The 66819-nt window shown below is 32.4% G+C and overlaps 3 protein-coding genes across 3 annotated transcripts in view; 1 reads left to right on the forward strand and 2 right to left on the reverse strand.

Annotated features, from left to right (window-relative positions):
• Positions 1-9994, reverse strand: part of LOC148609473 (uncharacterized) — an 11924-nt gene extending 1930 nt beyond the window's left edge. Inside the window, exons 1-7 of the mRNA XM_088542131.1 lie at positions 9823-9994; positions 6327-6523; positions 4703-4860; positions 4320-4471; positions 3346-3392; positions 2168-2356; positions 324-447 (exon numbers count right to left, since the gene is read on the reverse strand). Of these exons, the coding sequence (XP_088398257.1) occupies positions 324-447; positions 2168-2356; positions 3346-3392; positions 4320-4471; positions 4703-4860; positions 6327-6523; positions 9823-9883 (928 nt within the window). The 5' untranslated portion in view covers positions 9884-9994. The remainder of the gene's footprint in view (positions 1-323; positions 448-2167; positions 2357-3345; positions 3393-4319; positions 4472-4702; positions 4861-6326; positions 6524-9822) is intronic.
• A 27514-nt stretch (positions 9995-37508) lies between these two features.
• Positions 37509-49172, reverse strand: LOC148609474 (uncharacterized; the record flags this gene model as incomplete). The annotated part of the gene is made up of 7 exons (XM_088541338.1): positions 37509-38086; positions 38411-38461; positions 38903-39026; positions 46694-46749; positions 47608-47759; positions 48459-48616; positions 48984-49172. Coding segments are annotated over 7 exons (1308 nt in total), but the record flags the coding sequence as incomplete, so codon positions are not given.
• A 17502-nt stretch (positions 49173-66674) lies between these two features.
• The window catches only part of LOC148609475 (uncharacterized), a 4910-nt gene continuing 4765 nt past the window's right edge, over positions 66675-66819 (forward strand). The window contains exon 1 of the mRNA XM_088541903.1: positions 66675-66787. Coding sequence (XP_088398029.1) covers positions 66703-66787 — 85 coding nt within the window. The 5' untranslated portion in view covers positions 66675-66702. The remainder of the gene's footprint in view (positions 66788-66819) is intronic.

Raw genomic sequence — 66819 nt, forward strand, 5'->3', positions numbered from 1 at the left:
AAATGGGTGTTTTCTAATATTGTAAAATGATTTTTAATATTACTAACTATTTCTTGATATTACAAATGTAGTTTATATATCACAAAACCTTTTTTAAATATTACAAAATGAATTTCTAATAATAAAATATATGTTCTTATATTAAAAGAATGATTTTGTTATATTAAAAACGTATTTTCTAATATTACAATATATTGATTTTTGTCCACTTTTGGCTTGCCATATAAATCTTTTTATTCAGACAAACTACTTTTGTTAAAGTGAAACATTAGGTCTTAAAATGAAATACGTATTTGCAATGATATGTTTGTTATATGAGTTACCGTTGTCTAGAGTTGGTTGGTACAAAGTCACTTTTTTCGGGTATAATATATTGCGCGAGAAGTGTATCCACAAACATCGAATTAGTAGGTGATCTATTCTATTGACAATATTCGTTTCGAAAACCTACAATACAAATATTAAACAATTTGGACGAAGTAATAACGGTATTTATCAACATATTGTCAATTAAGTAAATGTACCTGTTACTTTCAATGAAGAAAGGTTTAATGACGTGTGCAAAAGACTAGATAAAATAGTGCGTTTTCGCCGTTGTGTCTTTTTTTTTTTTTTTTTTTTTTTGCATTGCAATATATCGTTACAAAAGGACACACACATGCCATAGTTGACGACCAAAGAGTTATGCAAGTACAAAATCCAATGATAGAGGACAAAGTCCTTATACAAATTATCATTAGAAATTTATTCTTTGATTTTATTTCAGTCTGACCGCAAATTAAAATTAGCATTAACCTGTAACCTGGTAACCTAAATGGATTATTAAATACCAGCAATACAGAGTAAGGATCTTATCTTTAACAAAAACGAGATTTTTATAACTGACACATTAAAGTTTTATTAAGTTATGAAAAAAAAATGAAAAAAAAATTATAATAATACTAGTATGTGAAATTGATTTATTATTTTATTATTATTATTTTTAAAACCTCCAATATATTCATCTTCGAGCTCATCCAGGTTACACAGTGCTTAGCATTTTATTGCAAATAACCAAATCGGACTCCACTTAAAACTGGGAGCATGTGAAAAGAAAGGTATATTAAGTAAAGTTTCATAGTCAGTTTATATCTATGTTACTTAAGTGGGCATTATGTTAGTAACTGGAACATGGATAGTAACCTAATTACGGATCTCATATTAATATACATCATAACTGAAGGTCCTTAGAAAATATATGAATTTGAAAATGAAAAAAAAAGATTTTTACATGTGTTATTGTCAATCAATATCTTCAATTGAAAACCAGTTAAGTTAATTTTCAACAAAATAGCACAACGAACTGAGACCAGAAAATAGAATCAGGGAAAGCAAGAGATGCATCTTTACTATTTTTCAGGGCATCTGAATGTTTAGCAGCATCAGTAGGAACACAACGGTAAGACTATGAAACTGTTGGGTTTTAGCAGTTCTGGTATGACGCCAATTATCAGGGGGTACCGAGAGAGAATTCAGCAAATTGTCAAGATTTAATGATGGATGCTTAAGAATGATCTGCTTACACAAATCCATGCGAGAAAAAATATACATATAAAGAGAGAGAGAGAGTTTGTTTGTTTGCTTGTTTGTTTGTTTGTTGGGGTTTAATGTCCGAGCAGCAATATTTCAGCTATATTCAGACAATGAACATGAAATGGATGATAAAATGAACATGAAATGAAAAAAAGGATGGGTCACAAGGATAATAGGGTCGACAAATTTTGATTGCCACTGGAAAAAGGGGGATGGGCAAGGTCGGGCAATTTAGCCTCCTGTGGCGGAGCGCAAAGGTTCCTACTCCTATCGAATACCACAGCAGGGTTCTTTAACGTGCGAGGAACGTGGCATCTTTCCCAACACGATGCAACATGGTTTGCGGTCAGGTTTTCCGTATTATAGCCTGATAACCCCAGCATGTAACACGCAAGGGGTACCCCAATCCACCACCTGGGGCACACATCCCAGTTGCTCTGTGGTCAGAGCGCCTAGCCCCCGGCTAGGTTTCTGCGCACTATTAAGTCGCCTTTTACGACACGCTTAGCGCTGCTGCAGGCCTATTCTTTTAACACCCGGACCTGCACGGGGTTAGAGAGAGAGAGAGAGGGAAAACAGAATGTTAATCACATACCTTTGCAAAATTAGACAGGGGATCTGTATATACAGTTTTATTCTGGATTGAACAAGACTCTGTACTGTATTCCAATGTCATGTTTGGAATCGGATAATGCGTTCCTAATATGACAACATCAGAAAACTGTCCCACCATTATATGATCGATAAGTGTAGGTTGTGGTCCATACAAATCTTCTAAATCAATCTAAAAAAGAAAATAGTAAAACAAAACAGAAAAATTATACTATAATTTTTTATGTTTTATTTCGCTATATTTAAACGTATTAATTTCCTAAGTCGGTAATTTTCGTGGGTACTATTTTTCGAGTTTTATTGTCCATCGCAAAATAGCGAAACTTAGTACAATGCGAAATATAATACTCTTACAGTATATCTTAATCATATTCATCATAACAACAAACCAACAGCGATTGGGCCCTCCATTATAAACTCAGAATATAAAATTATCGATAACTCAAGTTCATCCCCGCACCGGTCATGTATTGTTTGTTATGTTATCCATATTGTTCAACTGAATTTTTGATATGGGTCGAGAAACGGGACCCGGACGAAAATGGCATGTTAACAATTTTTCAAGCATTTTTTTTTTTACTTTTGATTTTAAACATAATACTCAACAATTAAAAAAAAAAAAAACATAAAATGTAAATACGGAACAAACAATAAAAAAAATACGTTTTGAATGATAAAAAATGATTTTGTTTATTTTATTACGAAAAAATTATTACTGGTGGTTACTTATTATAATTAAAATACAATCTTGTAAATCACTGAATGTTATATTTTTCGGTCTATGAAAAAAAATAATAACCCCAAACACGTGGCGCACACTTAAAACACATGCGTATTATTCAATAACTAGATGAAAAGTAGTATCTATCTCTGATTGAGCATGACATTGCCCCGGACCGAAAATGTCTTTTTACATATTAAGGTATTATCAGTTATGCATAAATATACACGTTTCAAGATAAAATGTGCAATAATATGGTATTAAAGTATGGCCTGTTCCATATTGACCCTGTAACATGTCCGAGGTATTAATAATGGCCAAGGATGACTGTTGCTTCGGTCCATTACAGCCATCCGAGGCCATTATTAATACCAAGGGAACATAAGATCACAAAAAAGTTTTTATTTCACTACATGATGAATAAAATTTATGAAGCTTACCTCAAAATCTTTACGAATCGTCCATTTCAGGATAATATCCAGTGAATCTAATAGAAGGAAACGACAGTGATGTAAGATAAGATTAAATTTTTGTGATGTTAAAAATTATAGCAATTTGACTGAAAATTTATTATATAGATAGCAGTGATTTACCGAATGAATCTTGTGTAAAGGGGTAATCAAGGGAACCAAAATTCTAGTGGAAATATTAAAAAAATGTAATCAATAACTAAGACCAGAAATGGGAATCAGACCAACACAACAAAGATCATAAAATTACAAAAAAATAAAAATAACAAAAAAAAAAACATAAATTTAAACATAACAATTTTCAATGCACGTGTCAGAAATTAAAGGAAATAAAAAAAATCTGAAACGACTACAATAGAATCAAGGAAAGTTTCTAGCGGAAATAAAAAGAATGTAGTCCAGGGACAAAGACCAGACAGGAAAAAACGAATTTCTTAACGCAATCATTTGGTCATACAATCCTACATCTATACATGTTTAATCAGTTTAAACTTGAATGTTGAAGTAAAATCGAAAAATGTGTATTGAGAAAAAGAAATATGACCAAAATGAACATAATCTTATTATAATATATTCCAAAATCTTGACTGACAATAAAGTATTTATAATAACTTTATTGAAGCAGTTTCTAAAGTGTTGTCGCTTTTAAATTTACACGTATGATAAAATATAAAAGAAATGATATATTTTAATATTAGCTGCAACTTCAGTATTAAAATATCTGTGGTATATTAGGTCTTGAAGTAAACCTTATTGCGTAACGTAAATACATTCTAAGCCAATCTTCATCAACCAACATGATACCCAAAAAACAAAAAGAATATGACCAGTTATCATTTAGATGCAAGGCGTCAAATGTTAGAAAACTGTCTGCCTTATATAATATTTTTGCCTAACCCGCGTTAACTAAAGCCGAAATAATACGAAATTAAATATATAATTACCGGGTAAATAAGGAAATGGAGCAGAAGTATTACTAGGTATCAAGAAATAGGGTCTCTGTGTATTTCCATTGTTGAAGTTCCTGTCTGATACAGCAAGCCATGAAAGTTTAGGCTCGGACTGGGTAGTTACTGAAAGCTGATACCCCAACTGCCTGTAATAATAGGATGATACTACTAAGACTACTTGCCTTGCTGTATCACTGTCATTTTTGTATCTCTTAAATATTTCAAGGAATCATGAATCCGTATCTTAAACAAACAAAAATTAACAAATAAACCGACAAGAATTTCAATTTCACACGTTAACAATCTAGATCCTACATTTAGTTAAATCTCGGTTAACGGATCAAAATATTTGCTTACCAAACATATAGTTTACTTACATCCATGTAATCTTTACTTCTGATGTAATGTTGAAGGAGTTGTCTACTAGTCTCTCAGCAGTCAGCCATGCTGGTAAAGAGTGATTCGTTACATCTGAAGTGTTGAAAACCAGCCATGAATGCAGATCTCCGGTCATATTGAGGACAAGTATTGCCACCTAACAATGCATCAAACAATATAAAAAAATCTAGAATACAAGGGGTCATTTTTGAATTAAATTTCGGCAATTTATAGTTTGAATCGTTTAACTTGTCAATAATATAGCGAGAATAGGTATGGTGAATATTAACAAGAGAAAACACATCCGACGGGAGATGCAAACTGCTGTCAAAGACCACCAATTGGACTTCAATGAACGACAAGGAAACCATCACACCACAGGGCAGGCTGCAGCTGCCCCAAAAACATCATAAAAGACAGGTACAGCGAAAAAACTTACTCCTATATACTCAAGTAATATAAACATAAACTGAAGGTTAAAGCGAAACAAGAAAAAGCAAGGCCAGAAATTCCTGACTTGGAACAGGCGGAAAAATGCCGCAGGTTTAAAATAATGTTGCGTGATCACAATCCTCTCCCTTTTCAAAAATCGGGCTACTGTGAAAAAATATTACGCAATTAAACACACCTAAAATAAGTTAATTAATTTACTAAATCCAAATATGATACAGTCAAACCTCGGTAGCTCGAACTCCAAGGGACCATTGAAATGTGTTCGAGTTATCTGGAGTTCGAGAAATTGAAGTTCGTATATTTCCGGATTTCTTTCGTTGCCGGTCGGAGTTCGACTTTATCGTTAGTAATTGCTTACTTCCTCCGAAGTTGTGTTAGTTCGTGGATCTTTTTCATTCGCTTTCGGAAGATTATGTTGATTTGTGGACATTAAAATGCTGTGCTTTTTTTTTAAAACGTCCCAGAGTGCGGGTTCATTGGTCAATAATTTGTTTTCATCCGATTTTCTTTCATGGTTTCATCATACCGACTGCGGTACATTCTCGAACTTCAATCAGTTTTATGTTCAGATCAAAACTACCTAATTAGTGATGACTTAAATATTACCTGTAATTAACTAAAATGACACTGATTAATGATAGGGTGTCAGTTTTTCACACCTTTCATTACCCAAACTGACAAAATGGCTGACGATTTCGAGTTAGTGAGGGTTATCCTCTAAGATTTATTACCGAACGGACCGACTAGTCAGTTCGAGTTTTCGAGAAATCGAAGTTCGAAAAATCCAAGGTTATTTATATTGATTGTATAGGAGAAAATTTTGGTACTTTGAATTATGTTCGAGAAATACCGGGTGTTCGAGCCATCCGAGTTCGAGCGAAGTTCTAGAAAAAAGTTTTTTCTTGCTTTATTTCACGTCAGTTTTGATTTGTGCTTCAAGGATGTTTATATATGTGCAACAATTAATTATAACTTACGAATCATTTATATCAGTTGTGTTTTTAATTGGTGTTTTTGTGTGCCGGTTTTGACTTGGGTTTTATGCAACTTTGTGATTGTCCAAGTTACATTAAATAATTTTGAAAAAAAAAAAAAACAAAAAAAAAAAAAATACGAATAGTACAATGTTACTTTTGTTCTTTTTTAATCAAATATAAATCAAACACTAACCTCATCGGGAGGCTCAAGTTCCGGAATCCAGTCGTCAATTAATGCACTTCTAAAGTTGCCATCTTGTATGCTACTTGATAGTGGAAGTAAAGACTTGTTCCCATAATAATCGTTGTAAACGCCATCCTCCCAAAAATGTTCAATATTAACGTCGGTGGCCTCTTTTACCAACATCAAGTTATATATCTTTTTTATACCTGCAGAGACGAATTTCTCAGCTTTAATTTTGATAATTTTATACTGGATACCAATGTTATAGGATGTAAAACATGGCTATTATAGCGCTGCATTTAGGCTTAACTACTGTGAATACTTACGAATTTAATCTAATGATCAGACTTTCAGCCATTCGAAAACAATTGTTGAAGGAAACATATATCATTCTTTTTGTTTGTTTATTTGTTTGTTTTTGTTTTTGGTTTTTATTTAAGGGGGGGTTACGATAAAAAAAAATAGTCAAACCGACTTTCCGAAATAATATGGGAATACTATTGTTAGGTTAATCTTTATTAAATGAGAATATTAAGGAATCACATACTGAATGATTAAACATACATACCTAGATGAATATTTCCGAAGCATATTATTTTAAAAAATCAGTCTGAATTGTGCCATCATAAAAAAAAATCTACTTCCACAAAAGTTGCAAGAACTTTGAAAATTTAGATAGCTGGTTTGTTAATCAAAAATTTGATAGACAATTACATATGCATTTAAATGGTATAGTTAGTATAAATAAATCAAAATTACCCTAACGTATGCATTTACCTGTGCTTCCGATTACACTAAATGACATCTACATGTATGGAATATAATACACAATATGACGCATGTAAGATAAAAAGCCAATTCAGGTAATGAAATGAATATATAAAGTATAAATGAAGAACAAGAACAAACAAAACTCAAAATATTTAAAAAGAAAATACAATTTCATTATCATAGAACCATTTTTTAAATAAACTTCAATATTTTTTTTCTCTTAACGGCTTGTGGAGAAAGTAACTATTATACGAAAAGAATCTATTTTGTTATATATTCAAAAGAAAATTCTTGAAATGGTACTGTAGGATGTTCCCCATGAACATTTAAAATCCCAGCTGAAAGTATTAAACAAGTTGTAATTCTAAAAAGATGGCATACCTTTATAAGATAAAAATACGCAGTACTTCGTAGATTCTGCATAAATTGTAAAAAAAAAGATTAAATCGTCTTCTTAATAAACAAAAGATAATGTTGTCAAAATCTTTAAGCGACAACATATTTGGCCTGTGTGGTAGACTTGTTTTTCAATAGGCAGTCAACATTCCAATGGGAACAAATTTAGTCCCTTTATTCGCTGAACTACTCCTTCATTCTTTCAGACTGACCTCATAGCTGATCTTTTTCAAAAAGAGAAACATTATTTAACCACATCCTTAGATCCCAGTTTGCGCTATATAGATGCTGTTTTTTTCTCTTTATTTTATATTATTTTATCTATCCATAAAAACTTCAGATGAAGGTCAATACAGACACAATGAAGTCAGCCTCAGATCTTGACCTTCTCTTAGAGATTAATAGAAAAAGAAAAACTAATGACCAGAATATACAATAATGGAGATGACTTCACATTCCTTTCATCTATAACATCCTTTCAGCAACTGCGTATAGAGTTTTCACATCACAACTCAAACATTATACTAGAACTTTTCGTTACAACTCGGACTTTAAATATGGTGCTAGATCCTTTATAGTTTGAATTTAGCTACAGGGAGATGTTTCTACAAAGTAAGATTCATTACTAAAATATTTTATTGTCGTCATCATGACCTTGTAGATCGTTATGGTGTTTCTCTTTGCAACATTAGAACCGATTTTGTTCACTGCGTAGTAGGTTTTCCTTCCTCTTCCTGTTACACTAGATGTGACATTACGAGAAACCAGTTCATGATTTGATGATTTCATGTCTAGCCATTACCCGTGGATATTATTGTTTAGATACATATCTCATCATATACATATGATTATATTCTTTTTGAAGAGTTGTCCTATTCTGAGGAGTTAAGATGATATCTATCTGATGTTACATGTCTCGTTAATTCTATCCTCAATCCTATATTCATGTGATAACACTAGTGTGAGCCACTCTGTACTACCGGGCAACAAATACTAAGTTACACTGCAGAATAAAACCTTCGAAGAGGAAGAAGTTATAATAGATAGTCTAACTGGCCGAGTGGTCAAGAACGCTGCACTTAATGCAGACAATGTTTCCATAGATGTCAAAGCGGTACGAATTCGTGTCCCGCGGGAGGAACAACCAAAGTCTGCTTCGCGAATTTGACAGTTCTTACTTGGTTTGTTTCGTTTACATAACAGTTTTGTACATACTTACATATTCTTCCATGAAACATGATCTGATGGTAGCGTACAGATTCAAAATGTATATAGATATAAGAGTAAACATATTTTGTTTTGTTTTTTTTTTTTTTTTTGGGGGGGGGGGATAACTACCATTTGATATGATATCTTTAGGTAGATTGCTTATTGTATTCAGAAGATGTGAAACTAACTTCCATGAAATCACGAACATATAGAAATATTTGCATTTTCATACATGAAGGAAATGTCATTTGTATTATTAAAAGTGATTTAACATGATAGGTATTCAGTTGAAAAAAAAATCTACAGTCAATGAAGCTAAAGTCATGCCATTTACATGTATATTGTTTCGAAAAGCAAAACTCGTCTTTTCACGTAACTTGGTTTAGAACTACTCAAACTTGCTAATGAAGTAATGAATTGTCATCCATGAAAAATTTAACTCTACTCCTGAAATTTCAATTGTAATTTACATACCAAATTCAAAACATAAACAAAAAGCAGAGCAAAACAATAATAAAATAGATATTGATAATAGATACAACCAATAGTAAACACGTTATTTTTTTTTATGTTAAAATGAAATTTACGTAGTCGGTAGTGGAATAGATCTGCATGAATTTACATAGGAAATTCAGTGCTTTTGGTTTAACTGGTGAATCTAACACTTTTCAAGGGTGACAGTGTTTTCTAATATATTCATTCTGATCATTACAGCATATTACTTATAAAACATTTAAGATATGTCATATTTTATGATAAGAAATTCTTTTTTTTTCCATTGTTGTTTTTCCGCATTTTATCACAAAATAAAGAACATACAATTTCTTAAAATTTGAAGATATATTACGTATCTTAAACTCTGTCATCATAACAAATAAGGGTCACTGGGCAACGAAAATATAATACATTACTACGTACAGTACATATAGCTTTTTTCCACAGCTTACCTTAAAACATGCTTTTCAACGTTATACTGTATGCCAATTCCTTATTCAGAATTATAGAAAGTTTCATGTATCTCAATACTTTATTCGATATGACGATAAACAAGAAAAGATGCTCCGTTTAATTGGTATGATGCATCTTAACTCTGAAACCATAATTAAATTAAGTGTACAATATCACTGACCTGGTACTGCTTCTGATCCTTGTATGATGGCAATTATGAAATACAGTTTCAGGAAAGACATCGCCTGATATAAGGTGTTTTTGAATCACGCAATAAAATCCTGCCATAAATTAGAACATTTTACGAGGGATTAAAATAGCAAAAACACAAATAAAGGAGAAAAAACTTTCTCTGTCGATGTTATACAACGCAAACAGCATGAAACAATAATTGTCAGCAACATTCCAGTAACTTTCAAAAGAATTCAAACCATTTTATGTTTCACTACAGCTAACGATTTCAACATGATGATGATTGATACATAATTAACACCGTAATAGATGATTGATAAAACTGATCGTACTTTTGTCGCATGGTAATCAAGCAATAATTACATCCTGACTGATATTAATGCATACTACAGATAATAAGGCTGAATTTGAAAGATTCAAATATTTTTCTACGTTAACTCGAAATTGGTCGTTTTGTTTATATCTTATATATATATGTTGAAAATATATAATATGAAAGTATTACGGGGCGTCGAATGGGACTCTTGTGGTTTTGTACTCAAAATTCAATTTTGTACAGATAAAAGTGAATTTTGTTTAACAAAAATGAACTCAGATTAACAAAATTTATAACATACTACAAATTTTCAATTTTGTGTCACAAAAGTCAATTCCGTGGCATAAAATTCAATTTTGTTAGACAAAATTCAATTTTGTCTCACAAAAATCAATTTTGTGTCAAAAAAATCAATTTTGTGTCACAAAGACCAGTTTTGTGTCACAAAAGTCAATTTTGTCAGACAAAAATCAATTTTGTGTCACAAAAATCAATTTTGTCAGACAAAAGTCTATTTTGTGTCTCAAAAGTCAATTTTATGTCACAAAAGTCAATTTTATTTCACAAAAGTCAATTCTGTTTCACACAAGTCAATTTTGTGTCATAATAGTAAATTTGTTGAGACAAAATTCAATTTTGTTTCACGAAAGTAAATTTTGTGAGATAAAATTTGATTTTGTCACAAAAGTCAATTATGTATACAAATTAGTTTACAGAATCCTTTGAATATGCAAATAATTCTCTCATCACGATTTTGTAAGGTTTCTCATTGGATATAGTAACCGCAGGACGGTTAAGGCCATTTTAAAAGAAATTAAAGTTGCATCCTACAGTAAAACTGTTTTGAAATGACTAAAATTGCTATTATACGTTTTCTATATTATTTTTTTTAATAAAACAGGATTTTTAATACACGATTTTTCTACTTTCGATTTATTGTGATTTTTTTCCTGGTGAATCACGTGATAATTTCAATTCAACTCTAAAATGCTTTTTCCCGACCTGTTAGACCTGAAATGTCAGATTAGCCAAGAAAATCATAGTAGAAATTTGTTGTGTGGTGAAATTTGTTAATCTGTCAAAGTCGGCAAAAGATTATTTTATTCCACTATCTCTCACGATTCTGTGACAGATACAGATAAATTCCTCATTTCATTCCGACTCTGTTAATGTATGACACCAGAAATTCGGTTGAGTGGAACAGGTCGGGCGAGATGAAACTGGACATAGTACGTGTCTTTTTTGTTTACAAACGCTCAAATAATCTATATTTAGATTCAGGCTTAAGTGACACAGTGGGTTATACGATTATGATATGCGACATTTCTTTCACTTAATGTGCTTTATTATAACCGTGCACATTCGTACCTTATCCACTGCATTGCAGTGAGTGCTTTAAGTTTGTAATACACGTGTACATGATGTTGCACATTTTGAATTCACTTGCATATCCAAAGGATTCTGTAAACTAGTTTGCATACAAACTTGAATTTTGTGACACAGAATTGACTTTTATGACACAGAATTAAAATGTGTGACATAGAATTGAATTTTGTCTCACCAAATTGAATGATGTCTCACAAAATTGAAGTATGTCTCAACAAATGAATTTTGTCATTACAAATTTGAAATTATCATAAAACAAGTCTGTGTAACATAGTTTTGTACGACAAAATGATTTTGTTGTGTCGGAATTCAATTTTGTGTACACAAAATTAATTTTAATTACAAAAAGATCAAGTCCCTTTCGGCGCCCGGTAGGTATGAAGTTACACAGTTAGTCAGTATTGTTCTCAAAACTAGAAATTATCTTTTGATAATGTATGTAATATCTGTGGATTACATAAATCATATACACTACTAGATTAAATTTAAACAGGTTAAAAGAAAGAGAAAATATGTTCTTTTTTAATATATATCAAATGTTTTATCAAATTTACATACAAGCCTCAAATCGTAAAATTACGGGTAGAAATTTTCCTCTACAATAACTTTGTTATTGTTAAGAACAATAACACAGAATTAATGCATTCCGTGACACTTCTTTTTAACAGACGATGTTGATAATATATGCATCTGTATTAATATATCAAAAGTTCAAATCTTTTTTAAATTGCTTATTGACTAAATTAGAATACATAGTAAGGACTTAAGCTCTTTAACTTAGTGCATGAAATTTTACCAAGGGTTTTTGATGTTACAACCACTATTGATCTTTCACAAAACAATGTTTATATTGATTTATTTGAACAAACAGTGGATATCAATTTAGTTTGACGTGAGAAAACCATTAGAGAGTTTTTATTTTCTATAAACAATGAACCAAAGAGTGAGACACTATTATTGGTCAGATAGTAATGTTGCATATCTTCCTGAAAGTGTTAGACCATAAACAAAATATTATACATATTTATATACCACAGTTAACCTATTCAGTGTGTCTAAAGTAAGACAAAATGACATATGCTATATCTATCGATCGCATATATCGTGTATATTCCACTAGCTACTTCCTTTTTCGTTACTTCTAATAGTCAACGTTCGAACTTATTGTTCTTTTTACCAAAATGGTAGATCAATCCCATCAACAAATACGTACTGACTTGATTTTGTGCTGTTTTATATGTGAGTAAACAGAAAACGTTGCCACTTGTTTTTGTATTTATTTATTAATGCGATGTAATTTTTGTTTTTTTTGCACCTGGTCCATAATCCCAGTTTTTGATGGAGTACGAGTTGTGTGTTATTCAGATGAGTTTGTGTTGTGCATTGAGTGTATCTGTTTGCCCTGTCTAGACTTTTATTTTGTTCTTTTGATTTCAGCTAAAATTTTGGTTTCCTTGATTTCTCATTAAGTGAAAAATGTTTTATATTCGACCTCTCATATGGCAAAATATCTAACAAAAGAAAAATCATTGTTAGATTACAGAATGAATACCAAATTATGATTATAACGAAGGGGATTGAAAACGTACATCAATTAAAGACTAGTATTTAAGCACAGGTCAATGCAAGCAATGAAGAATGATAAGAACATGACAACATGTTCATATATGCTGTTATACACGGTTCTAAAATGCTTCTACATGTAAATATAAAACTTATTGTCCTCTTATATGTTACATATGCATGTAATCAAGAAATAACCTGTACATATAAATCCTTTATCATCTGCATTTAAAGCATAATATGAAAACAGATGGCCGCTCAACTCCATCCAAACGGGTATATATGTTATGTTATAAGGGTAGATATATGGACATATGCATCTTTTTTTGTGTAAAGGTATTTAACCATTAACTTAGCCAGAATATATATATATATATATATATATATATATATATCTATATATATATATAGAAAGGTCTGAAAAATTCCCAACGATGTTATAACTGTCAAATTTGCTATGCAAATATTTGGTCGTTCCCTCCGCGGGACTCGAACTCGTACCGCTGTGACATCTATGGCAACACCGCCAGCACCAAGTCCAGCGCCTTAGACCAATCAGCCAGCTAGGCTATATAAAAATAGAGCTTTTGCTGGCCGGGTCATTCCTCCTCGTGGGATTAATGTAGGGCTGTAACTTTGTACACGATGTATAGCAGTACGGAACTGTTCATTTAGATTTTATTATGTAGGATCGAGGATCAAATTAATGATGCATGTCACAACAAATCAATATTAAACAAACGTCTCAGAATGTGACAACTCTATTCGCTATACTGCTCCATCGGATCAAATTGATACAGGGAAGCTAAGTAAATGTATAGAAAGGTCTGAAAAATTCCCACGATGTTAGAACTGTCAAATTTGCAATGCAAATTTTTGTCCTCGAATATATGTATACACATGATGATGTTCAAGGTGTGCAACTTCCATGTACCAAACAGTTGTGTGTATTTAATAATGGTAAGGCATTAGTGACCAATGATGACAAATTCGTATTTTGGCTGTACATTTGTCGTTGCAATTTTCAAATCAACCAACATTCAATCAAGATTTAACGAACAACCAACATTTAATCAACATTCAGCCAACAGGTCAATCATAACAATGATGACGCTTTTAATGTATAATTGGGGGTTATCCAACAGTAAAGTAGAGTTAATCAAGCTGCTGGGCGATCCATAGAAGTAAAATGGTAAATTGAGCCATGAATTTAATCTTCACTGGAATTGCTGTCCATCAACGGCCTTTAGAAGCTGTCTTTATTTAATTTCGCATGACATCTTGTGATCCGTGAATGCCATGACGATTGTTTCATGTGCTGCTACTGTTGATCTAAGCTGAAAGACAAAGCTAAATACAAAGCAGTAAATACGTTCAAAAAAGAGGAAAGTCTGGTTAAGAATAAATGACAATCTGAACACCATGTGTATGGAAGCAATTTCGAGCACATCTAACGCACATGAATTAGGTATGTATGATTTGAAATCTTTAAGGCTATGTAATAAGTACTTTTAGAATTGACGAAAAACTATGAAAGTACACACATGGCTTGAAGTTTTTTTTACATAATATTTAATGATCTGCTGTGTCAAATGCTTTTTGTAGGTCGAGCCATGCCAGTATAGAGCCCTCGTGCAGTCTGCGTCTGTATTATCATTTTCGCAGAAATTTGCAAGCTGCGTAGAACAAAAAGAGGATAGTTCTATATGTGGGAAATACATATTTGAAGATAAAGCGCATTAACTTGCACACTTGAGTAGGTACCAATTAATTGATACAAATGTACTATTATAGATAAATATTTTCTGTTTCCAATCTCACAATTCTTTATTGATATCGACTTCTCAAGGTACAAAAGTGCTCGAACTCGGAAATTTAAACAAATTTAGAAGCTTTATCGTTGTAGCGGTTCATTTGGTTCATTTGCTAATTGATTTATTTCCGTGTCCCTAAATAATTTTGGCGTCTGTGGCACTAAGGAAACTTTCATTTCTGTTCTTTGATGTTTTTATACGCCAATCTTTTTTTTTTCACAGGACGAATTAAAATATACTCCTATCCGTCCGTCCTCAACACTTCGTACAATAACTAGAAAAAGCTTTGTTAAGGTATTAAAAAAACCTTCTTAAATCCATTGTTTATATTAACAGAAAAGAGTTCCCTTTAGTTATTCGTTATTTTTAACGTTTATATATTAAGATATAGGACTTTAAGCATTTAAAAAGGGGATTTCAGTTTTCGCACCCTATTTCAAAAATGGTATACAAGCGAATACAACGAAAATTGAGACACTTTTTGTATTCATAATCATAGTGTAACGGAAGAGCATGATTTGATTCACAAAATTATACTCTGACAGCAAGGATCGAACCCATTTCCGGCACTTTTCATTAAAAAATGCGGCACTTTTTCCATATTCGCGCTTCAAATGGTATGAAATTTTGAGATATTCTTTGTTTTCATGGTCGTAGGCTCCATTACATTTTCTATTACAATTTGATTTCACGTTCTTGCTTGGCACTTTGCCATAAAAGACTGAGTGTTTTGATACATATATGACATACAATAATTAATTTTAAAAATGGTATTATCATTTAAAAAACTTATTCCTATGTTGCTGTACAAAAGCTGTACATTCTGTTGTATGTTGTACGTTGTACTTTTACATTTTGAATCAGTCAAATTATGATTTATGTTAAATTTTGCTAAAACAAACCATACGGTCACTACCCACTTAAATAAACCAAATCAAACTAATTAACAAACAATAACTATTAAAAAGGCCATTTTTCGATATTTTGTTTCAATCCCTTTGATCTTGATATACGCTAATTTTCAATCTCACGGCAGTCGAGTGAGAATAAAAATGATCGTAAAGCTGCATAATATACATGACGTCACGTAGCACTCCGCCTGAAAAATAGTCCCGCCCGAAAGGAATCTTTGCAGTGCTTATAAAATTTACATGTTTAGGTTAGGAAAACTGAAAATAAAGTAAAATGATACCTTACACTTCAGCAAAACATGCTCATCTCGTCTTGTTGAAAAAAGAAACTAAATAATCTAATAATATCATACACATTCTTTATCAATTGTACCTCAAAAAGGGAATAACCAAATGACATACTAAGACTGATTATGTGATCTGTAACTGTATATATAAAAATGAATTTGGTGGGTTTTTGACACACACAACTCGTGTCTGATTTTTGTATAGACTTTGTTTTCGTGTCACTTTAATTACGTGATTCGTTGAATATCTTCTTGAAGACAAATCACACTATTGCTTATGCGCATTGTATGGCCCAAACTATTAAATCGTCGTCAATTTGTGACGTACACTCCTTGAGACGTTTAGGTTTCTCGCACGCACGATACCCAAACGCACGATAAAGGAAAGTTTCTGTTGTGTGTTTAAAAGAACGCTCCATTCGTACGTTTAAACGCATGATAAACGGACGCTCCTAGCGTGCGTTTAAACGCACGACAGACGAACGACGAAAAATAATAACATATGACATATAATGAAGACAGAAAAAAATAGAAAATACAATGAATGAAATAATATAAATTAATAATAGCAAAACATATAAAATTTACTGTTAATCAAGGAAGTAATCAAAGTACACAAATAAAAGAACACTTCTATCGTGTGTTTGTCTTGCGTTTAAACGAAAGCAAAACGATGTGTAAATGCACAATAAACGATGCACAAACGCTACAATGGCAAACGTGAACGTCTCAAGCAGTGTACATTTGTAAATTCCAGGCGTTGGTCCGTGTGTCCGTCTGTCCTACATATACTCACGACTACAGTTTCTCGACAGATTTCGAGGAAATGTTACTAATACTTAGTTCTTAGGGAGTTATGCAAATTTGATTGTCAAACATATTTAGCGAGCAGCACGCTCCTCCCCTGAAATTTGAGGATATATTTTTCTGCATGAAATTGTGATTGTTTACACATTCCTTCTAACTAGGAGGTATGTTTACCGACAATAATGGCCTGCCAATTCATTTCCTTGATCAGGCTTTTTCGGAAAATCAAAACGGATGATATATACTCTTTATTACAAGATAAGGGGTCATGTTTCTTATAATTTCAAAAGGTGGGTCATGAATTACCCTTTCCTTTGTAATGGAGTCCCTTTAGTTCAGTAGATATGATACTAAAGACTGTTGAAACGATCCACACACATTTGTAAATGTTGACCTTTAGTTCCCGATAAGTCATTCGCTGTTAAGTAAAATAAGTAAGCATTGCGTAAACAAATTATTGATACAAATTATAACATGTTCACGCGTAGAGACAAGTTCATGCAACCATAATAGTTGTATGTATATGTTTTATCGCCTTTTCCCAATCATTTGTTCTCTTCAGTCGTAATTCTTTTGTCTTTTGTTTATTTCTTTTCAATCCAGGTTTTTTATTGCCATTTTGATTTTGTATTTCTTCTTTCTGTTTCGAAGCTTGGACGTCCCGTCGCTGACTATGATGTAATGTCATCAACCATAAAATTTGGAGTAGGGAATGTCCAATAACCAAACCTATGCAAAAATAATGCACAAAAGTGATTAACTTTCTTATTTGATTGGTGACCCCACTTTTTAAAGAGTAATCAAGGAAACCACGGTTATAGCGGAAATCAAAGAATATTATCCAGGGACAACGACCAGACATGGAAAACAGACATACAAAACATAGAACATAAAGTAACTAAAATAACACATACAAAGTAACAAAAGTAAATGAGCAACTCGGACTACACTAAAAACTGGGAGCATAGACCAGGTGCACCGGTAGAGTAAGCGTCATCTGCGTTTCTTGAAACAACCGCCGAGTTGTTCATAAAATGTCAAGTCCTGGGTAGACGAATGAGGAAAGGAAAACTATGACACGTTAAACATTAGTTTTCATGGTTCAAATGGATACACCGTAACGATTAACGAGTTCATGATGACGAACATAAAACTTCTGTAGTGATGAATTCAACCCTTGTAGCAACATAATCCTATTCCAAAAGCCTACTTGTAGGAAGTCTAGCGTGATACAAAAAGTCTGCGTAGTTACGGCAAGCTCTGGCGTAATGTTTGAATTGTGATATGATCACTTCATACGCAGGTGCTGATGAAAGTTGACAAAAGTCATCACATTTGTCGTATAGTTTGGTAAAAGGTTTCTTTTACCATCGCTCTCTACATGTAGGACAAGACATTAGTGTCTGTAGTATTGTTTCTTAGTCTCTTAGGGTAGATGCGATGTTTCACATCCCTGAAACTAGAATAGTTTAAGGATAATACGTTATCTGTATATCGGAAAATGATGTAAATGATCTGGTTAAACGACGATGTTCTTTCTGTCGAATCAGACTATTTTTGTCGACCGCAAATGTAACAGTTTTTGGTTTTTTTTTTCATTTCTAATACTTCTCCAGATTTTATCATATGTAATTGGACCAAATTCAATTTAATTATGGAAGAATGTAAGTATTTGTCTTAAAGAGACTCTCGTCTCGGTATGAAATATAATAACCACGCATTCTTTTTCCAATTCATTTCAAAATTCAACTAATAGATCAGCTTTTTGAATAAAATACATGAAACCTTTTTCAACATTCATCTTTTTTCCTACTTTAAATCAATTCGATGAGATCAAACAGAAAATTAAATCACACAATTAAACCATTCCTCTGTTAATAAAATGATTCAAAGCTCAACCTGTCAAGATAATTCAATGTTATGTTATAAAAATTCCCTGGTACATACGGATGTACATGACTTATAAACCACACAATCTTAAGTACCAGTCCATATAAAATTCAGCCATTGACTATGGTAGACGTGATGCACTGTGTAGGAGAACCCACCGAGAAAACGATGTTTTTTTCTCTATATATGCTAAAATATTACGTTACGATAATCCGTTCGGTAAGTAGATCTGTATTTAAAGATAAAGAACCATTCATCGTAACCATTCATCGTAAAGTTAATCAAATAAATCAAACCAATCTAAAACGATAACACTGGCAAAGTGCCTATTTCATACACGACTTGCCTAAGCGATAACACTGGCAGAGTGCCTGTTTTATACACGACTTGCCTAAACGATGACACTGGCAAAGTGCCTATTTCATACACGACTTGCCTAAACGATAACACTGGCAGAGTGCCTGTTTTATACACGACTTGCCTAAACGATGACACTGGCAAAGTGCCTATTTCATACACGACTTGCCTAAGCGATAACACTGGCAGAGTGCCTGTTTTATACACGACTTGCCTAAACGATGACACTGGCAAAGTGCCTATTTCATACCCGACTTGCCTAAGCGATAACACTGAAAAAGTGCCTATTCCGTACACAACTTGCCTAATCGATAACACTGGCAAAGTGCCTATTTCATACACCACCTACCTAATTAAAAAAAAAAGACAAACAACCGAAAAAAAAACTAACACTGATTATGTGATTTATAAGGAAAAAAGACAAAAGGATGGGTTCTTGATATGCATGAATCGCCTCCTGTCTAATCGGGATTCTCTTTAAAATGTTTTAAAACATTATATCGTTCATACGAAACAGATACGCCTCGGTGGTTTGAAAACATCTTGTTCTGTTTACAAATGTTGATGCCTATTTTGTTTAATGCAAAAATACAATTTATTTCTCTAACTTGGCCTGTCGTCTGTATCATAAAACTGATGATAGCATTCTGCATTTCGGTATATTTATAGAGGACAATTGCATTACAATATTGCTCAATGTACCACGGCATATCAATACAGTTTTATATTGATGCCAATCGCACCCGTGCACACATTGGGACTTTTTATGTTGACGACTGTAAAGAAAAGAACTTGATGTTTAATTTACCAATCATTTAGTGTTTGTCAAAAGCTTACGCTTTTGCGAAATTACAAGAATTTAATGAAATTATTAGAAATGTCAAAATGTGTGAGTGTTTGTTATGTGCAATTAACTAACATAGCTTGATTTTAAAGACTGTTTTGCCTTTCTAATGCAGACGTTTAAGCAGTGGAATAAACGGATTAATCTATTGTGACATGAAAAATCCATTAGTTTGCTTTGTGCATGCAAACGGTGAAACATAATATGGTAGAAATTACTGTTAATTTCGTCTTACACTGCAGGAATAAGTTCTTAAAACGATCGATTATTAAAATAACATCACATTATATACCATAAAAAAAAACATTATTTCATCATGTATGAAGTGACTTAATAATTGGTACATGTTACTTATATCACGAAAAGTGCATATTTATAACTACAATTGCAATTTCAAAAGTGTTAAGAAAACATAGATGTATATATTTATTTCTTGCAAGGTCATCTTCAACATAACAGAACAGGTCAAACGAGAAATAAAGATATATTTGCGTCTTTGTTGTTTTTTGTTTGTTTTTTTTGCCATTGTTTTTTTTTTTTTTTTTTTTGTTTTTTTTTTGTTTTGTTTTTTTTTTTTTTTTTGTTTGTTTTTTTGTTGTTTTTTTTTGCTCTCCGAAGCATGGACTTTAAGAAAAAATGCTTTTGGCGCCTTTAAACATCAGTGAGTTCTTATACACGCCATTTTTTACAATTTATAGGTAATGTAGATTTTGTCAGATCCTTAATAAAACCTCGTCGACACACCATCAAACAAGCCCGTAATTACATCTTAATTGAGTATTAAGCAAATGGATCTTTGCAATTCAGTAAGCAACCAAACATGAACTTTATCTAATAAGGAGGACATAATTCATCATTTCGTATCAGTTTTAACAACAATTAGTAATACTTAAAGAATTGACAATCTGACATCTATTTGTTGAGTACCAAAACTTTACAAGTAGTAATGACTGCACAGATGAGGTTTGATTATTTACTTTCAGCTAATTTTAACACTAAAATTGGTTTGTAAAAAAACCCCAAAAAAACTGATTTTAAATTAAAGTAATATATCGTGAGATGATTAAACAGGAACGGAATGTGTTCATGTATAAAAAAGACGGACAGTCCGTCTCCAAAATAGTTAATGCAATACGGTAGAACATTTTGATCCAGTAAGAAATTGGTCCTTGGCTAATTCTCAAAATCTAACCCAATTTCTGGAAAAGAAAGTCAGGAATAGATAGCGCCAAGATGCATTATCTAAATTACACAATATACTAATATATTAAAACTCTTTCAAAAAATTAAGCTCTCAACAAACATTCCAGAAAATGTTGTAAACAACATACTGATTAAGGGCCAACAATAAAAACCACAAGTCCTGAAATTTTGTGACCATATTTGAAAGTAAAACATGTGATACGGGATAAATACTTACCAACTGGCGTGGTACGTAGTCATTTCTTTGAGTTGTTCAGGATACTTATCAAATTCAGTATTTCTCTTCTTGCTTATGAACAAAATCCGCCTTAAATATGAGCAGGACTATTGAGCACACTTATTCTGTCGATTTTATTTATTTAAATATTGTAAATTGTTATCGGACGATACACTGTCATTAAATGAAATTAAACGTGTGGGTTTCTGACCTTACGTTAAAAGCATTTAGATGCCTACAATAGATTTTCAACGACAAACCTAAAAATAAAAACCAAAGAGCGCCGAATTTAAAACATTATTCCGATAGAAATTTCTTATTTATTTCTTTTTTTTTTTTTTTTTTTTGGTTTTTCTTTTATATAATTCTCATATTTATATTTCATAAACTAAAATAAGGAAAATACGAGTTGTTTTTTTTAATAAGATTCGGCAACTATTTAATTCGTAAATTTTGAACAGACTATTTTGTAGTTAAAAACATAAATTATATATACATTATCTATTATTTGGATACGACCATTTATTTTGTTAGTGCATGCGTTCAGAAAGATATACATTTTATATATCGAACAACTTTTCCCCAAGTGTCAACCGAGGAAATCAGAAAAAAAATGGAAAAATCTTCCGTGAAATCTTGCGAGCTGGACCCTATTTTCACTCATGTACTAAAACCTTGCATTGACACATTGATTCCAATTATCAAATAATTGGAATCAATGTGTCAATGCAAGGTTTTAGTACACGGACTCGAATGTGCCAAAGGCTTTCAAAACATCCATTGTAAGACCGTTATTAAATAAACAGAACTTAGAAAAAGGGGAGTTTTTAAAACTATCACCCGGTGTTGAATCTGCCTTTCATTTCGAATGTACTAAGAAAAACAGTGTCAAATCGTATCGACAGAGTAATCATGGGAACCAAGGTTATAGAGGTAGTCAAAAGTAAGTAATCCAGGGTCAACGATCAGACATGGAAAACATATATACACAACAAAGAATATAAAGTAGCTAAAATCATACATACAAAGCAAATGGGCAACTCGAACTCCACTAGCGATCCTCGAGTTCGTGATGACGACCATATAACTTCTGTAGTGATGACTTCAATCTTGTATCGACATAATCGTGTTCCTGAAGCCTATTTGTCTGAAGTCTAGTTCGATACAAAAAGTCTACGTAGTTTCTTGAAAACTATTCTTGCAACAGAGTACATAGAAAAACACATGGAGTTATGTTTAACCAGTAGATATTTAAAAAAGAAAGAACACTACTTAAGACATATTTTTGTTTATTTCGGAATTGCTTTTGTTGAATATATTTCATTTTATAGCGGTTAATTTTGTAGTTGTTAGTTTGTATATTTATGACATTTTATATCTGATTCTGTAATTGTATTATTTGTTTTCTTATTGGTAGCGAAAGGTAAATTTTTTATTGCTAAGATTTTTCATAGAAAATTGTTTTATCACACTAAGTCACTACTTTTGTTTTATCTTTTACTTCTCATTCATATAGCTTATTAAGGAAAGTTAACAGCACGTTGTGATAATTCGCCATTTTAAGTAAAATATGTAGTCTTCTAATGACTTTTTACATTATATGTAATATGTTTTTTTATATGTTTGTAATGTATATATTTTATATTTATTTGCTTGTGAAGCACTGAGGGTAATGTTAAATTATATATAGCACTGTATAAATAATGTATATTATATGTTGATTCTTCGTTACCTTAATTTATTTGTCTACTATTTCAAAGTTATCTACTACGTTTACATTATGAAAGTACCTGATAATTAGTTAAACATGAATAATTTCGCCACAATTCCAATAGTGTTTGGCACGTGTCGCATAACTGGATTATTATTACTAAATTATTACCGTACTATACTCACTTGCAATATGGCGGGTGCCGCTGACTTAGCAGAATATGCTTTTCATTCCGGACCGGACTTTTTGTATCGCGCTATGTCTTACAAGTAGGCTTCTGAAACAGGCTTTGGTTGCTACTTGTTGGCGGTTTTCACTACATAAGTTTTATGGTTGTCATGGACTCGTGGATCGTTATGGTGTATCTATCTTCACCATGAAAACTAATTTGTTCAACGTGTCATAGTTTTACTTTCCTCTTTCGTCTACCCTGTAATACACTCCTTATGAGCAACTCGTCTAGGATGTCTAGAAAAGCAGATGACGCATTTTCTGCCGGTCACCTGGTATGCTCCGAGTTTTCAGTCCGAGTATACTTTTCTTACTTTGCATGTATTATATATTGGTTATTTTATTATCTTTGCTTTGTATGTCTTTTTTTCCATTTCTGGTCTTTGTCCTCATATTACATTATTTCGATTTTCGGTAGAATCTAGGAACCTTTGATCACTCTTTCACGTTTTGGTTATGATTTTTTTTGTGGGGGGATTTGACGTATTTTAATTATCCGATTGTTGACGCTGCGATATAATCTGCCGATATTAAAGTATTGTATATTTGATCATTGTAATCGTTTTCTTGTCAATGGCAATCCTGATTCCATTTCCCTGTTTCTATTTTATTTTGAGCATATCAGATAAGCTTACATCAAGGTCTTGTTAACATCCAACACATTGCATCAAAATTTGTATTTATTTCAATTCATTATTCTTCCTCTCGCAACATCTAAGTTGTTTTATAGTCTTTTCAAATTAACAAAAGGAAAAACAAATGAAATCAACAAAGCGGAACAAAAAAAGACAGAATTCACACCTATACACGTATGTCCGATGAACAAATTGCATCAATATTTAATTACCAACTTTTAACTAAGACACTGTTTCATATCTGCTTTAAAAGTAAACATGGATTTAAAAGAAGAATAAAAGCAAATTCCACTAGTCATTTGTATGCTGTTTGAATTAATGAACGAGTTAATGCATGAAGTTTTTACATATTGAATGGTAATGAACAATTTTATTTTGAACTAGCATGTTCCTGCAAGGATAGTCTTTGAAATTAGAGTTGTTAAAGTATCAATAACTCATACAATCTGACATTTATAGCTTCTTAGCAGACTTTACAGAAGATATATTATCAATATGTTCACCATCACGCAAAGTAAAATAATCGTCTTTACTTAATTTTCTGCCCGAAATTAGGCCGTGCAAAAAATAAAACAACGTCGTTAAAAAAAGCATACGCTCATTATTGTTGTCCACGAAGTAAGTACAGAGAAGTGCTCACATTATTAAATGTAAGAAGTGAGTGATACAAAATAAAAATTTAAACGAAAAGTGTTGTGCTACAAATTATTAGCGCTGACACCTAAAATGATTCGTTGCTTTTAACCAGTACGATAAGAAAGTTATGATTTTGTTAGATTATCCATCCAGGAAAACACTGACGTTAAAAATACACATTCTAAAATATTAAGAAAGTTTTATCATTTTATCATTTGCGTTATATTATGGCATTTCAAAATATTAGTATATACGATTTCCACAATATTTGATGTAATTGTTTAGCCTTCAGTGACTTATTGACTTATCAATATGTAAATACATGTTTATGTTGACAAAAAAATGAATTTAACAATTTAATGTATTCACTTGACGTTAATGAACAAAATGTGGTGTGTTATAGATCTTTGATAATTTATAAATTATTTTCGGAATGAAGAATTTATTCCTCTTTTTTTCGATCTCGAGTAGTCATCATTGATACATTTGTATAGGTTGCATCATAACTACAAATAATTATAACTTAATTTTGGCAGATGACATGCAACAATAAAAAAGAAAGTTATAATTTTATTATTCATTAGCGCAATGAAAAATGATGCTCAACAACATCTTCCATAAGGCAATCAATCACATAAAATGTATTATAAGTAATGTGAAACCAAATATTCAACTGTTCTATAAGGAACGGTTTATGTTACCTGTTTGGCCTGTTATTTAATACAACAATGACAAAGGAGACTTTGATTTTAAAATAACAAATTTCCTAATCATGCATAGCACATGTAAGACCACCTTCCCCTAGAAAATGATATCTATATGTGTCAAGGTATTACTCTCGCGGCATACCGGGACCATCATTTCCTGAGAGCTTTTGAACAAAGATTATGAAAAATACACTCGCAAGTTGCCTTAAAAGGAGTGTCAATGTTTAAATCAAAATGTTATAGAGAATTTTTCTGTTCCTGACCAAAAAAGGATGTACATTAATATATAATGATTATAATATTTTGGTTCTGATTAACAAATGGAACCCAGAAGCAATTTCTTTGACGTATTTTTGTATTGCAACACATCTTTATAGAAGCTGATGTATTATGACTCTTTATGCAAAGTACAATGCGATTGTTTCCAACTTGAGTTCTGGTTTGAAATTGCTATTTATTCTATGGACTCTGCGTCGTTCAATTTGATCTTTTGACTTTTGTCTACATCTTTATCCACAGTTAATTTTTAATTGTGTTTTAACGATTTAATTCCATCTGTTTATCAAATATTAAGAAAGGCGGCAAAACTGTGAGAACATAGAACATTTTGTTAGGGTTTTGATTTGGATTTAATGTCATTTTTCTAAAAAAAAAAAAAAAAAAAGCAATCGTTTTGTGTGTATTTAGTTATGCATTTTGCATTCAAGTACTCTCCACAGGAAAACCAATTAAGTACAACGATTAATATGATTCAACTTCCGATGGTCTATTATCAGCAGCACTGTGATGTAATCTATTTTACGAGAACAGCGAATGTTTCATAACGGCTAAAGCATCGTGTAATTCTTGTATTGTTTTCTCAAGACCAATTTAACTATTATTGAAATATAAACATGGACACGTACATGTACAATGCTGAAATGAAGGTGTATTGGTATGTGTGATAGACGCATTACATGCTTGTGACGACATTATTTTTCCGTGTAAAATAAATTGAGTCATCTAATGGGTTAAACGAATGTGATGTCAATGCGGCATCGCAGGTGCATCTTCTTCTGACAATGTTTGTTGCTTTCCTGTTACGATTGTGGTAAAAGGTACTGTAAAGAAGTTTGTTGATACAGGGCTATCTGTAAGAAAGGCTTCGGGATATGGTTCCTCCCTGTTTTCATTAGATACTTTTTAGATAAAGATTCACTATGTTTTAATAGCACTGAAAGCCAACAATTAGTTCAGTATATAAAATATTTTGTAAGATTTATCCGAGTATTTCTGAATGTCGATTTTTATTTGACATTTTCGTCTCTCCTACAGTCTCCAGTAAATTGTTCCTAATTAGTTAATGAAGTATGTATTACTGTTATCTTGGACGGACAGAAAGTAAAACCAGTCATTTTGAAGATTTTTTTCTGATAGATTAAAAAGAGGCATTGTCTATACAGTATATATTCCTTCTGCTTTAAACTCAGAAACACTTTTGTTTAAAGAATAGGAACAAAAATTAACAAACAAATATTAAAAACACTATCCTTCATACAAAAAGACTCTAAAAGCAATCAATGGTAGACAAGCAAAATTTTCTGAAGAAATGAAACATAATATAAAAGAAGAATTATACTGTGCAATGATTAATATGAGTGTATATGAATATCAACATATCCACTTGATTTCAAAAGTCAAGGCCATTAAAAGTCCTTGATATACCCATAACATTGTGTTATGGTCATCCTTACATTTAAAATGGAAAGCCTACATCAAGACACAAATCCCTTTTATAATCCGTTTAAGTTTCATAAACGTCGAAAAACAATTCTTATAAATTTATTTTTCGACATAATTCATTTTTTCAACACCATTTGGTTTTCTATAGTGCATTCGATCTCTGTAATTTATTTCCAAAACCTTATTTTAACAGACCTAAGAACTTGTTTTTAAATATTGAAGTAAAATTTAGTTAGTTTCAATGTTTGAATGGCTATTTAAATAATTGTTGTTGATAAAAAACGAAAACGAAAACAAAACGTAACATAACAAAAACAAAACACTAAAAAATCTAAAAACAAAACAAAAACAAAACAAAACAAACAAAACAAACAAAAACAAACAAACCAAGGCCATGTGTTCTGGATACATAAAAATCAAGGTAACTTGAAATAATTTTATCATCTTTAGCTGCCAAGACAGGTTTAGAAAATATATTTTGTAATATTCATTTGACACCTACATGAGTTTTTGTCACATGACTCGGTCACCTGAATATTAAAATTGATTTTACAATACTAAGGCGTACAGAATTTAATCAAGAAAATCAAGATTTTAGGCGTAATCCAAAACAATAATAAAGGGACAAAAACTATACATGGAAACAGACTCACACAATAAAAAACATAAAATCACCAAAATAATACGGGCAGAGCAACAAAAGTAAATGAGCAACCCGTACTCCACTAAAAAACTGGGAGCATTGACCAAGTGCTCCGGTAGCGTAAGCGTCCTCTGCTTTCTTGAAACACCCGCTGAGTTGCCCATAAAAGTCAAGACCGGGATAGACAAGTGAGGAAAGGAAAACTATAAAACGTTGAATAAGTCTGTTCTCATGGTGTAGATGGCTACATTGTAAACGATCCAGGAGTTCATGATAACGTTCATAACACTTCTGTAGTTATGACCTAGGTGTTCCATCCTTTTTGGAGTAACAATAGATGTTAAAGTACAAATACATATGAAATGGAAATTACATTATGCTTTTTCAGCATCTGTTTTGTTAATTGTGTACTCAAATTCTAAAAAGATTTCCCAGAGTTAGTATGTACAAAACGAAAGGATTTGCGGTAGAAAAGTAAAAGGCATTTTGAAAAAAAAAAGATATTTTTAAGAATATTTGTCTGCTTGACATTCATGATCCATTCTGTATTTGACAAATGCCGATTGTTTATCATTATTTGAGATTCGTCTTAATAAAATTATTAATACCTATAAGTTAGTATTTGCCCTCTAACCCTCTACTATTATTCCTTTCAATCTATTTTTTTTACTTTACTTCAAGATGCAAAAATTATTATAGAATACAACACAGTTTTCCAGAGTTTATCGATGTGTAATTTCGGACTATTCACTCACTAAACCAAATATTCGTGAGCGAATTAATCACCTGTAAAACATATTAACATTATGAATATACCAGTCCATATATTTATCATGACATTATTTTTTTAATTTGCTTATTTGTAAAGCATAGAAAGTGCAAACACATATTTACTTAAATTCATATTGCATATTACGCTCTATAAAGAAAGAAAATAGCAACTATGTTTTCTTGCATAAAATTAAAGTTGTTGTTTTAATTGACACGACATCAAGAGCAGTTGGAAAGCGCAACCATCTCTTATAATTATAATTTTCTTGCGCAGGGGTGCCATGGATTTGACTAATAACTTCTATATCTTAATAATAAAATAATTCAAATATTCCAAACACATTTCAAACAATGCATATTACCAGCAAATCTACATTTGTATAAACAATATCGTATCAAAAGTAAAGTTTGTTTATAGAAAGTATACGTTTACGATTCTTAAATCCACCACTTATACAACAATGAATTTGTCTCTAAAATTGTGTGCACGACTTTGTACTGACAGTTTTGAAGCTTAGAGTGTTTTGTTGTGATGGAGAAACTCAAAGAAAATATGGTTTTAATGTACTTTCTCCTATCCAAATAACATATCCCATGTTTTGAAGTTTGATAGGATTTTCTGATTTCTGATTATTTGTAATTGATAAATCATGAAAATAATTACTAAGTTTCCTGTCATTATTCTACCTTTCTACAATATTACCTTTTTCAAACGTTTTTTGCCTTTGTTTGGACTGATTTTTATTCCAATTTTCTGAAATTGCAGAGACCATACCATAATATCTATTTAACAAAATTTTGTACTTTACATGGGTATTGTTCTGAAAACACTTCATAGTAGAGTGGTCAAATATCAAATTGCTAACAAAAAATTCACTTTCGTGACAACACTGTTGTCTAAAACAAAAAGTGTCATTCACCTTAATGTTTGAATGAAACGATCAACGATAAATGTTGACTTTATATTTTTTCACCTTCATCAGGTTTCGAGAATTGCTGTTAAAAATATAGTACCTCGTTGAAATTCTATGAAAAAAAACATCCCCAAAAACGGTTTAATCTCCCGAAAAGGCGGTCTGTACCTTCGACATTACACGTCACAATTTTGTCACCCCAGACTTTTCGATATCGTTTAATGATATGTTTTTCCTAGGGGAATGTTTTAGTGGGAAAAGATGTTTTTGTAGACAGGACATCTTAAAGCACTCAAGAAAGCAGTTAACTTCTGGGAATTTTAATCCGCCATTTTTGTTTTCATTGATGATAATAGTATGTATCCTTTGTTTTTTTGTCTGGTTTGCCCTCCCAAGGAATTGAAAAAAAAGCCTCTTGAATTGTTTTCGGTATTTCCAATGGTTGATTTGGTCGTGCAGAAAATTTGACTAATATTGGTAAGGATCAAAAACTAGACGACCAATAATCTCCAACATATGTAAGGCCTCTTTGTGTCCCTTATACATTCACCTCTATAAAAAAGGTTAGCATCATAGATACATATACCATTCTATCCAGCCATTGTAGTTTTAAAGTTGTTAAATAGACAGTTACACTTGTATAAAATGTGTTTTCTTCTAATCATAAGTCAATGCCCAAAAGAAAAGCAGAGGACGCTTACCCTACCGGTGCACCTGGTCCATGCTCCCAGTTTTTAGTGGAGTCCGAGTTGCTCATTTACTTTTGTTACTTTGTATGTATGATTTTATTTACTTTATGTTCTTTGTTGTGTATGTCTGTTTCCCATGTCTGGTCTTTGTCCCTGGATTATATTCGTTTGATTACCGCTATAACCTTAGTTCCCTTGATTACTCTTTTATACAATTTAGGTCAAATGAACTCGTTTACCTAAAAGGGAAAAGCCGAAAAAACACTTTCTATATGTTGTTTTTTATCATAAGGATAATGCATAAATTGTACAAATGTATACAACACTTATACTTCGTTGTGAAAAATATTCTTTTTGCTAGTTAATCGTCCATTGCAGCATGTATAAAATTCTAAAGTCAAAACTGTCAAACTGATATTTTTATAGTTAAAAAACCTAAATGATAATTTTATACATAATGCAAATCAACATACAATGCAGTGTTTTTTTTTTTTTGGTCTGGAATGAAAAATCGGTTTGTCATCATCTTTCAAAGGTGGACAGATTAAACATTCATCAGCCCGCTACAACGAGCTTATTTATTTTTTGTAAACATTTTAGAGGATTTGAACGGAATAGCTAAAAGGTAAGCAATATTAATTAATTTTCTGTTTATTTTTGGATATCAAGTACATGAAGTAAATCTACTTTGTAGTACAGCATGATCACCTTGTTTTAGTTCGCCAGTACTTTAGAATTTTTCATCTATTTCTTCAGAAAAAATCTCACTCCAAGACTGAAATATAAGGGTGGATAGATTAATTAAATCAACGCCTGGAATGCCGTCATATTTATTTCTGATCATTCTTATTCATAATTTCATTTTCTATGAAAAACATAATTAATTAATTCAATGTGGATACTGAAAAATTAAAAAAAAATCTTCGAGAGACCCTCAATTCAAGATTATTATCAGAATATAATAGCTTTAAAACCTATGATTTTTCAATACTGTACACTTCTATTCCCAATACTCAATTAATATCCCGATTTAAAAACATTTTTTTTCTCCAAACGATGATACACCTAGACACTAATATGTAGTACTTGGTAGATATTCCTTATACTCTGTAAAAAATAATTCCAAATCGCCTTTCAAATATACAGAAGATGTTTTCAAAATGCTGGAATTTTTTATCGACAAATATTTGTCTAGTGTGGTGGACGCTTTTTTCAACTAACGACCGGCATTCCAATGGGAACAAATTGTGCTCCTCTATTTGCTGACCCATTCCGTCACTCGCTCCTATGAGGCTAACTTTATAGCTGACCTGTTCCAAAAGAAAGAATATCGTTTATCGTTTATTCGTAAATTGTTCAGGTGTATTCATCTGCACCATGAAAATTGATTTGTTAAACGTGCCCTAGTTTCCTTTCCTCTTTCGTCTACCCCGACTTTGAATTTTTATAAGCAGCTCTGTGGTTTTTTTTTTAAATAAACAGAGGACTTTACACTACCGGTGCATCTGGTCTATACTCCAAGTCTTTAGTTGAGTCCGAGTTTCTCATTTGCTTTTGTAATTTTGTATGTATTTTTTATTGTTTGTTTGTTGGGGTTTAACGTCCGAGCAGCAATATTTCAGCTATATTCAGACAATGAACATGAAATTGATGACAAAATGAACATGAAATGATGATGAAATGAAAAAGGGATGGGACACAAGGACAATGGGGTCGACAAATTTTGATTGCCACTGGAAATAGGGAGAGGTGGGTAGGGTCGGGCAATTTAGCCTCCTGGATGACATGTTTTTGATTTCCGCAAGAAAATTGGTTCATTTGATTTCTCTTTCACGTCTGCCAGAGGTGATTATAGTCGATTGTTGTTTGCACAATTTCTTAAGCTTGTTCCTGAAAGATGAAACCAATGCAAGTAAATTTTCAACGTAATCTACAACATCAAATCAGTTAAAAAAATAAGGAATCTGGTCAGAAGGTGCTATTACAGGGAAACGTTCCCGTGATCTAAGAAATTCCTCTTGCTCTTCCTTTTCTAAGGCCTCCGATTATCTATATTGAAATTATGTTGTCTTTTCATCTAAATGGCATACTATCGAGTGATCAATTTCTTGCTTGAAAGAATCATTTCAGATGTTGTTTGCACATCTAAACAAACTATTGTGATTGATTTTTATCGCTTCGTCATCAGTGCTGTATATTTGTTTAAGAGGCATATGAGGTTTCCCAGAACCCGAATCACTAAGACATGTTACTTTCTCTGAATGGTTTACGAATAGGTTACCCTTGTCATCGAGACCTTGACTACTTCTTCAATGAAACCACTGACTACGTCCAAATCAAAATTATTGTAAACCCAAAGTTTTAAAATAAGTTTTGAAGGTGTTAGAAAATCGTTCTTAAACACTAAAATAGGGAGTATCCAAATCAAAATCAAAATTAATAGATGAAGTTAATTTTTATTTAAATTTATAACAATGGAAATGTTCATCATATAATAATTATTTTAAAATTGTTTACAATCAATATCATTATTGATAATTGATAAGCCAAGAACATTAAAACGCATCTCTATTTTAGACTTGAGCAATACTTTTATTTATTTTGTTCAAAGTAGATATCTGATAACCTTGATTGACTGCTTGGTTTGTAAGTTTTTTAACTGCAATTACCTTTGACAGCTACTTAATGTATGCCATTAAGTAGCTGTCAAATATATAGGTATAAGAGGTAAATATATCATACATTTTTGAAAAGTTTTATTATAATACGCATTTGTGATTAGATATTGTACTTATGCTAAAAATTATATCCTCTCAATTCGTGTAACATGTAGCCATGTTGTCTACAGCAACACTTTCTGCCACGGGAAACGTTAAAATATTTTCCCAGGAGCTTCATATTACATGTGTGCCTCTTCACCAATAAAGTAATCATGTGAACTTATCCCCTCAAATACCTGCTATGTAACTTTTTTGCGATCTTAAGTGATTCTTCGGGAACTATTTATTAATCTAAATCTAAATATCAACTGAAGTAATTCTCAATGATTTCAATTTCTGTGGTTTATTGGGATCGATGGGACAACGCAAAGTTGCCTGCCTTTTCGAATCTGATTTTTTACAATACCCCTCAGACAAAAGTAAAACCTTTTATCAAACTATACTTTATTTGCCAAAGTGATTGATGTTTTTGGTAAACATTACAAGGATGTATTGAGTTGTTACGATCCTCTTCAGTTATCACTATAAAATATCTTATCCCAATTGTTGCACTGATTTAATTTTTTGTTGGCTACATTGAGCTCTGCATTTTTGACAAGGTCAATTTATTTGTTACGAAGTTTGGACCTCAGGTCGGGATTAATCTAGAGTCTCAAATTCAGAGGATATTTCAATTTCCTTCTGAGATATCGTTGAATTTTTCAATATCATTGTTAGCATTCGGTTTTTTGTCAGCATTACCCTATGGAAACATGTAAAATCTCATACGAATAACTCAAATCAAACTTGTGATTTTTGTATGAGTTTCCTGTGAAAAAATGCATGCAAATGAGATAATAACTGCAATTGAAATAAATCCTATAAAATTACAAAAAACGTGGAATTCCTTCAAAACTCATACAATTAACACAACAGAAATAAATCTATGCTTTAAGTTCCAAGCTAAAATTAAGTAAATCATTCAATTAAATTCATTTTATATAACCATCCAGTTCAGGAAATTGGAAAAGTATATATAAGTTTATTTTCTTATTTGATATCGTAATTGATCAATCTTTGATCTGAAAAATAGAATAAGAAGCTAATCTAGGCAGTTGAAGGCGCATCATACAGATATGTACATACAATTCTCAATCTTACTCTCCTGGAGACATTTAGATTTCCCGCACGCACGTTACCCAAACGCACGCTAAACGCTCACCAAACGCACGATAAACGAACTGGACAAATACGTTGTGGATTAAAAAATCTAACATTTTCCTCCGTATATTTGAAAGAAGATTTTGAATATTTGAATTGTTTCTTACAAAGTATGATCAATCTCTACCAAGAATTATATAAAATGAGAAAAAAAACTTCAATCTGACAATGCAACTCGTTGGAACTCTTATATAATTATGACAAGGTCTATTCTAGCAGTACCCGAGGAAAAACTAGCAAAAACTTGGGCATCAGTTCAGGTGTTTCCTTATGAGAGAAAACTTTTGAAGGAACTTTGTTCTATTCTGAAACCATTTGAAGACGCCACAATTATAGTTCAGAAAGACAAGTTAGGGTCTGCCAGCTTAGTTGTTCCTATATATATGGGTTTAACTCATCAGATAAATTAATTATATGTTACATACAATAACAAAGTGGTCCAAATTTTGAAATTGTCGTTAGAGAAACGTCTTGGTGGTTCTATGTCAGATGACAATTTGTAATAGGCAGCAATGTTGGACCCGACCATAAAACTAAGATGGTGAACAGTTCAGATTCAATTGAGATGGAGAACAAATTGCTTTTAAATGTAAAAAAAAAATACATTTCATCTATACATGTAGATTCAGAATCATGTGACACTGATGATTCCCCGTCACAAAAGAAGTCAAGAACTGACTCACCAGCATCTTGAATTATAATTTTCATGACACCAAAAAGAAAATGAATTCGTCTTTTGTCTGGTGATCCTGCAAAACTTGAAGTCAATCAATACTTGATGGAGTCATGAATTGAAAATAATCCATTAGGGTTTTGGGAATCAAATGAAAATAATTATGCAATACTAGCAGCAATGACAAAGAGTTTCCTTACAATACCGGCCTCTTCTGCACCTGTTGAAAGACTATTTAGTATTGATGGCAACATCTGTCGTCCTGACAGATGTCGCTTGAGTGATAATACTCTCCACAAACAGATAATGATTAAATGCAATTCTGACTTCTGACTTTAAAGCTTTAAATGATGCTAATGTAAATGTGGTTATTTTCCACTATAAATATGTTGAACAGCAATATTGTTGTTTAAACTTAAGCAATAAACTTTTTCATAGTTATTTCTTTTTTTTTGTAGAATGTAATTGCCTGTTATCGAAAAGTAATATTGATAAAATATTATTATTATTATTAAATTATTATTTATCGATTACACCAAAATTCTTCATGTAATCGATTATTAATCGATTACATTTGACAGTAATTGTGCCCTTCCCTGGTATACCTTAACCTTATTTTGTTGTGATACAAAATGCAAACAATGATAGTTTGAATGGAAACCGTTTTTTAAAATCTTAATCTTAATCTAGACTTGATCATGTGTAAGGCTAACAAAATCTACATGTATCCAGCTAAAATTTGATCTCATAAAAAAAAAGTAAATAACCAACCTTTTGACCTTATTTTTTTCTTTATTCTTACACGTTTTGTGTACATTCATTTTCTTTAATTGACTCTGTTTCAATTGCTGGCTTGGTTGTTTTTCGAGGCATTAAATGAATTCATTTGACGTTTTATATCTAATCGTGATACGAAAATAAAAATCCATGGTGATAAAGAATCTTTAACTGTTTTGACATTTCAATATTGTGGAAAAATAACAAAAATAAAACAATATTTATCAAAACAAGTTTGTCGCGTTTACACATTCTATTGCTAACTATTGTTCGTTGAAATTATTCAAGTGAATGTTTCATATTCCCTTGAAAGTGGAGGAAACGTTTACAGGAAATTAGAATTGCCAATTTTAAATGATATCTGAATGCACTTATTTATGGTGAGTAGTCATATAAGCTTACTGTTATACTATGCATGTAATCGATGTATTTTCATCTTAATCACTATTTTATATGAGTACTTCAGGACATGGTATTAAAATTTATCGTATGCTTCAATCTACCAAATATTGCATTTTTCTCATATTAGTTTCATTATCAGTATAGTGTATACGAAAAATTGGTTACACGGAATCATTGCTTTGCAACTAAGAATCTGAATGTTTGTTCCTCTGGCAGAAAATTTCTTACAAGTGACATCAGGATGAGAATGTAAATTTTGTGAAAATAGTTTGTATATTTGTAGGGATTTTTTAAAATTTTTTGTTGTGTCTGTTTTTAAAATCTTGATCATTTATCTAACATTATAACAACATTGACATGATCTACCAAGATTTGTACGTAAGGAAATTTTATTGAGTGTTTTGAGAAGTGGACTTGTTAAATATTTGCATGCATGTCTGCTAATCAACCGACCTTCTTGTTTTGTATTGTTATCGCTTGTCCCAGTATGCAATGGCAAGCATTATCGATTTGTGAACATCGACATAAATTGCCGCAGATTAACGAAAAATAGTTTTTGGCAAACAAATCTTCAGGTTGGTAGAAATTAGACTATTTTTTCATTTCACATGTTGACCTTTGGAACAACATATATAATGACTGCTGATAACTTTATTATTAGAAAAGACGTACACGTATAACAAATCAGTATTTCAGTATTTTGTTTCATTCTTTATAAAATTAGTTACGGTTAATTTTCCTTTGACATATTACAATACCTTTCGATGATAAAATATTTTTATATAAGTTAATAATTAGCAGATGACATGAAACAAAAAGGAAAACCAATACTCTTCATTATTAAAATAATAACTCGAGTCTATTTACAAGCGAAATGTATGCAGTCACATATACTGTTATATAACTCATGTTACACAAAACTGATTTGAATAAAGGAGTGTTAAAAGAATATGCCTGCAGCAGCGCTAAGCTTGTCGTAAAAGGCGACTAAATAGTGCTCAGAAACCTAGCCGAGGGCTAGACGCTCAGCCCACAGAGCAACTGGGATGTGTGCTCCAGGTGGTGTAATGGGGTACCCCTGGCATGTTACATGCTTGGGTTGTCAGGCTATAATACGGAAAACCTGACCGCAAACCATAGTGGTGCAGCGTGTTGAGAAAGATGTCACGTTCCTCGCACATTAAAGAACCCTTATGTGGTAATCGATAGGAATAGGAACCTTTGCACTCCGCCACAGGAGGCTAAATTGCCCGACCTTACCCATCCCCCTTTTTTCTAGTGGCAATCAAAATTTGTCGATCCTATTATCCTGGTGTCCCATCCTTTTCCTTTACTTTCATCATCATTTCATGTTCATTTTATGATCCATTTCATGTTCATCGTCTGAATATAGCTGAAATATTGCTGCTCGGACGTTAAACCCCAACAAATAAACAAACAAACTGGTTTTTTTTATCGTCTTATTTACATTGATTTATGAAAACGTCAGACAAACAAGTCATCATACAACACCGTAAACAATGAATCCTGTATGAATCATTCTGAAGTAGAGAATAAGATATTTTTTGTAGTTTTGTGAAAACAAAAAACAAAAAACGAAAAACGAAAAAAACAAAATACAAAACAAAAACAAAACAAAAACACAAGCGTCAGTTTAAGGACAGTTTGGATATTACAAACTGGATACATGAAAATAAATCAGATGATACGATAACTATGACAAACAGAATCAGTATCAAAGCGCCAAAATATCCTATATAAATTGCAAACGGTCTATGATCATCTACACTTTGATGTAATCTTTTGTATGATGACAATGAATGCTTATCAACGGCTATTGCATCATGCAATTCTTCTAATCGTCTCTCGAGGTCAAACACTCCGCTACCTAAGACAGCACATGTGTACATACAATGCTCAAACCTTGGTGTTAGCGTATCTGCATTAGGACTACAGTAATCACACGGTCTTAATGGCATTGTTTGTGTCGTAGACTCTTCAGCTAGCGAGGGAGTATGTAATGTCTGTTCAGAGGTCTTTGCAATATCTGTCGAAAGTGTGGATTGTCGTGTCTCGTAGTGTTGAATGTATGATGTTGTTGAAATTGCCTTTGTAGATACTGAAGTTGTCATATTTTGTTTAAATGTTTGTCTTACAGTTTCAAAAAAATCTTCTTGATTTGTACGAAAATAATTAATAGCCTGAGAACTTCCGTGTAATAATGCCTCTACAAAAACAATCAATAAAACTGTAAAATCACTTGCTATGTATTGTGTCGTTTTTCTTAATAAGTAGTTGAAGTCAGTATCTAGTTTATCTCCTTTGGTTTGACATATTTTTCTAGAATCATAATTATATATTTCATTTCTTTCCACAATGTCATAACATAGCCAGTCAAGTTAGTGTGTATCCGTGGAGTGCTTGTTACTATTTATCCTTTGACCAAAAATAATACAATAAATAAATGAAATTAAAAAAACGCATGGTGTCTAGTTGCAGAAAAATGTTACAAATAGATATTGAATGTGTCTTTTAAATTTCATTTACTCACCCGTATACCAAAATCCTTTAAAAACAACAATCGGGAAATCTGCAATAGCTTCTGAAATATTATGGATAATGTAATTACAATTTTAAGTATTACTAGTAATACTTCAGTGGGATGAACGAAAACTACAGAAGGCAAAATAATTCTAACATTATTAAAAATATCGTTAATGGATGCCTTATCAACACAAGTTTTACCATGACTTCATTTGTAAAATTTTAGTGAGTCTACAATGTAAAATTGAATTAATGTTTATACCTTAGAATTTTTATATTACATTCATCAAAATTTTAATTGAATAAAACGGCAAAGCACCGTTTTATTTCATACATTTCAAACAAACAAAACAAAACAGATACTTACATTCGTAGAAATGATACACCATTGATTTAATGGCTGTGTTTGTCACATGTAAAGACATCTTGTTCATCTTTTTATGATTGAAATGATTGTCATAAACTACATACATATGTACATTTAAAGATTACAAGTTACTTTTATTTAGCGTAAGTCGGTACAAAGTCACTGTTTTCAGTCCACATATTTTGCGCGAGAAGTGTATCCACAAACGACGGATTAATATGTGTTCAAATCTGTTAACAACATTTGTTTTCAAAACCTAAAATACGTAATTCAAAACAATGTACTATAGGATTATTGCATAAGGTTTTCCATATTTCTAGCCGGGGACCAATAACTCAGCCAATATATATGGAAAACCTTACGCAATTACACTTTTAATGACTAAGTAATCCAATACACTAGGTCAACATGGATTCAATCCAGTCCACTTTGACTTACTGGACAGGTTAAAGTTGTATTAGACGGCTAAATCCCGTATTAGACGGCTAAATCCATTTTGGACGGCTATATATCGGATTGGAGTACTTTTTTTTATTTTGTGTTGCATTGGCAGCTTTGATCTCATATAGGTCAATATTCAAATGTTTGTCAATATAATTTCTTATTTATGCTGTGCTTCTTTGTATAACCAAAACATTATCAGGGAAAACATATCCTGATAACCAGAGCAACAATCCTACAGGTTGTTTTCGGAATATAGAAACTAAGCAATTCCTACATTTTAATGTCATTTATTAAAATGACAACACTTAAAACGAAGTTAATTTAATAGAAAAGTGTTTACTAAAAACTTAAATTTAAAAATACCGTAACTAAGCTCCTTGTTATAGCTACTACACTCTGACATATAAAAGCATGACATTTAAAAACCGGCTATAACAGGCAACAGTTTGTAAGAAATGTAAGATATGTTACTTCTTATGACTTGTTAAACCTATTTCTGAGGCATCTTTACAATGTATATATAAACAAATTCATTTAGTATCGTCCTTGCCTTTACACAGAACACTTAGATAATACCCTTACATCGAAAAGTTTGTGTACATGATTGTGACAATTTATAGCACATTAAAAACAGCATTGACATAAATAATACCATTTATAAAAGCAAGCAGTAATGTTTTAATTTTGAAACAAATTGTCACTTTCTTTTTCTTTTTTATCGCAAATATGTAAATATGATAACGAATGATGTTTTGATGCAATTGTAATACAGCGCTAGACTTCTTACAATAAGGCTTCTGGAACAGGGTTATGTTGCTACAAGATTGAAGTCATCACAACAGAAACTTTATGGTTGTCATCATAAACTAGTGGATCGTTACGTTGTATCAACATGCACCATGAAAACTGATTTGTTCAACATGTCATAGTTTTCGTCTACGCGGACTTGACTTTTTATGAACAACTCGGCTGGTGTTTCTAGAAACGAGGTGGACGTTTATCCTACCGGTGCACCTGGTCCATACTCCCAGTTTTAAGTGGAGTCTGAAAATTTTCAATTTTGTGGGGTTCATGGGACTATGATTATTAACCACTTCAATGCAAATTAATGTCTGCTTTCATGATTTGGGAGTTAGCCATATGACAATTTCTACAAAAAATAAGATTTTTGTCAACAAAAAGAGGGTCAAGAGCTTCAATTTAGGTATTTTCTTTTGACAGTTGATTATCTTTAAATGGGCAAGTAAAATACATACAAACGGAAGATATTTTAATATGGTAATGAACATAATTTTTGCTGACTTTCATTTTTGTTCGACAAATCATTACATAATTATTTTCAGTTGTTATCATCTTAAAAGAAAAGAGTTACCTGTAACGGAATAAAAATGAGCAAGATCTTGAAAAAAATAATATTTTCATTTGCAACTGTATTATAAAAGATTGCTAGATCAAAACGTATTGGTCTTAAAAAGCTAATATACGACTTCTTTGTTTCCATTTCATCAAACAGTATTTAAAAAAAAAGTGTTTATTGATTTTTGACGGAGAAGGAAGATGGATAATTTTGGATTTTTTTTCACAATGGTTCTATTGTAAATGTTTATATCCGGTTTTTTTTTTTTGTTTTTTTGTTTTGTTTTTTTTTCTTGCTAATTTAGGAATGCCAATGTAAAAGCTATGGAATCAATGTATGAATAAGTTTAACAAAGCCATTTTAAACAGTCAATACTATCTTTGTAACGATTTCTTATATTACAATTTTGGTGACCCAAATCCATGCTTCAAGCGTCGTCTTTTAGTAGTTCAAGATTACAGACGGCTACATATTCACCATGAATAAATTTTCAGACGATTCTAAGTACATTTGTTTCTCGTCTTTACGAATCAATTTGTTGGTATACAAAATTTAAGAATTTTTCTTTTATCATTTTACAATATCGAAGAAGGATTGAAACCCGAAAGCTTATTTTTCTCTATAATTTGATCTTCTTTCTTCAAATTCGTAAGTCTTCAACAATTTATTGGAATATGCAAGCTAAGATAATCAGTACAATTTGGTTATATTGAATATTCATATACCATTTATACAAATTTGCAAATTTTGGTAAACAGCCCTTGGCTGATAAGTTATATTTGCCCCGATATGAAACTAACATGTATATCCGGTATTATCAAATATGCAAAAAGACTGTACGTATCAAGATTATGTGCAAAACAAAGTTATTGTTTTCACTGTCAGCATTTACTTTCTTAAAGCAATTTTCCATTCGACGGCATTTTATATTTGTGATACCTTAAATCAGACACGTAATATTTTAAATAAATCAAAACAAAATTTGCTGGAGCTGAAATATTCTCTGACCCCTGATATTTGACGAATAATTTTTAACAAGTATATAAACACAAACAAAATTAGAAATCAGAAACATTTTTTTTTCGGTTAAGTCACGATGTTTAGAAAGCTTGCGTTCCTCAAATAACCATCCTTCAAATAATCCATAACATTGGAATACGTCTGTAACATTCCGCGACCTTTTATGTTGAACTATCTGTACGATACTTCGTACTTTATTCAGTAGACGTCAAAAGAATTCAGGAGAAACGTAACAAAATTGATGACCAAAATGTAAAAGAATAGCAGTTTGTTCCCTATTTTCAAAGAGATATTCATTTATACTCAAAACACTCATTCCGCTTTTATTTCTTTTCTAGACCCGTAGACGAGTTGACTCTTCATTTGACTGCTTCAAATATAAATCCAATTATTAGTCCTGAGAAACAAATTTTATTACCTTAACCCGCAACACTGTTATTTTCTAATGCTGTTTTACTAAACCGTTCTGTTTGAATTTGTATGTTTGAGATCAATGTAAGTTGCCCGTGTTATATGCGTACTGTTTACATTTGAGGCTGGTTTTCAAAATTACATAGAATATCACCATAGATGAAGTCTGATAATATACTTTATATTAAGATGTTTGTACACGGATTAACCTGTACATGATCATTAACGTAACGGTAAGGCCAAAAACTTATGTTTAATTATTTATGACATGGTTATTTTATGGGAAATTAGATCTGAACAGTGTTTGACCGATTCTTTAGACCATTTGAATTTGTCATATTTAACCGTTGACACAAATCCAGACTATTCATTGATCTAAAATCAATAATGTTTAACACTGCTTTTGCGGAAGTCAGAACTGAAATACATAAGTAGGTAGATAAATTCAGTAATTCTTTTATTTTAGTTCATATACACATATGACATGATTAAATAAAGGAGCTCTGCTAACACATGTATAATATGTTCGTATTTCTCTTGAAGGACTATTAGTCATGGTGCCGTATATTTAACACGCTAAAGTTTTCCAAGCAGGTACGTATTTTCACCGTATAATAGCGCAGAGGACGCTTACCCTACCGGTGCACTGGTCCATGCTCCCAGTTTTCAGTTGAGTCCGAGTTGCTCATTAGCTTTTGTTACTTTGTATGTATGATTTTAGTTACTTTATGTTCTTTGTTGTGTATGTCTGTTTTCCATGTCTGGTCTTAGTCCCTGGATTACATTCTTTTGATTACCACTATAACCTTGGTTCCCTTGATTACTCTCTCATAGTCCAACCTCGATGTAATTAGTGAATAGACTAATATTTAACATGCACTGTCCGCGGTGTAGGATTGGATTATCCAAATGTTTTTGATCTGATTGAAACATGATTTAGATACGACCGTAATCTGTTGTGCCATATTCAAAAACTAATACCTAGGTTTTACACGCATGCAACATCTGATATTATTATACCTCAGTGTATAAACATCAATACAAAATTTTCTACAGTAAAGTTGCAGTTTTCTCCTTTTCAGTGTTTGACTATTGAGCAGTCCATAGTTTTCAGACTATTGACCAGCAATGTCAACCGCTTTCGCAGATTTTTAGTTCCGTCACCGGATTGGACAAAAGTTTTATATTTATTCGGAACGCTCGGACTTCATACTCTCTGAATGAAAACCCCGAAATTATCACGTCATTGTTGCTGTTATTTATCTTACAGACACCATGTAATTGATGTTGAAGGCTACGTTCTGCAAATTTAAACTCCTATGAATTATTGGTGAAAAGGTCAATGAGACAACATTCAGATTAAAATATTGCCAAAAGATGCATGGTTTTCTGGGTTTTGAAAATTTGAGGTGATGAGGGGAAAATATCAGTGACATTCAAATTAAAAATATTGTAAAAAAACGTTTTTCTGGGTTTTTCCTCGGACAATAGTCACAGTCTTGAGGAACAATAAACTTGTTATTTCCCTCATACCCAGTCAATAAGTATATACTATTCTACTACCAAGAACAAGACAATTTCCCAGTTATTTAACTCGAAGTTTAGGCGCATGAATATATCATTGAAACTTATATAGTTATAAAGGTCTGAAAAATTCCCATCGATGTTAAAACTGTCAAATTTTTGGTCGTTTCCTCCGCGGGACTCAAACTCGTACCGCTGTGACATCTAGCCTATACATAGCCTAGCTGGCCGAGTGGTCTAGGGCCCTGGACTTTGTGCAGGCGGTGTTGCATGGATGTCACAGCGGTACGAGTTCGAGTCCCGCGGAGGGAACGACCAAAAATTTGCATCGCAAATTTGACAGTTCTAACATCGTTGGGAATTTATCAGACCTTCCTATACGTTTACATATCTTCATATCTTCCCTGTATCAATTTGATCCGATGGAGCAGTGTACCGAATAGAGTCATCACATTCTGATATATATATATACCAGCGAATCGTGGGAATAAAAATGATAAAGCATGTTGTGGTGTTTGTAGATATCCCCAATGTGCTTTAAAGCATATATACTATACAAAAAGCCTAGTTTCTAACACGGAACTTTGTGGAGCACAAAAGTTTAACTGAATAGAGTCTGAAAGAACGGAACCTTCAGCAACGTCTAAGGTATGAGTTGAACCATGATAGAGCTGAGTTAGATATACAGTATGAGTATTTAAATCGACTGAGTAGAATGAAGTGGCAAATCGTGTCTAATGCTCCTGATGAATCAATAATACTGTACACTATTTCTTATCAAATGCCAATACCAAAGCACCATGCATACGCAATAATGTAACCTCTGTTGAATGGTCGACTCGGTAAGCTGATTGGACTTTAACCTACAGCGAATTAGCGTGTAAATGAGCTTCCAGACCAGCAGTCAATCTTTTCGAGAATCTATGGCAAAATAGATATAGAACGATAGTTCTTATGTACCATAAATGTACAAAACTCTTTCACAACTTGAATATCAAAAAAATAGTAAAATGGATGGAATTATCAAAAATATCAAAGGCAAATGACATACATGACCATAATGTGAAAACAGTGAACACTATATAGACAAATATATAATAAGATAAGAATCCAGAAACAATACAAACAAAGCATTTGCAACATGTATGTAAACTCCACCAAATAAACGGATGCAAAAGCATGAGCTTCGGAAGGGTAAGTAAACCTAGCTCAATCAATGCTTGCCTCAATTAAAAGTCAAAAAAAAAGAGAGTAAAACCGATAAAATTCACGCTTATTTGGGAACACTAAACTTTTTTAAAAAATTGTCCACAGTTATTTTAATCACAAAAAAAGCCTTAGAAAAAGATAAGATTTAAAATTCTTCGTAGACGTATGACAACATAGGCGTGTTTTAATCCACAAAATGGTACATCATGATATATGATAAGAATGGTAAACTGAATCAAAATAAAACAAATTATTTCCTGTGAAACATATTTCTAGTACTACTGGTATTCAAATACAAAATGTATGCATAATTTTATTGAAATGAATTTATATTTATATGTCACATTCGAATGACAACAATATGAATTCTTCATTTAGTTCCTTTTAATTGGTGGCTCAAATATTAAAAGATAAACTGATATGTTACTTCAGATATCCCCCCATTTTTAATAGTTTGTTCATTACGTCAATTACCCATAGTAGAATGTTGTCGTAGATGAAAGTTGGTAACCTATACATTCGTTCTAAATTAATATTATTTGCTAATTTACCAATTTTACTAATTTGCCAATTCCTATCAATCCACAAATAAATCATAATGCGAACTTTTTCGGTTTGGATTATTGATTACCCATCATCACATTGAAAGGAACTTTTAGATGTAGTCTTTAAGGTTTCGTGCTCTTTGGAGCTCTTCTATGATGTTTTTAGTTTTTTTTTTTTAAAGACATGCCTTTCATTGAGAAAACTGTGCTCATGCTGACGAAGGTATCTTAATCGTTGATTGACACAAAATCTTTGCAGGTTCGTGCATACTTTCGACAAAGCTCTGTTTAAGACTTCATAAATCTACATAATTTATTTCATCTGCTATATTGTTAGTAACTTTTGCATTGTGTATGAACTTCTCCTCATTTCTGAATCATTAAAACGCAATTGCTTTAATCTGCAAATCCGCAAATGCTGCCTAATGTTCCTTTCTCAAAAATGTCAAAAAGTAAATTAGATTCTTACAATGAGAAACTTTTACTATTGCAACCGTGTAGTATATATTTTCGTTACAATTTTGTTTCTAAATATGGACAATCCAGAAAAAGAACTGTTTGAACGACAACTAGAAAATTAACCTCCTGTAAGACAAAAATAATCGCGCCTTGATCAAACTCAGTACAGAATGAACTTGAAAATGAAACAGTACAATGTAGTTTGTTTCATAGGACCGCCACTAATGCACTTATTGTAAAACAAAAGAGAGGAAAGAATATAAATACAAATACAAGTACATGTGAGTACTTAAGTATCTAGAGGTTATGTAATTAACAATATTAAAAATTTGCTGAAGTGAAGATTTGCAAGATCTAATTCGATTCGATTTTTAACGCTTACTCTATTTGTTTAATAGAGTTTTAAATTCAAGACAGACAGGACAAGAATATTTTGCAATGTATGTTTATTCTAAATGTTATTCAAAGCAAACTATTGAAGCTTAATTATTAAATTTTGTCGAAGAATTTTGGTGTACATGATGATGTACCCAAGACAATGAAGCTTCGGAGTTATTACCTCTTTCTCAATGATAAATTTACCGATACGTCAAATTCGACAAACATTGCTTAATCTACGTGTCGCAATCAAGCGCAGATATCTGGATTCTTCTTTTTTTTCACTGGCGTACCGCCATTGATTTTCTGTATTGGACAAAGTTCTAACAAATAGAGCATTTACGTAGAAAGGATGTGAATGATTGAAGTAAGCTCCTTTTAATTTTGATAATTATTTGTTTCAACTAAGGGTTTTATACAATATTTAATTACGTATTGAATAATGTTTATTATGCATCTGAAATAATGTAGCAAGTGGCAGGGAAATCAAGGAAATACATCAAGTCACTACATCAAATAACAGAAAAAGACTATACACGCTTACTACAGATTATGAATATAATGTCCGAATCTTACCTCAAAATGATCAACCGGGTTTAACCAACTTGCTGGCATTGATATCTCTAGTGCTTCTTACAGAATAAAACAATTTCTGATTATTATTTATACTATGCAACAAGATAATGAGGTATAACTGAAAAATATAGCAATACAAACAAGAAAATGTATTCACTAAAGTATAAGCCATCATACAAAAAAAAAAAAGAAACAAAAAAAAAAAAAACCTTGTCAACTATAGTACTGTTTCATTGTATGTGTGACTTAAATACGTGACCTGCATGCCACAATAAAATACGAACATGAACCCGGTGCACCGGTAAGGTAAAGCGTCCTCTGCTTTTCTAGAAACATACCCTCATCAAAAAATAAAAAGTAATTATGTAAATAATGATGTTGCAAATGCTATCTAATATCAAAAAGTGGTCCAGCACTTAATCAGGACCAGGATTTTCTTAAAAATTGGGCGCTGAATTTCCAATGTGCAACTTCAGTATAACATCCGTGGTACATTCCTTACAATAAACGGTGTACAAACTACACAATAATTCAGAATATGAAAAGCAAATCTTCACCAACCAATATGACATAAAAAACGATACAATTTGATTAGTTTTCATGTATAGACATGCTCAGATTAAAAAAAAACCTACTTTTCCTATACAAGTATTTTTCCGCGCCGTCGTAACTATAGTAAGAAAACCATGACAGTTAGAACAATCAATCGATAACGTAAAAGCGCATGGTAGTATTTGAAACATTCTTACTCCATATTATTCAAGGCAATAGAAAATGTTTGTCATAAGCAATTACAACTTATAATCTTCTATGTTTACAATAAGGTCTATATTCATTAAAAGTATTATAATAAGAGGAAAGTGTTGCATACTTCTTGTATACAAATCTACAAAGTGCAATCAATATATAATTACCTGATAAATAAGGAAAGGGAACAGACGCATTACTAGGTATCAAGAAATATGGTCTTTGTGTCTTGCCGTCATGAAAATTTCTGTCAGATACAGCCAACCATGCGAATTTTGGCGTGGATTGGGTAGTAACTGTAAGTTGATATCCTAATTGCCTAAAATCATATAACGATATCACTGACATAATTCAGAGAATCATAAGCCCCGTGCAGGTCCTGGTGTCAATAGAATAGGCCTGCAACAACGCTAAGCCTGTCGTAAAAGGCGACAAAATAGTGCTCAGAAACCTAGCCAGGGGCTAGGCGCTCTGCCAATAGAGCAACTGGGTTGTGTGCCCCAGGTGGTGGAATGGGGTACCCCTGGCGTGTTTCATGCTGGGGTTGTCAAGCTATAATACGGAAAACCTGACCACCAAATATAGTGGTGCACCGTGTTGGGAAAAATGCCACGTTCCTCGCACGTTAAAGAACCCTGCTGTGGTATTCGATAGGAGTAGGAACCTTTGCGCTCCGCCACAGGAGGCTAAATTGCCCGACCCTACCCATCACTCCCTTTTATCTTGAGGCAATCAAAATTTGTCGACCTTATTATCCTTGTGTCCCACTCTTTTTTACATATCATCATTTCATGTTCATTTTATCATCCATTTCATGTTCATCGCATGAATATAGCTGAAATATTGCTGCTCGGGCGTTAAACCCCAACAATCAACAATCAGAGAATCATAAATCCAACCGTTATCCTATATAAAACAAATATCTAAAATAAAGCATTGAAGAAAAATATTCTACACCTTACAAATTCCTGGGGAACCGATCAAAAATACCTGTTGACCTAACTTTTAATCAACTTACATCCAGTCTATGTTTACTTCTGAAGTAATGTCAAAGGAACTATCTACTAATCTGTCAACAGTCAGCCATGCTTGCATAGAATGATTCATTACATCTGAAGTGTTGAAAACCAGCCATGCATGTAGATCTCCGGTCATATTGAGGATTAATATAGCTACCTTAATACGTAAAACGAACTTTAGTGTTCAAGAAAGCCGGGAATTGTTTTTCTATTGGAATTTTAAAACACAATTTCTGCAATTTACAATTGTAATTTGTTACTTGTCAATAAATCTACCATATTAACATTTAACATGACGTGTCTCTACAGATAAGTTTTGGTTACAGCTCGAATCATGATTCCCTTGATTACTTTTGAACCAGTTTTCTAATAGTGGGTTTTTGTATTAGGGTCGACACAGAAGTGTAAATAGATGTATGTTTTCGTTAATTTTGTAAAAAAAAACAATAGAACTCTTCTTTAACAGGTAAAATAACCATAATATTAACAAAAGATCATTTATTCATTTTAAATCAAATAGTTACCTCATCTGGAGGCTCGAGTTCCGTATTCCAGTCGTCAATGCAAGCACTTCTAAAATTGCCATCCGGTATGATACTTGGTAGTGGAAGTAATGACTTGTTCCCACTTGGGTCGTTGTAAACTTTATCTTCCCAAAATTGTTCAATGTTTATGTCGGTAACCTCTTGCATCAACATATAGTTATATATTTTTTATAGCTGTGGAGGAAGATTACATATATTTTTATGATAAATTTAGACAGCATACTATACTCGGCGTCAGATAAATAAGATACTGTTAACATTTGAATAAAAATATTTTCTACAACTTTATTGACACCAACCGTCGTTTAAATTGTCTCAAATGACTTGCTCATTGGTTTAGCCAAACGGCTTCTCCCTAAACATTGAATCGTTAAATTCCGGTGAGATTTTACTTCTCGGTCCCCATTTTACATTGTCAAAAGTCGGCCATGTTTACAGTGATCGAGTTGCTAGGAAATGTTGTTTACGTTTAAAATGTTTGTCCAAAAACCAAAGAACCCAGAATGCATTTCGGCGCTAATTCGGCTATCTCGGATTTATTCTACGCGGACATCGTACAACACCGATAAGTTGATCAAGCAGACGATTGTCACCGGAATTCGACGGGAACATACGAACTTCGTTTGTAAACAAATCGTCCCGTAGAAACCAACATGGCGGATATTAGTATTGGATTTTCCCGTAAGGATTTGTTACGCACGATTTCAGCCAATAAACGACTCGTTAGAACTATCACATCGTGCATATATGCGAGCTATCATCAGATTAAATAAAGGAGAGACAACTCTAGCGGTAAGTCCCGACAGTTTAAAAAATAGAGCTTCAAATCGAAAATGTACTGTATGTGATGTCGAGTATAAGGAGTTACCAGTATCATAGCATGTAGAGAAAAACTATGAATATATAAGAAGTAATACAATGATCAGACAATCAACCATTGGAAAACAGTGCCTAAACAGGTAAACAAATATACCATTTTTGTTTAGTGCGATCAAACCAGATTTCAAATTTAATATGAGAATGATATAGTATATCCTAAGCCTTATCTGACAACAAATACATGTTTTTAGGTTTGAAATCATGAATATTCAATGTATCATATGTTGTTTATTTTGTTTTACATACAATCATTGAAACATACACACATACATACCTAGTAGTCTTTAGGTAGATATCGGCAAAACAATACTAAGGCGTGAAAAATGGGACAATTTGAATAAATCAGAATCCAAATACATGACAAGAACGTGAAAACCCAAGGTAGCGAATCGAATTGAAAACCTAACCTATAAAAACTGAAGATAAAGCAATCAAGACATAACCCAAAACTAAAGAATTATCAATAGGAACTACTTTATATAAACACGAAAACAACACCATGTGCTCTTGACGGTTATGAGTGTTATTCTCCTCCATTGACACCCGTCACATTGCAAGTGAGTGCAATCCGGTTATAGTCTAGCAACACAAATGCAGCTCTCCGACACGAGTAACAACGGCATATAATCAAAAACAACTCACGGTTGGGAAATATCATAGTATCACGATGTAAATAAAGTAAATGGTGAGAAAGTAGTGGACAATTATCCAAATAAAACAAATTTAACAAATAATCATCATCAAACATGGGAAACATTTCAATTATATATGTAAGATCACTGGTACATCTTTCAACTTTAATAATTATAGCAATAAATTATGCGAAAAAATAAATTTGTGAAAATGAATTTAAATTGAAGATTTCGGGAAAAATATAATATATCTTTGTGTAATTTCAACGTCATTACATAATGGTAGTGTTTTTACTACATGTAACTTCAATTGAAAACAACAGTTAAGTGCATCATATGACCTACCTCTTTTGACCTGATCCAATATATACACTTAGGTCAAAGGAGCTACACCAGTGCTGCTAGTTCGTATCAGGTTCGGTAGGTTGTTTATCCGGAAAAAAGTGGAATCCAATAGAAGAAATCTTGTCTCGGCTGTATATACGTATATCAAATTGTAATGACCACTAGAGAAATTCTGTAGTGATACAAGAGGTTCATCTTTATTTCCCCCTTAAAAAAGTTCAGCCTAATCAAGCATTCAAAAATATATATATAACCAGAGCGGAACTACCAAGAAAATATGACTGAATGAGAATCGACTTTATCCATGAACATTTCATGACACTGTGACGATTTAGATGGCTGGTATCGTACTCAAAATGTAGATGGACAATTATATGTGCATAACAGTGGTCGAATTATTTTTGAAATTTTGAAATTGATCAGTTTTAAGTGAATAAAAATACCTTTTTTCTTTGTTTTTGAATAGTTTTAATGGCATATATTTGTTAATACAAAATACACTTTTACTTTGTTAATTCAGGAAAATAGTTTAAATCAAGTTATGCAATTATTCATAAAATCAAATAAATAATATAGTATAAGGGTTATTATACATATAAAATTCATGTTCATATTATTTTAATATTTATGAAACAAACTTGACAAAAATATTAAAAGACATGGCTGTCTTATCTGATTCATATTTATAGCAAATTACGTAAGGTTAAATATGGTACAAACCTCTATGAAGGCCTAACGATTTCCTAGATAACAGCACCTGTATAGACTGTTCTTTACTACCAAATATATTGTACTGAATTAAAACCTTAGATCTGTTTAAAGAGGTGCAACGGACCGGCAAGGGAAAGTTGCATTTAATAAAGCCTAGCTGGCCGAGTGTTCTAGGTCGCTGGACTTCGTGTACATATATGGCCCCAATTTTAAGAAAACATAAGTTTGAGGTCAATGACCACAGTAAATGGCCCACAGCATTCTCAGATATGAAAAAGGTAGGTGCAGTTATTTTGTTTGTTTCGTATGTACCCTTTCGAGACATTAGTAATGCTCCTTAACGGCTTTCCACAATGTATTCTAGCAATGCAGTACCCGCATACGCTTATACCGTTCGGAATGGACGGACGTTATCTACATTTATACCCGCAGATATGGAGATTTTAACTTCCTGAAGTATCCAAGTACACCCTCACACCCTGAGATGAAGACTAAGTACTTCAGTTGTCCATTTTAATATCATTAGATATGGAAATTTTAACTCCCTGAGGTGTACAGGGAACCAAGGGTGTTAAAACGATGTGAATGATAAATTGCATAATAAGGTCGGGAATATCATTCATGAAGACATCGTTACATTGTCATCAAAGCACAGGAGATAAGGATATTATAGGGTTTCATGGAATAAAATCAGTAATAGATGATCATGTTAAATAAAAAAAAAACAAATGAGTGCATCAACAATTTATTTCTCATTGATCACAAACAGCGAATGGACTAGAAATCACAGAAGGAAGACGAAAGTTCATTGAGCGGAAGCAGAATCATTGAAATTTATGGAATCCTAGTTCATCAGTTGTTAATGTTTATATTGATGGAAATGATGTAGCAACCACAGAGAATAGACATTTGTGGCAAGTAGTCATAGTTACTGAACAAGTCATCTAAGTTTATTTCTGACAACTGTTTACGGAATAACAATAAATCCTGAATCAGACATGGGGTGTTATAACGGTCGAACTCGAGCTGGCAAGACATGTTCTGATGAAGGAAGGCTGAAGTTATTGTTTTCATCAATATCTTATCCACACATAACGGCGTTGATCGTCTGACCCATTTTCAATTTCGATTTGTCAATAAATTACAGTTTGCTTAATATATTCATAAAATGAGCCAGGGTATTACGGCCAACTGAAGTATTACAATACCAAATGTCATAATCTTTAGAAAAGGAATCAAGTGGTCTTAGCGTGCCAAATCCTGTTAGATTTCGGATTCAATTTGGAAATATATTACTCAAATGCTGCTATAGGGCAAAACGGGCGATTTGGTTGATCAGGCATCGTTGTACTCACATCCTCCTTGTTATTAGAGCTGTGATTTTTTGCAAGTTCGCCAATTTGCTTGTTAACATATCTAGTGTTTTTGTATCTTTTTCACAACGAATGTATATTTTGTTTTTTGTTTGTTGGGGTTTAACGTCCGAGCAGCAATATTGCAGCTATATTCAGACGATGAACATGAAATGATGAAATGTAAAAGGGATGGGACACAAGGACAATAGGGTCGAAAGATTTTAATTGCCACTGGAAATAGGGAGAGGTGGGTAGGGTCGGGCAATTTAGCCTCCTGTGGCGAAGCCCTATGATTCCTACTCCGGGAGAATACCACAGTAGCGTTCTTTAACGTGCGAGGAACGTGGCAGCTTTCCCAACACGGTGCACCACTATGGTTTGCGGTCAGGTTTTCTGTATTATAGCCTGACAACCCCAGCATGTAACACGCCAGGGGTACACAATTCCATCACCTGGGGCACACATCCCAGTTGTTCTGTAGGCAGAGCGCCCTAACCCCCGGCTAGGGTTCTGAGCACTATTTTGTCGCCTTTTACGACAAGCTTAGCGCTGCTGCAGGCCTATTCTTTTAACACCCGGACCTGCATGGGGCAATGCATATTTTTTGATGTTAACTTTATTTTCGGCCATACGTCTGCAAATGTATATTCTAATGTCGTCAAATTGAACCGTGTTGAATCACGCACGCGGATTAATGTTTGCATATGAATGGAATAATAGATCTTACACGGTTATCATCATAAGTTATCGGGAAGTTCTTAATTGTCCCTTTTTCGTTAGCGTCAAGTTCCGACAGAGCCGTTTGTTTACAGACTATGTTTGACTCATTGAATGCATGATGTTTAAGAATGTTTAAGTCCTTTAAATGTGCGGGATACTTCAGGAATCTGTTAATGGAGTAACGGAATATGAAATATACAACAGATAAACAATAAAAGTATGTAAAGCTGATCAAATCTTATACTGTTCATATATTTGTTTATTTTAGAATAAAACGAAAATAGGTATGGTGAATATGTCAGAGATAACAATTCCACCGGGATAAAATGTCAACCCAAGGCAACCCAATGGCCTTGATTTTCAAATAAATGTATGTAGTAATATGTCAAAAACGTTCTGGAATAATTGAAAGTTCAGGTTTTTATGCAATATCAAGTGCTATCCGTTTATTTAAAATGTATTCAATATGAATATCCCTAAAAAGATTCGCCATAAAAATAGGTACGCTAAATTTTAATTGGACAAATAGATATAAAATATTACTGACCTGGTGTTGCCCCTATTCCAAGTATTATGGTAATTGCAAGATAAAGTTTCGGAACAAGCACCGCCTGATAGCATATATTTTTCATCACGCAATGAAATCATTGCACAAAGATGAACAATTTAAGAAGAATTTATAAACCGCAGTGCAAAAGCCCTTGAGAATGCGAAAGTATAATATTGAGAAAACTTGATACAAGGATTTTCTCTGACGATGATTCTACTTCATCTGTTTACAACGCAATCAAACAGCATGAAACGATTGTCGTCACTAACAGTCCAGTGATTTTGAAAATGATTAAAACCATTTTATGCTAAACTGATGCAAACGATTCAACGTGATATAAGACATAATTACTTCCTCGTAATTTCTATGAAACACCATAAATGATGACTGATAAAACGTATCGCAATTTAGTAATGTTTATTAACAAGTAAAAAGTACATTTTACACTAACCGATGTTAATGCCTGATATTGAATGATGCCCCGATATTGAATGTTCTTGGATGTAATTGAGATAGATTTCTTTCTTTACCAGTCACATTCATACAATTACACAAATCAGAACCTACAAATAATATGAAGAATGTTTTATTTGTTTGTAACAATAACGATGACATTTTAGTTTAAAAGAAATAAGATTGATTTATGTGTCTGTCCGTCGTTTGTCGGTGTTTGTCAATCAATTAAACCTTTTGTATCGTTTATTCAATGATGAATATGTCAAGCATCTATTGGCTGTAGTTAACTTACTATGAACATTTTATCATTGAAAACAAAATTGGAATCCAGGTATATCTTAGATCACTTTTTGTTTTTATTTTTTGTTTTCTTTTCTGCTTTGTTCCTGTATTTTTTGTGATAATTTAAATGTTTACAAATAGTTTCGATTCAACAGAAAAATGAAGATGGATCACATAACAGTCTTTAATATTAAACGTGCCAACTAATCCAGCAATACAAATTTTAGACGTATCATGCATTTTGACAGTGCAAAAAAATTCCAATACATGTGGAGCAACAACAGTTATGTGGTACATACCGAATTTTGATCTAATATAAAAGTGAAATTTGTTGGTATTTACATGTGACGAAAAAGATTACTACTGTAGGCTACATAGAACAAAAGTTTATGAAATAGTGGCCAGATTGTTGAAACAAAATGGGTTTAACGCTGCTGTGTTTGGTCGTTGTGTAATTGTGTAATGCAGTCGATAAAATCATAAATATGAAAAGCAACGTTCTGGTGTTTCTGGATGTTATTCTCTTGAAACAACTCATAGGCAAAGGATCGCCTAGACATCGCCATGGCATATACCAAATGTCAAGCAGCCGAATATCCCAGAGAAATTATAGAACAAAAACGGGATTTATAACCCGTGAAATTTGAATATTGCAAAATATGAACTAGCGTGATTTAATTTCAACAACATAACAAATTTTCCGAGGCAACAATCACAATCTTTCTTAAATGGCATCGTTAGTAGATTTAAAAATTGTGGAAAGACTTTTAAAGATCTTTTACTAAGTACATACAATTATCGGAGGTCCACAAGTTTATACCTTTCACAATACTGTGTATACATTGCGACTTCAGAATATCATTAGAGAACTCTTGTCTCTGTATACAATGAACATACGCGTGAGACACGATTCTTGATGCGACAAGTTATAGTTTGCATACCTTTTAACGATCTTCTTCCTGAAAGTGTCAGAATATTACCAAAATGTTTAATATTTTTATCTACTTTAATTAACAAAAATCTCGTCTTTCGTATCAATGAATATGCATAATAGTCATTGCATGTCAACATGCTGCTTCATTTCGCATGATTTTAAATCATTAACGTTAAAACTAATTGCCATTTGCATGTAAATGGTACGTGCATCCAATCAACAATTTGTTACCTAGTTTGAATTTCTATTGTTATTTTCATAATTTAACAGAAATGTTGGTTCAATTTACTTATTTTTTGTATATCAGACAAAGAAAGGGTATAGTGCATTAGTATATGATTTGATGGATCATCTTCAAGAAGTGTAAATACAGGTTTAAGTTAGATCTAAAAAGCCTCGACAAAAAAAAAATAAATCCACCTTAACAGAGCAATGATAATTTTTCAGAAAGCTATATAACTTCATAAAGACACATTCACGACCAACATCTCCTTACTGTGGCCATATGCATGGAATACGCTTTGGGCTTGAACTAATGTGATCAGACCTTAACTACCCACCATTTTAGGTCAAAAATGAATTTGAAAAAAGCAAACATACAAATGTACATAAAACACACCTAACAATTCACTTAATATTACATCCGATTCTCTACACGGAATACCCACACAATCACCTTATAAACACAAATTAATATATCAACTTAAAGAACGCTTGCAGTTACTAAAAGTAACGAATAGTGTATATATATATATATAGAAAGGTCTGAAAAATTCCCAACGATGTTAGAACTGTCAAATTTGCGATGCAAATTTTTGGGCGCTCCCTCCGCGGGACTCGAACTCGTACCGTTGTGACATCTATGGCAACACCGCCTGTACTAAGTCCAGCGCCCTAGACCACTCGGCCAACTAGGCTATATAAAAATATAGCTTTTGCTGGCCGGGTCATTCCTCCTCGTAGGGTTAGTCTAGGGCTGTAACCTAGTACTCGATATATGGTAGTACGGGACAGTTCACAGCGGTACCAGTTCGAGTCCCGCGGAGGAAACGACCAAAAATTTGCATCGCAAATTTGATATTTCGAACATCGTTGGGAATTTTTCAGACCTTTCTGTACGTTTATGTATCTTTCCTGTATCAATTTGATCCGATGGAACAGTGTAGCGAATAGAGTCGTCACATTCTAAGACGTTTGTATAATATTGATTTGTTGTGACATGCATCATTAATTTGATCCTCTATCCTACATAATAACATATAAAATGAACTGTCCCGTACTACCATACATCGTGTACTAGGTTACAGCTCTAGATTAATCCTACGAGGAGGAATGACCCGGCCAGCGAAAGCTATATTTTTATATAGCCTAGCTGGCCGAGTGGTCTAGGGCGCTGGACTTAGTACAGGCGGTGTTGCCATAGATGTCACAGCGGTACGAGTTCGAGTCCCGAGGAGGGAACGACCAAAAATTTGCATCACAAATTTGACAGTTCTAACATCGTTGGGAATTTTTCAGACCTTTCTATATATATATATATATATATATAGAAATAGTTTGCGTAGTTTCGGCAAGCTCTGGCATAACGTATGAGTTGTGATATGAACATTCCATACGCAAGAGCCGAAGGGATGTTGCCACAGATGAAAGGAAAATGATAATTCTGAATGAAAAGGCATCACGTTTGTCGTACAAACGTCGGTTTTCTACATGATCAAATATCATATCTTTCTATTGCATAAGACAACCCCGTAAAAATATGATATTCCGTTCAACCGTTTATCGCTCAAAACGTTTCATTGGGTATGGTTTAGCAACTCATTCTATAGAACACACATCATACGTCACTCAAACACTTAACACTCATCACTAAATCTTTCATAAGTCAAGTTGGACAGTTACAAGGACAGTATTACTTACTCACTTGAACACGTTGATTGTCATTCTATGAGAAAAAAAAACAATATTTCAGCAGTTTTAGCAATCCTAACGTTTGTAATACATATTAAAAATTGTATGTATAAACAATGTAAAAAATGCATGTCTTGTTGTCTTCTGTTTATTTTCCATTATTTTAAAAGGAGGTAAAAATACATAAAAATTGGTGAAAAATATCGAGCCAAAAATTACTAATGGTAGTACAATACAGTTAAGTCATTTCTGAAAATTTGGTGTCATTTTGTTAACATAAAGCTATTCTGAGGCAATCCACACCGAAATTTTTAGTGTTTTTTCATAAAAGTGCATATTTATTAAATCATTGTTGTGTGGCGGTTCAAGTCATTTAGTGATTATTGTTATTAAATCCAGTAACCTTGGTTACACACTGGAAAAAAAATATTACTGATTTTTTTTTTTTTTTGTACAAATCAGGGGTGCCTTTCCAAAACTTACAGCCAAATACTATGTTTTATAAATTATCAGGCACTTAGACACTACCACAAGATGAAAGCATGCATGGAGTAGTGGGAAAAAGGGTAAAAACAATAAGATCCTTTTCGATTCATTCTCTCACAATTTTAGTTCCAAAGGTTTGTGCGAAATAAGGTATTTTGAAAATCAGCCATCTGATGCTAAGGTGAGAATCTAATACGGCAGGTGACTGAAATGTTTCAGATACCACTCTTCATTTAATAGGTTCTCTCCTCGACATTAAATGGTTGATTTTCAAAATACCTTATTTCGCACAAACCTTTGGAACTAGAATTGTGAGAGAAGTTACCGCCGTCAGATTTTAACTTAAAAACTTAAAATTAAAAGTTGAAATTTATGGATATACTGTTTAAATGCATTTAAACACATGTTTACCATTGCATGTATTACATTTGTCTATGTATAAATTCTTAACTACATTTAAACAGTATATCTACCAAATTTTAAATTGGTGTGCAAAACAGTGCGCCTTAATGCAACTGTATAATGCACCCAAATGAAAAAAAATCTTAAGTTTGTATTTGTTATTTGCACAAACAAGCAATACAAATGTGAACAGCAATGGTAAAAATCTAATTTGAGCTACATTTATTTAAGATTTTGCTATGGTAACGACGTGAAATACGGTTATATCATCGATGGTTCAAATAGTATTAAATTTCCAAGTAGAATGGACGTACAGTTTTTAGAGAAATATTGTGATTTGGGTACGCTAATTTCTCTATCCTTTATCTGTAAAATTGCATATTTGGGATTTGGATGGTTACGAAACCATTGACTGTATCTAGTATCCCTTGTATTTTACTTATATTGTGTCGGGAAATTACCATTAAACTCCATAAAAGGTACGAAACCGTTTTCAACTATTCATACCATACAAGGTAAACTCTTTAAAACAGTTCATTGCAAACTGGCAACCCTTACTACACTAAGAAGTCTTATTCATCTTTTGGTTCTTGTCAATCTGTTTAACGTGTTATAGAGCAGACCACATTTATACATGCAGGACAGACACTCTCAAGCATATGCAAAGGTATAATTCATCCCCAGTCCATGCTCATGTCATTATACGAGAAACCTAATTTCTTTTTTGTTTACGAAGGAGTCGATTTGGTTTCAACAAAGATGTTTTTGTTTTAATGTTAGCCATAATCAATAAGTCTACTTGGAAGGCAATTAACTATTCATCTTTAAGATATCTCTGCATCTACTGCATTGAATGATAAATCAATCTAGGGAATAAATTGTGCTACCACCGGCTTTACATGTAGAAGAGAATTTTGTACTAGTTGATTCCGGTAAGTTAGATTAAAATCAAATACAATATGAGGCATGTGTAACCTGTAAGAGGGCGATGTAGAAAATATGGATTTTTTTTTTAAATCATGTCTCTTGTAGTCAAAAGCCATCTTCAAAAGATTTTTATTCACAATTTGATAAAACTTAAAAATGTAAGCGTCCTCTGCTTTTTTAGAAACACCCGCCGATTGGCTAAATTTGTGAAGTGCAGGGTAATTGTAAGTAGTCTAGCGCGATGCAAAAAGTTTGCGTAGTTACGAAAAGTTCTAGCAAACCGTGGTGATGTGAAAACTCTATACGCAGATAATGAAGGGATGTTGCCGCAGATGAAAGGAAACTTGACAATACGTATAGTTTGGTCAATACTTCTCCTTTATAATTAATCTCTGAGTGTCAAAATATGACTGACTATTGTGTCTGTATAATTACTCAAACATTGTTTCGGTAATTGTATAAGATTCAGGCAAAAAAGTATCAAATGAGAACTAAATAAAGTATTGATAACCATACCTTTGTAGTATTTGATTCGAAATCTGTGTAAACCGTACGGGTTTGATTTGAACAAGGATCTAAACTGTATTCCAATGTCATGTTTCTCTCAAATAATATTTTTTTTACACTTATAGCACTGATGAATATTGGTTCTGGTCCATATTCCTTTGCTATATCGACCTAAGTGAAGGTAAAAAATAATTTCATCTAAGGTTTTTTTTTATGTAAATGGCTTAAATGTCATTTCAATATTTATTTAATTTACATATAATTTAAATTGTAAATTCGAAAGCACCTCACCTTCTCTGTACCTTTGGGTCTTTAAACTTGCTGGTTAAGAGGCAAACGTCAACATTTTATAACTTCATCTAACTAAACAAATCTGTTGACCAGGTATTTGACGATTACATTGCAAAGTAATGCATTGAATTAACATTACTTCGAATAATTCGCGTTTAACAAATAATTATAATAATAAGAATTGTGCAAAGAAATACATTACTTTAGCTAAATAATGCATTGATTTACCATTATATTTTTCGATTGTATTGTAATCAAGATTGAGGATGCATTGAATTAGGTAAGAGTAATCAAGGGAACCAAGGTTATAGCGGTAATTAAAAGAATGTAATCCAGGGACTAAGACCAGACATACACAACAAAAAACATCAAGTAACTAAAATCATACTTACAAAGTAACAAAAGCAAATGAGCAACTTGGATTCCACTAAAAACTGGGAGCATGGACTCATAAAAAGTCAAGTCCGAGGTAGAAAACGAGGAAAGGAAAACTATGACCCGTTGAATAAATCAGTTCTCATGGTGCAGATGGATACACCATAACGATCCACGAGTTCATGATGACGACAATAGAACTTCTGTAGTGATGACTTCAATCGTCTAGCAACATAACCCTGTTTGTCGTAAAGTTTGGTCAATAGTTTTTCTTTACCATCGATTTCTAAGTGTAGGTCAAGATAAAAGGCTGACTTCCCAGTGTCTGTAGTATCCTACTGTAAATTACATAATATTCAATGTTATATAATATACACAATATATTTCAAACACAATCAAATGAATCACTTGATATACCTACAAACTAAGCAGAAAAAGTAGAAAACGTAATCGAATTGTTATGCGGGATCAGAAGGTATGGCAGTTGTGTTCCACCGTCTCGTAAGTTTCTATCTGGTACAGTAAACAAACCCATTGGAGGCAATGTATCTGTAGAAACTGTGAATTGATACCCAGAGTACCTAAAATAAACATTTATAATAAATTATATGATCGGGAACCAGACCCGAAACAAGTTAGCATATGCTTTTTTATTTTGCATGGTCAATCAATCTAATACACAATATTTAAGTAAGCTGTTTACCGGTTATACGATTGGTGCTTGTCATGAATAATGCTGGAGATAAAATATTTATCTAGAACATGTACAGTAATACAGTATTTCAACTTTATCCCGTATCTACCTTAATCCTTTACCAACTAAAATGACAAAATATCACGTTTCAATATATTTCGGTAGTTTTACTATAAACATATATTAACTGCAGGATTTTTTTCACGATTTATGTAAATTTTTAATTCTTATTTAGATTATTGCTTTCTGGAACTATAATTGTTCATATTTCTCTCGTTTGGTCTTAATTGTATTGAATTTTTTTTAAGCGACTTGTTTTTGAGAAGCTGTTTGGCTAAACGAATGAGCAAGTCATTTAAGACAATTTAAACGACGGTAGGTGTCAATAAAGTCGTAGAAAATATTTTTATTCAAATTTTAACAGTATGTTATTTATGTGACGCCGACTATAGAGGTGTTGAAAATCGTCCATGCATGTATATTTCCTAACATCTAAAGAACGAGTATAGCTACCTTTAAATATAACACCAGATACTTGAGGATGTTGAGAAATTAAAGTATAGTAAACTGAAAATGAGATGTGAACTAAATGGTATTTTCTCCGGAAGTATTTTGCATATTGTCAAGATCTCTTAAGTAATTTTTTAAAAGACGAAGTGGTGCACATTATTTTTAATAAATGCATCTCTTTAGATTATGGAAGCGTCTATTTTTTCAGGGAAGGAATATTGACAATTCTTCGTATTTTAATTCGTTCCGCTGTGCTACACTCGTATAAAAGACGGAAGTTCTCAGACCAATGAAAGGAATCCCAGTTTTCTTCAATAGATGACGAATATAAGGACCTTAATCTTCCGTTTAACAACCAGAAGCCGTGTGGAATTCCCATGAAGGTCAATGAGAAGTTTGCATACAATTTGTATCATATTACTGTGTGCCGATCAACCGCATGCAATTTACAGCAATCATCCCCAAAATTCCGATATAAAGAAAACAATTGTTAAGTATTTGTAGCGTTTGAATATATTAAAATGAACTTTCATATGCAGATGCGGACTTGCGTACAAAAATTTATTTACTCTTTGACACACTGAACTTTACTGGACTACATTTACTTTTTGCGATTAGCTATTTCATCCATGACAGACACAGTCCAGTATACCTGTTTGTCATGGATGGTCTGTTATAGGCAAACATCGAAAAAGAAAAAAGAAAAAGAAAAAGAAATTATGATTAGTTATGAATGATAAAGGAGAATAATGTTTATGTATTAAAATGTGAACACTATAATGACGACTATGGAATTTTTTTTTATAATTTTTCGGTTACGTCCGATTAGATGAAAGAATGATGAAAATGCTTTGTCGGTAGGTTCATGTGTATGACTGTAATGAAATACCATAATTTCTTCTAATACGAAATGGTAATACATATTTCCATTCCTTTTTTTTTAAAGGTGATACATTATTTCAATGCATCCAGCTCTAATAAGTAGCAGACCATTTGTACTATGGACATCGAACCTTATACGTTATCGGCTATGAATAAAGAAGAGCTTCTTAGTTTGCCTTTGCTATGAATTTTTTATATAAATAGCAGTGAAATGTTCTTCTGTTTTAGTTGAATTAATCGCCCATTTGTAAATAAAATGAACACAGTAGATAATATTAAACTTATTTGGGTAATTGTTGCCAACTGTCTCAATTTTTAATAACCAAAACGTTGTGTTTACAACTTTTGATAGTATAAACCTCCCATTTACAGCACATATACCATCCCCGAATTCCCCATTGTCCTTATCATCATTCCCCATAAAATTCCTTATTTCTCATGGGAAAATACTCATTCACCATTGTAAACATTAAACTATCAAATTAAATTATATGTTTTTAATTTTCCAACTAGTAATTGTTATTACAAATTGAATTAAATATATTTTTTACAAGAAATAGATATTTTGAAAACTAATTTCCCAAAGCCTCCATAATCTCCTGTATACTTTCCCAGTTCAACATCCCATTTTGCACCACCCCATCCTTGATACTCTTATAGAATGGGAAATTTCCAATGAATCTATTTATATTCGCGGATTCTTATTATTACTATTATTATTATTATTTGATAATTTCGCGGTGGAATGATTTTTTTAAACGCTTCACAACGATTATCATAGTAAAACCCCGTGATTTGTTCATTTTACAGGATCTGCAAAATTGTGCGGCAGCGAAAATTAGTACGTTCACAGTACCCAATACAAGTGCCGTATTGTTTAACATCATATAGAAAAGAAAGCTATAGGCTAAGTTGTCTAAATTAACTCTTATAATGAAGACATGTTTGTGTACGTGCCGCCATTAAACTATACCAAAATTAAATATCAACATCCAAGTATTTAACGCAAGATATAATATTTGTATATACTGACCTGGCGTTGCTTATGTTATTTCTAGCATACTGATAACGATATATAGCACAGGCCACGTCTGATACCACGTATGCTTTTTCAAATACATTTTAATATTTCACTTTGAATTTAAGTGAAATCAATAGCATCAATAACATCTATATTAAAATGTTCCAGATAAAAACCATTAACATCAGCACAACCACTCATCTAAATGAGAAATGTTAACACCTTAATCAAATCGTTCCCTCCTTTTATTTCATTTGCTACCTGGGATTTGATTTACAAATCAAAAAGCATTAAACTTTATACGTATGCAGATTGTGAAAGTAATTAAAAAAGATTAAACAAAAAAGTAAAGACCGATTTTACATTTGTATGAAAAAAGGTTTTAACAAGAGTTGGTACAAAAAAGAGAGAAGCAACTAGTTCTTGAAGTTAAATTTCTTTTTATTTATAGATGATGTATTATCTCTAAACAATCTTAATGTCAATGATTACTTATAAATTAGATCTAGGCAAAGAGCTAGAAATTGAAAAAAAAACAACTATAACAACCTTGTTCTGCTTTATACCTAACAGTTAACTTACATCTTAATGACCAAGAATGTTTGAATTCGTAGCCAAAAATATTTAGGAGGCATAAAACGGAATGATTCAGGAAAAACAATTCCAAATAGTGTTTAACCAATTCGAAACGGTATTACAAAAGTGATGAATGTGACTCTCTGAGTGTAAACATCTCGGTCCATAGTGAGTATATACCAATATTTACAGCGTATGGAGTGTACATCTAGCAATTGATCCATTACTACATGTAATTCATACATGGACAAGGATATTGTGAAATACGCGTATACTTCAAGGGTATATTTAGCCTTGTTGATATCACAAATGCAGACGATTGAGAGTCGGCATCACCATTTGATTGATCACTTGAACTGTTTTTATCATAGATGAAACAACATATCTTAAGTTCGATTTTACATTTTACTTGCCGCTTGCCAAGTGACATTGTTGTCCAAGTCAATTAACATTAAGGTATACGTTTGTCACTTTATGATGCCATTAATCGTTAGCATTTGTAAAAAGTGGTTATTTGCATTTAAAATACATTTTCACTAACATATCCCTTTCATGGCTATGAATGTGTAAAATGTACCCATCGGATTGAAGGGCATCCTGTTTCACGTATGCCAATTGGTTTTCATGAAATATTGTGATGTCATATTGTCTATAGATCTTTTAATTTGTATTACATTCTTAAGGCATTACTGCAGTTTTAATTTCAGACTCATTCTTCCATGCAGACTGCACTATAAATGTGTTTTGGTTTGTTTTGTTTAGTTTTTTGTTTTTTTTCTGTATCTTTTCATAGAATATTTGTTTCTCAATGTCAGCATTATGACGAATTTTTAATCGGAATGACAAAGAAATTTTCAACTCAATAAAAATGTACTCCTATACAGAGGAAGGAAATTTCATTGTAAGGTAGTTAGGTTCATCCATTGAGATAATAAGTTTAGTTGGAATCTTCTAGTTTTGTTAGCGATAGTTTCTATACACTGTTTACGTTCGTCATATTCAGGAAGTAATTCTACACATAAGTGAGAATATGCAGTGAATTCGTTGTCAGTATATAATTTAGCGAGGTCAATTTTATTAAAAAAATGTTTTAGACTTTTTAACGTTTAGAATAAACAACTATAGCTCCGATGTGCTAGAAATATTGAAAATTAATTAAAGGTTAGTAATAGAAGGTGACGGGTGCGTGAATGTGTATTAGAGGCTGTCTATAACGCAAAACGTTTTTTTTCTGTATCGTGTAGTATGATTTAACGATAATACGTCATCCATAGAGCTAATACAGTTCTACCGGATTAAAATGTTAAGAAAAGCATACAATGGATGATTTTGTTGACTTTTCATTCAAAATTGTCAACTTTCCTTTCATATGTGGCAACATCCCTTCAGCACCTGCGTATGGAGTGTTTATATCACAACTCATACGTTATGCCAGAGCTTATCGAGACTACGCAGACTTTTGTGTCGCGCTATAATTCTAACAAATAGGCTTCTACAGCAGGGTTATACAAGATTGGTCATCACTGTTAAATTTTTATGGCCGTCATCATGAACTCGTGGATCGTTACGGTGTATCAATCTGCGCCATGAAAACTGATTTGTTCAACGTGTCATAGTTTTTTCTTTCCTCTTTCGTCTACCCCGGACTTGATTTTTATGAGCAACTCGGCGACCAAAATTCTAGCCGAAATCAAAGGAATGGAATCCAGGGACAAAGAGCACATGGAAAACAGAAACACACAACAAAGAACATGAAGTAACTAAATTAATACATACAAATTGACGAAAGTAAATGAGCAACTCGGACTCCATTAAATACTGGGATCATGTTCTAGTGCACTGGTAGGGTAAGCGTACTTTGCTGTCCTAGAAACACCCGCCGTGTTGCTCATAAAAGTGCAAGGGTAGACGAAAACGAAAGGAAAACTGTGACACGTTGAACAAATCAGTTTTCATGGTGCAGATGGATACATCGTACGATTGAATAATATCCCTTAACTCTCTGACATCCGTTATTATTTCATATTAATTTTTTTTTTATTTAAACAAACAATAAAACAATCAGGAAATATTTCTTTTTATATCTGTTCATTACGAATAAAATGCGCAATTTATAAGGAAGTGTTTTGCATGCATTTACAAGTACAATATGAATTCTACTTAAAATGGTGCCTGTCTATAAATGTTTATATCCGGTTTCCTGTCACAAGCGACCCAAGAGCATATAGTCTCATATATATATGGCATAATAAATGAGAAAAATAATTGTTGTTGAAATAATGAAACATTTGTTAAGTATTAGCAGGGTTTTTCCCTACACAAACCTTGTGATACAACGTGAGTACTTTTGAACTTCTGAACCTTATTTG

Source organism: Perna viridis, chromosome 8, assembly GCF_037379345.1.
Source record: "Perna viridis isolate PV_CMFRI_1.1 ecotype Kerala chromosome 8, ASM3737934v1, whole genome shotgun sequence".
Taxonomy (NCBI): Eukaryota; Metazoa; Mollusca; class Bivalvia; order Mytilida; family Mytilidae; genus Perna; species Perna viridis.